This window comes from Phragmites australis, chromosome 14, assembly GCF_958298935.1.
Source record: "Phragmites australis chromosome 14, lpPhrAust1.1, whole genome shotgun sequence".
NCBI lineage: Eukaryota > Viridiplantae > Streptophyta > Magnoliopsida > Poales > Poaceae > Phragmites > Phragmites australis.
Window position 1 is genome coordinate 18,297,484 of NC_084934.1, and position 71,415 is coordinate 18,368,898.

The window sequence follows — 71,415 nt, forward strand, 5'->3', positions numbered from 1 at the left end:
CCATCAATAAAAGCCTCACTTCTGCTAAGATATCTTCCCTTGCTTTTGTCAAAGATTAACACTCCTGTGTAAATATAGGCATTCCCTTATCTCCCTAATTAGTCATTCCAAAATAGGAAGTAATACATAGTAATGGTCCTGTGAGCACAGGTGTATTTTGAATAAGTTATTTAAGCATTTTGGGATTGAAAATTTGAAGTTGAAAATTAGATTTGAAAAAATATAGCACCAAAAGGAGGAACTTTTTTCTAAAAAATGTCTAACGAGAAGGGAAACTAACTATTATCTTCAATAAAACAAGTTAGGAACTAGCTCAGTGGTTAAGGGTGTGAATATATACCCTACCTAGACCACCTATGTTTGAGTCCTTTGGATACGAATTTAATTGCCTACTTGTTAAAAACATTGGTTGTGTGCATCATAGACTTGTCTTGTTGCTGTAGAGGCCGAAAAATGTACGTCTATTATCTAAAAAAGTGACGCAATAGTAGTCAAATAACACATTAATTTGACCGAACAAATTATGCATACTATATAGTTTTTTTAAATGAAATGAGAATTATGAGCTGCTACATCCTACTTGTTTTGCTTGATTTCCTAGAAGAATTTTATGCGACTCCTGGCTCAGTAGGACATTGGTACTTTTCACCTGATGAATATACAAGTATGTATTGAGAACTGAGTAGCTCAGTTGGTTGTGCCCTGAATAGGGGTAGGGGCTGGCCGGCTGGGGTTCGAGCCCCGGTTCTCATATCTTCTCATAAGGTTAGGACGTATTCTATTCACTGTGCTCTATATACAACTATATATGTATATTATTAAGCATATTTTTTTAGGTTGGATATATACCCTAAAACTTCATGATCGACCATCTCAATACCTTAACCAGGTAGTCTTCCGTCCATTTATATAGGCATGACGTGGGGATTGCTAGAGCAAAGGAAGGCATGTTACGAAGACTGTAGTATGTATAGTTAAAGAAAGCATGGCCATGGGGTGAACATGCTTGCCTTGTCATGCATCAAACCATCAATCTACCAACTATTGTTCTTCTGATAAATACAAGAGGCAGGTTTCAGGTTCAGAACCGCTAGTAGTATCATTTGTGCTGGTCGGTGTGTAAAACTAAACAAGATGGGGGAACTGAGCAATTTGGTTATATCCTTGTTGCTCCATGGAAATGTTTTCAATAATTACCTAGCAATAGAGTAATGTTTGCTAGATATCGTATAGTTTCCTTCATGTTCACCAAATAAGATTATAAGAATATTAGTGTGACTAGTGCCAGGATGTTGGATTGGAGACAAACCATCGGATGTTCCAATGCAACATCTGAAATAGTGCTTGTAACATGATACAAGTTTGAGAGAGCATTTGTAAATAATTTTCTCCCTTACTCCTTAGGGAACACAGTATTTGGGGGTGTGGTTGACAAAGGATGTTTTTTTTAGAATGAAAGGGTTTTTCTTCCCCGGTCTCATCCAATATAAGTTTCCAGTTTCATCGCACAAGATGCTGAGCTCAATGGACCGGCAGTCTTAGAGTTACAAAAAATCATCACTCAACAGTTTTCCTGCTCACTCCCTGACAAATAGAGGTTAACGGTGGAATAGGGCGAAGCATACAATTACAATGCCTACTAGATGAAATTATTTCAAAAAGAATATAGATGTGGTTTTCATGGGATATGAGACTCTAGAGTGGTTTAATCTTAATCACCATCATTTTACCTTCTTTTATTCAAATGTTTAGCCTAATATATGGATGACAAAAACTGAAACATTACGGCATTCTAAACTTGAGACTAATATATATGGCATTTGTATTCTATCTCATTTACCATATTTCTTCCATTAATCTTTCATGCTTACAATGCTAAATATAGGTGCTGTTTTCCGTGGAAATATGAGACTCTAGAGTGGTTTAATCTTAATCACTATCATTTTACCTTATTTTAATCAAATGTTTAGTCTAACATATGGATGCCAAAAACTGAGATATTATGTCATTTCTAAACCTGAGACTGAGTTGCCTCTAGGTGCGGCTGAGTCTGAGTCTGACTCGCCTATACCTACGGCTGCGACTCAGTCTGGGGATGAGGAGGAGCAGGTAGAGGAGGAGCAGGTTGACCAGGGGGGTGGCTCTAGCTCTACTTCTTCTCGTGTGTGGCTGCGTGGTCCTTCGAGCCTCCCGAGGCGACCGGTGCCAATGGCTAGACGCCCGCTCATTCGACCAGATGGAGAGAAGTAAATGGCTCTCTCTACTCTCATTATTTTTTTGCCTTTGTATCTTCAATATTTCAACACATACTAATAAATTGCCTTTACACTTGTGCAGGAACTGGCTGAGGGTTGGAGAGGGTGACCACTCACGCCATGTAAACGGCATCCTTGGACTTTTGATCAAGGAGAAGTTCCCTGGCATGGTTACTTTGGGCGGAGTAATCGAGCCGGCATACACATGGGCTCACTATGCAGCCGCGCTGGACGCCCGTGACCGGGAGGGAAGGGTGTTTCCCAATAGAGCCGAGCGGGTGAAGGCCGAGCTGTGGGTAAGTTTCGTTCGCACTACATTAGTCAATACTAATCGCATGGAAATTATTTAACTAATGACTGGATCCGTCGCGTCTATATGCAGGATTTTTTTAGATGCGAGCCGGGCTTGGAGGCTAGGGCAGCTGCTGTCATCGACAAAGCTGCCAAGAAACTTGTTAAGGATATACACTATGAGGCGCGCGTCCAGGCCGTGATCAAATTTCACGCGGAACACCTTGGAGCGAAGGTGACAAAAAAAGACGCTAGGACCATATCTCTGACCCGGGAGCAGTACCTGAAGGTAAAGTACAATAAAGCTTATTGTTCCTTAGATTACTAACACTTAATTTCTTCTTCTTATATATCATGCACTTGATTATTTAGGTGCCTCCGGGGTGGTGCGCCGGAGACCTTCCGTGCTGGTTTGTGATCGTGGACAAGTGGTGCGCTCCCGAGTGGGAGGAGAGTCACAATGCTTGCCGGGAAAGGCGATTGTTGATGCCTGGCGCGCCACACCATCAAGGCAACCTCAGCCTGACTGGTTTCGCGGCTAGATGGGTATGCAATAGCATCTGTTGTTCCCAAGCTCAGTTCTCCTTAATTTTTGTGCGGGCGTCCCCTTTATGAATGTTATTGCTTTTCTGTTGCAGTCGGCAAAAAATGATGGTCAGCCTCTCTCCCAGTTCAAGGCTTATGCTTTGGCCCATAAGTCGAAGGCGATGCACGGGGTTGCTTATGACCCGAATGACCCGGCCTCAGCGTACACCAACGAGAACATCAAAGCTCGCCTGGATGGATACACATCGATGGCAAAGGAGATCCACGGCCCAGACTTTGATCCGAGCGAGCAGGATCTTGATGGGGAAGTGGTTATGAGGGCGGGAGGAGGCAAGAAACATGGCCGGTTCTGGATTGGCGACGGCACACTCGATACGGCCACCACTCCCTCTCTCTCTCAGCTTAGAGCTCAGAGCACGAGCTCAGGTCCGGGTATACGCCCTCGCCCAGAGCCTACACGGATTGCGATGAACGAAATGCAGGTTAGTTCTGTTTCATTCATCCTCCACTATCTTTACATGCTTTGCATTGGAACGATGATGAGATTGCGATGACATACTGCAGGCCCAGTTGGATGAAGAAAGGAGGCTCTGGCACGAATTAGAGAGATCGTTCGAGGAGAGGATGGCGGCAGAACGATCCCAGTGGTATGCGATGATGACGCCCCTTTATGCTGCAATGGGTCAAACTCCGCCACCGATGCTAACCCCTTCTCGTCCACTTGCTCCACAGGCTCCAAACACTGGCGGCAGAACGATCCCAGTGGTATGCGATGATGACGCCCCTTTATGCTGCAATGGGTCAAACTCCGCCACCGATGCCAACCCCTTCTCGTCCACTTGCTCCACAGGCTCCAAACACTCCTGTGAGTTAGTTTATAACCTTGTAATCACCATTATTACCATTCTTACAACTATAGAGTGTTGTGCTAACTATCTACTTTGTGCAGTATCCATCAGAGGGATCGAATACGCCTGGAGCTGGAGGTTCGCACTTTGGTACTCCACCTCACTTTGGTTTGTTCTCCTCACTTTGAAAACTTACTTTTGTAACCCTATATCCATACTTACCATTTCTGTTTACTTTCAAATGCATACTTCTTAATTAGCGTTTTTGCTCCTTAATTGATGCAGGTTAAGGTGGTAATCAAGTGTTGAGTCCGTTACGGCCTGCTACATTTTCTTTTTGTTTGGACTATGTTTTGCTATCTTGTCACGACAATTTGTCATGTTTGTGTCACTTGCGACGGTTTATGTGATGTTTGTGTAATATGCGATGTTTATGCGACGCTTTATGTGATGTTTGTGTAATATGCGATGTTTATGCGACGCTTTATGTGATGTTTGCGTAATATGCGATGTTTATGCGACGCTTTATGTGATGTTTGCGTAATATGCGATGTTTATGTGAAGGTGGTAATCTGTGATATATATGTATATTGTTTTGAATTGCAGTGACAGTTTTGAATCTGGTATGGGTCAATTGTCGACCTGCTAAATAACAGTTTGCCGAGTGTTACACTCGGCAAACAAGGCTATGCCGAGTGTTACACTCGGCAAAACGGACACGTGTCACAAGGCTGTTCAATCTGGCATTTTGGATGCCATATACACTCGGCAATGCGTGGCACGTGTCGCCAAACTGTGCTATTTGGGTGCTATTCTGTGCTCACTTTGCCGAGTGTATACACGGACACTCGGCAAAGTGTCCTAGTTTTTGCCGAGTGTATCCCTGAGACACTCGGCAAAGTGTCCTCGTGTTTGCCGAGTGTATCCCTGAGACACTCGGCAAAGTGTCCTCGTGTTTGCCGAGTGTATCCCTGAGACACTCGGCAAAGAGGCCGTTAAAGCATTGGCACCGTTAGGTCACTTTTTTTTGCCGAGTGTCGTATTTGGCTCTCGGCAAATAGGTTTGCCGAGTGCACGATATAAAACACTCGGCAAACAGTAGTTTGCCGGCACTGTGTATGCCGACAGTGATATACCGAGTGTAACACTCGGCAACATGTTTGCCGAGTGTTTTAAGGCCTTCGCCGTGTGCCCTAGGCACACGGCAAAGTCTCGAAATCCGGTAGTGTAATATTGAGCCACCGTAATTACCTTATTCTAGGAATCAGATATATCTTTTGATATTTACGAGTTTTGACTGGGGTTTTCCATGTTTGATTTATGATTTTGCTTTCCGGACTACAAGAATGAGGTCTGAACCTATATGCGCATGTTTGATTATAGCTTTTGTGTATTATTTTGCAGCAAATAGATTTGTGCTTCTTAAGCCAGTTTATTGTTATAGGAATATGTTGCATAAGTTTCAGGTCCTGTTCTGTATATAATTTGATCATTCTATTTTGGGCTAATTTATTCTGTAGATGTAAATTACGCTGGCAATTAGCAAATTCTGAAACTTGTAGCAATAAACTGCAACGAGCTTATTCCCCCCCAAAGATCGTTCAAATTCCTGTTGGACTTGCATGTCTCTGTAGCTGAGATCAAGAATCAATAATTCCAAAATATCTTTTAAAAAATTCAAATAATTTTTGGCCCGGCAATATTGTTAGTTTTTTTCAAACAGACTAAATTTATTTAATAACTTTTGTTTTCATAGTATAATTTGTTCATGCTTAATATTTATGGGTTAACCTTTTATAAGAGGCTAGATGATCCATAATAATGAGTTGATGTACTGCAATCTGCTTGCAAGATGAATGAGAACATATATTCTGAGATTCGCGACGGGAATGTTATTTGATTCTAGATCGCGCGTACTTCAACTTTTCTTAGCATTTTCATGCGGGACTCCCACGTGCAATACCGGACGGTTGGGATTCCCTTTTAGGTCTCTTTGACAGTTACCGAATATTCCTTGCAGTTAGACCGGTGCTTGGGACATTTTTAGACTTGTCAGGTTGGCGCTTAGGCCTGCTAAGGACGTCTTCAATACAAGCACCTACTTTAAAGGTGCCTCTAGAAAAAGAATATTGACATGTCAACAATAACCCACATAAAAATTATCTCCTTGAGTGCAAACACCTATGTATAAGTGCTTAAATAATTTGAATGAAACAATGAACAAGTTGAAAGGCATACATAGAGTAATGTGAAACGACTACCTCTATTCTTCAACGGCTAATCCAACGGTAGAACAACTTATTTATGCAAGCAAATTGGAAAGCACACATGCTTATCCATGCATAGGCTGGCAACGGATGGAAAATTGGAAGGGCCAACAACCTTGCATGCGGATGCAACAACCCAACGGCCTACATGCATGTCTACGTAATCCATGCAGAATCTTGTGATGGAAAATCAGATCAGTTAAAGATTTGCCCAGCTTCACCTCAACGTCGGGCTTCAAAAAGGGTCTGTTACGTTACCAAGCGAACGTGAAATATCGATGCTTTGTCAAGCAACTGAGCTGGAAACATGTACTCATCTCATCCTAGGTGGAAAAAAACCTGGTTTTTTTAGTGAGGTTTTTTAAGTGAGGCACCATACCAGGCACCGGCATTGGAGATAGCCTAAGGGCATGAACAATGATAGATGCTTATGGCTAGGTTCTAAGGAAAGAGAGGGCTAAGTATCTACATAAAAATTGTAATTTTCAATGTAAACGAGGACTACATGTGCTTAAAAAATTATAATTTTTAATATAAACAAAGACTACATGTGTTTAAATATAGTTAACTATCTTATTAACACTAATATAAGTAGCAGTATTTAAGTAAGCATCTTGCCCTACATCTATGCACCTGTGCTACTACAATTGAGAAAAAAACTAGTTTTTTCATAGGCGCCTCCTCTGACTACCCACATTCTACATGCTCTAGAGGACAAGGTACTTATTTAAGCATCATTGCTTATATTAGTGAACAAGATAGTCATGTTCAAGCACCTATAGTATTTATTTATATTAAAAATTATAATTTTTATATAGATATTTAACACTTTCTTTCCTTAAACACCTAGCCATAAAGCATGTGTCATTGTTGAGATCTTAATGTGTGAAAACCCAACCAAACCCATCTCAACCCATTCGAACCTAAGCCAACTTTTGAAACCAACCCAACCCACGCTCTTCGTTGTTCCACCCAAATTGATCCGGCCCACTTCACTTTTCCACCCAAACCGGACCAAACCAACTTAGCTGTTAGGTTTCAACCTGATTCTTTAACCTAGTTTCAAACCATTCTAGGACCTAATCATGTGCTACGTCTCTAAGTAGTGTTTACTGTGGTAAACCGTAGTGCTAAACTAACAGGGACACATGAGGACCCGGTTCTAGGTCAACATGAGTGACATGTACGTGAGAAAATCAGACCATCTCAAATAAAAAATAAGGGAAAAAATAGATCGCTAATTTTTTGGAACTTCAAGAACTGATGTATAGAAAAGGAGGAAGGCAAATAAAAATATGAAAAAAAAACCCCGAAAAGTTCAAGCCCACACGAAACCACGCCAAAATGTTTCCATCCCGAGCCCAAATCGAATCAATCCATTCACAGCCTCCGCGTATTCTCATCCAACCAAACTAGCCCAAAGCAAAACCCAAACATTAAAACCATTTAAGCACCTTTCAAAAAAACCATTTAAGCACCTTTAAAAAAACCATTTAAGCAGGTTTGCTGGCAACCATGTTCTTTTAACTGACTTGGAACATGTTACTGGTTGTTTGTCGTGTCAATCTTAGTTCTCTGCACTTGTGTACGTGTAGGAGTCTTATGTAGAAGTCAATCAATCAGTCAATGGGTTTGACCTCCGGTCGTATCATCTTGACCGATCTAGCTGATCGTGAACTTGTGATAAGGCCATACCCTGTAATTTTGGGATATAATCCTCATCACACATGACGTTGATACACACAAGAATTGAATCCCTCGTACTATTGGATTCTATAGGATTTCGAAGTGCAGAGATATGATTAGAGGTGATACAATTGGATGACCTATAGAAAACAACACATTGGTTTTAGAGGAACGAAGATATAGAATGCGTTGGACTTCTAAAGATACGAGGTTTGAGCTCATATTTGGTTTGCTATGTGGGAGAAACGGTGATATTTTAAAAAAGATGAATTATGATATTTAGAAACTTAAAGTAAATTGGTTTAAAAAAAACTTCACAAGATAAACTTATCTCAATTTCTATCTAAATATGCTTTAGATTTATCTAGTGTGTCTATTTTATTGTTCAAGAGAGTAACAACATACTCTAACAAGGTAAATTATAAGTATGTGAATACGGAAATATAAATAAGGTAGAGTGACAAACTCGATATAAAAGATTTTTATCTTGTAGTATCGATGATATAAATGTCACCCTAATCCACGTTATAGCTCCACAAATGATATGCTACCGGTCGCCAAGTCTTTTCCGATCATGGCTCTTGAGCTACTAAGTCACCAAGATAAGGTCTCAAGCACGATGAGCCACCAAACTACCAAGATAAGATCCCACCACTAGCCTCTCTTCGGTCATTTACTAGCTGTTTTTCCAAAGACTCAGAAAAGCTGTTAACATTGGATGATCCGATAAGAACAGTAGTACTAACACCGGATCATTTGGTAAGTACAACTTCAGAAACTAGCTGTTGGAATTCCGCTCAAGGTCTCTATAAACACCGGACACTCCGGTGTGCCTTCAAATCTATCACCAGACCTTCCGGTGAGTTATCTTGAGCTATCTGAGCCTTTACAGCCTCTTTGTGTAAAATGCTCTGGTGCATTCGTCTGATATTCATTCCATTCACACCGGACCATCCGGTGAGTTAAACTTTCTCTTCTTTTCCCTGGAAATACTCAAGTGCATTATCTCTGTGATCACAGTACTATCCGGTGAGTTGATTTTCATTCTTCAATACTTGTAGTCGCCTTTGCAAGAAATGTTCTGGTGCTATACTCTGGTGTGCACAAATCAAGCATCAGACCATCCGATGGGTTAATCTTTAGTCTTTTGTATTTGCATTCTTCTCTGCAAAAAATGCTCCGATGCTATAATGTATAGATCACTAGACTATCCGGTGAGGTCCTCAGCCTTCTCCCCCTTGTCAGAAATATTTTGGTGGGTTCAATACATAGAGCACCGGACTATCCAGTGAGACTATCAACCTCTATGCACAATGCTCCAGTGAGTTTAAATTCCTCTACACCAGACCTTCCGGTGTGGTCAATTTTTTTGACTTCTCTAATTCAATCAAATTTTGTTCTAGTTGTGGTGGCTTCTTGATATATTTCATCCATGAGACCCACTAACATATATTCTTGACAAACATATTAGTCTCAATGACTATATTATCAGTAATCACCAAAATCATAATCATGGCCTAATATGATTATTTTCGCTACAGTCTCCCTATTTTTTGTGATTGATGACAACACAACCAAAACAAGTGACAAATAATATATGATACCCATCATAAAGAGCACAAAGGCTTACCACATTGTTTGGTTGCATGTTCTTATCATTTAGTGCCGTTTGTTGTGACTTCCTCTTTCTCCATTGCCATTATCTCCTTTGATCGACCCATGCAAGAACTTCTCCCCCTTTGTCAACCTAGGTGTCTTCTGTTACTTCTTGTATCTTCTTCTTCTCCCGCTTTATCAACTTCGGCATTCTTAGACATCTTATATTGTGCTTATTGCTTTGGTCATCAAACTTCTCCCTCTTTGTCAACAATCTCAAAAAGAGATACAAACATATGTTGAACTTGAGGAAGAGCGTTAGAGCAGATGGGAGAGAGCTTCATGATATAATTTAAACCCCTCTTTATGTGTGTATACATATAATGAGACCCACTTGTGAATACCACTTATAGGGATATAGCAATATATGCACATCTATACAATAAATAGAGGTAGGAAGTTTAAGTCATATCATGCATGGAGGTAGCATGTAGAAATGAATTGATAATGATACCAATTGAAACCTTTAAGCATTGTATACCTCCAGCAAAGTATTAATTTCTCCATAAGACTACAAAGATACATCAAGCAACACATGTTAGTTTAAAAATCACAATCCATAGGATATACTCTCCCTAAATATATGCATACAAGTTTTGAATACTTACGAGACATATGCACTTGTTATTAATGGGAAGAGTGCCCTATAGATTTGTTCATGGAACATAAAAGATAATAATTGTGAAAATGCCGTGAAAAAAATACAACTAATAAACCATGTAGGTTGCTCATAGGTTAGAGATAAGCACAAGAAACCTACCATATGAAAACCTATACTAAGCATTGCAATAACTTGAAATAAGCATATGCAATTCTAGACAAGACAAATGAGCTACAACAATCGAAAGATTTTGCATCTCGCTCCATTACCTTTGCATTATTTACCTTTGGATGGGGATTTTGGTATATGATGATCATGGTCTTTATCAATATACTCAATTTTGTGTACTTGGCTTCTTCGATTGAATATTTACTTTATCTTATGAGCTAAGTCTCCAAATTCTTATAGTCGCCTTAGGCTTTAAGTCTTCTTTAGAACCCAAACTAATTGGAGCCCCTTCATATTGGTGATGATTTCCTTGGGTGTCCAAATGGGTTGGTTCCACTCCTAATTCTTTCTCCCAACCATATGTATAACCACTTTGCCATTTTTATTTTTCTTGAGCTTGTAGTGGTTGTTTTTAGTTTTGATCTTGTAGTTGGGCTTGGTGTAGATATTAGAAGTCTTGTTAGAGAGGTCCATTGCTTTCTTCTTTTCCTTAGTCTCTTTCTTGACTTGTTTGCATTAGAAGGACTTGTGACCTTCTTAATGACATTTGAAGCATATCACGGTAGACCCCTCTGCAAGCTTGGTAGACATGGTAGCATGTCATGGTAGCATGGTTATCTTGAGGAGGTTAGATATGATTCTTGCCCTTTAATCTTGCCAAGTCATTCTTGAGTTTTTCGACTTCTTGCTTGAGCTCATCATTTTCTTGTGCAATGAGTTCATTAGATGGTTCTATAAGAACATTTTCAACACATATCTCATTGCTATGAGGTGAGCATAATATATTAATTAAATCATTGCAAAGCAGAAGTATCTACCTTAGGATTAAATCGAATAGAGAGGTAGATTGCTCTAAAGGGGTCTTAGTTTGAGATTCAATGCAATTAAATTTAGCTTTAAGCTCATCATGCTCCTTACTTAGCAAGTTGAATTTTCTCAATAATTGTTCATAATTAGAAACAAAGGTATCATGAATGTCATTGAGGGCATTAAGTTTCTTAAGTTCCTTAGATTGTTTCTTAAGGGCCCTTTGTTGCTCATTGATCAAATGAAGAAGTTCATCATAGGAGGAAGAATCCTCATCTGATTCATCATTACTTACATCGTTTTCTACATATTTGGTCATAAGGCACTTATGTGATAATGGCTTGCATGATGATGATCTTGAGAAAAAGCTTCTTTTGAAGGAGTGGGTGGCAAAGCTCTTGTCACTTGAGTTTGAATCTTCATCTTCACTCACCCATCTTCCCATACTTACAAATGCTTTGGCTCTTCCCCTTATCTCCCTCTTGCTCTTGGCCCTCTTCTCCTTCTTGATGTGGTTAATTATTTTAACCAAATCTTTCATGGAGATTCGATGATCAATCTTGGCATTGATCTTTTTGATGTTCTTCTCCACTTGAGAGATGATCTTGGCGACTTTAGGATCCATTTCTTCATCACTTGATATGCTTTGCTTATCATCTTTATTGCTCTCTTCATCTTCGCTTAAGCTTGACTCTTATTTTTATCTCCTCATCTTCACTTTCATATGTGGGTATGGTGCTTACTTGCTTGTGAGAGCAAGATTCTTGGCGTCAGATGAGGAAGAGGCTTCCAACTTATGTTCATAGTCATCTCATGGGCGGTGATCTTACTGAGCAGTTGACTTAGAGTCATCTTCTTGATGTTGTTATTGTCATAAATGATAGGGACTATCAACTTATACTTTGAAAAAAGAGCTTGAAGTGTTCTTCTCACCACTTGATTATCGTCAATTATCGTCAAACCTAGCCTATTGATCTCATGGACAAGAATATTCAAACATGAATACATGTCATTAACACTTTTATGGGAAAATTGTTTGATGCTATTGAGCTTAGTAACAAGCACATGATATTTCTCATTGTGTATATCCTTTGTGCTTTCATGTATTTCAGCGAGACTACTCCTAATATCATGTGCATTGGTAAGAGAATAAATACTATTAAATGCATCAATATTTAAAGATGATAAAAAAATACTCTTCGCTAATGCATCTAATTGTCTCTGCTTGTTGGTGATGCGAGGTCTCATCCATTCCTCGGTGACTCTAAACATCTAGACCCTTGGCTTGCAAATAACAAGATATTAGAATTTTTCCAACGGGAGAAATTTGCGTCATCGAAAAGTGGAGCACTATGGGTGTCCATTCTAACCCCGGACGTCACAACTCTAGGGTGTTAAACCTATCAAGAGCATGAGGCTCTGATACCATTGTAAAGAACGGTGGTGTCCTAAGAGAAGGATGAACTAGGACACTTAGAAACCTAAAATAAATTAGTTCCAAAAACTTCACAAGATAAACCAATTGTGAGGAACAGTGATGTCATAAGAGGAAGGATGAATTAGGACACTTAGAAACCTAAAACAAATTAGCTCTAAAAACTTCACAAGATAAACCTATTTCAATTTCTATCTAAATGTGCTCTAGGTTTATCTATTGTGTCTACTCTACTACTTAAAAGGATTGCAACCTACTCTAGCAAGGTAAATTACAAGTATATAAATGCGAATACGTAAATAAGGTAGAGAGACAAATTCGACATATGGATTTTTATCTCGTGTTATCAATGACATGAATACCACCCCTAATCCACGTTGGAGCTCCACAAAGGATATGCTCTCGATCGTCAAGTCTCTTCCAGTCATGGTCTTGAGCTACCAAGTCATCAAGATAAGGTCTCAAGCACGATGAGCCGCCAAACTACCAAAATAAGATCCCACCACTAGCCTCTCCTCCGGTCATTTGCCGCTATGATCACTTTGGAGCTTAAGCCACCAAGGCAAGAGTCTCTGTGCACGTGTCTTGCCGTTGCTCCACACCAAGTCGGAGGGTAAATAAGCTTAAGCTACTAAGGCCTAAGATACCGGCGAGTCACCAAGACTCCAAAGTGCCTATGTACCACTCAGTACAAGGTACGATCACTTATTTATCCCTTTTTCAAGCTGCAGCACCTAGCTGCAACACACTCTAGGCATATAAGCACTAAACACTCTCTAGTTTTGTGCTTAATCACCTTGGATGATCACTTTAAACACTCTGATGGCTTGGATATCTTCTCAAATGTATATGAGCTTCCTCTAGACTCTAGCAGCATGCCACAAATCAAATGATTGAGTGGAGGGTATTTATAGCCTCAAATTCGCAAACTAGCCGTCTTCTCAATGGCTCAGAAAAGCTGTTAACACCGGATGATCCAGTGAAAATAATAATACTAACATTGGATCATTCGTTGAGTACAACCTCAGAAACTAGCCGTTGGACTTCCACTCGAGGTCTCTGTGAACACCGAACACTCCAATGTACCTTCAAATTCATCACTGGACCTTCCAATGTTATCTTAGTCATCCGAGGTTTTACAGTCTCTCTGTGTAAAATGTTCTGGTGCATTCATCCGGTGTTCATTCCATTAACATCGGACTATCCTGTGAGTTGAATTTTCTCTTCTTTTTCCGTGGAAATGCTCCGGCGCAACTATCACTGCGATCACTGTACTATTTGGTGAGTTGATCTTCATTCTTCAGCACTTGCAGTTGCCTCTATAAGAAATGCTCTAGTGCTATACTCTGGTGTGCACAAATCAAGCACCAGACCATCCGGTGGGTTGATCTTCAATCTTCTGCACTTGCATTCTTTTCAGCAAGAAATACTCCAGTGCTATACTGTGCATATCACCGGACTGTCTAGTGAGGTCCTCAGCCTTCTTCCTCTTTGTCAGAAATACTCTGATGAGTTCAATACACAGAGCACCAGACTATCCAGTGAGCCTATCAGTATATGTGCACAATACTCCTGTGAGTTCAAATTACTCTGCACCGGACTTTCCTGGTTAATTTTTCTATGATTTCTCTAATTCAATCGAATACATTGACTTTTTAATATATTATATCTATAATACCTACTAACATATATTATTGAGAAACATGTTAGTCCAATGATTATATTATCATTAATTATTAAAATCACTATCATAGTACTATTTTCGCTATATATGGTATTAGGTGTGTAGAGATGCTTTCCACATGAATTTGGCGAGCTCATTCTTTTCTTCCAAAGGAAGCTTATAGGGAAAAAAACTTTTTATTTTTCCACAACATTCCTTTTTCAAATCTTTTTTGAAGTTTCTTATGGACCTTTTTATTTTGTAGATTCATCATTTTTTCATGGGCTGACTTAATTTTTTTTTCTTCAACATTTTTTTCATGTTGACAAACCACGCTAATGGAACGATATGAAGGAGCGAGGCCTAAACATATACAATAGGGTGTTTATAAAGGCTTTTATGGAAAAAAAAATAGTTTTTTTAACTGCAGTAGCACGCTCTTAGACAGAGAGAGGTACTTACGTATCTGTGTAGTTAACAAGATAATATAAAAATAGTGCTAACCGTTATTAGTATTGAGAGTTATAATTTTAATGTAGGTGTTTAACACTAACACTTTCTTTTTTAATATCTAGCATGGTTGTTCCCTAATGGGCTATAGTAGTAGCCCTGTGCGCAGATGGACCCCCAGCCGAACAAACGCCTGAAAACCATCCATCCGGACTCAGGTAAGCTTGCCCCTCACGGCAAATAGCTGAACTCGGACTGGCCCATCCATTTATCGATACAATCCGAGTCCCGACTCCTGACTCCGCTTAAATCCCACGCCCTGCCTCGCGCGCACGGAGAAGCACTCTGCACCTCCGCTCTCTTGCCGTCTCCACTCCTCTTCCTCCTCTGCACGATCCGATCGATCAACACCTCTGCTCCGCCGCACGTCTCCCATCCCATCCCATGGTGATGCCGCCCCGCTCCTCATCGTCCGGCATGCGGAGCATCCGCCGGGAGCTCCAGCGCAGGAGGCCCAAGCCCTTGGCGCCCACGAGGCCGGCCGCCAAGAAGCCCTCCGCGCCGCCACAGCCGCGTGAAGCTGCGCGCGACAAGGTCCAGGAGACACGCCCTCGTCCGCCGCGCGTGGAGGATCCGTCTTCGACTACCTCCCAGTCCCGAGGCTCCGCCGGCACCACCCACGCGCCGCCACCGCATCGCCCTCGGCCTGACGCTCCGCCGCGCTCTTCTGTTGCCTCTCCCTCTACGCCACCGCCGTCTCGGTCCAGCGCCTCCTCGACCGGGTCCGCGTGCGCAGCCACCCCCGGCGTCACCGCGCACCTGAAGCCCGGCACGGCGGTTCTTGTGCGCACGAGGACCGCGATACAGGCGATGGGAAAAGCCGTCGTGCTCTGGCTCCCCGCGACGGTCGTGCAGCCCACCGATGGAGGCTACGAGGTCGTCTACAAGGGCAAGTTACCTCGTGAAGACCCCTACGCCACCGTCCACATCGCGCGTGACCACGTCAGGGTGCAGAAACCGTCAACGACGACTCCGCCGCCGTCCCAGCCGCCATCCAGCGCCGCCAGCTCCTACGCGTCCGCCACCACCACCATGGCCGCCGCATGCAAGAGTTCGGAGATGCATCCCGCGCCAAGGCCGACCACGGCGGGGAAGTCCCTGCGCCTCGTCCGCAACCTCGCGTCCGAGATGGAGCGCCAGTCCCGGGCTGCCTTGTCGGGATACTAGCTAGCTGCTGTTTGCTGCTCGATGCAGGGCTTCCTCGTTCATGGGTGGTCTCTTTTTTGTGTCGATTAATTCATGAATTGTGTTAGCTCTCATCAGAGATCTTGTGTAATTGGCAAAAGAAAATTGCCAACACGACTTGTTTAAATCAGTATTTACTGAAGAGCATAATCTTTTTGGTTTGGTGATTCATAAGTTCGAGTGAGTCTTTGTAAACGTTCTCGCTGAGAATGATTCATATGGTTTGTGTTAAGTATTAGCGATATTGTATGGTTGTACTTGCCTCGTTTACCTTTTCAAATTAAGGATCACTGTACTTACCAAATCCCGGATTCATCCAGCTATATATGAAAGGATACCCCTCTTAATTGGATGTGCGGTGATTGTCTCTCCTTCCATCTCTCTACATGATTTCAGAGCTGTTCTGATCTCTTTCGACTTCCGTTGCCTCTCTCTAACACGCCGGCATCACCTCTCCTGTGCCCCAACCTCGCTGCGTGGCGTTCCTCCGTGCGTGCCCTCCACTCGACGCCATGTCGACCGACTCCGCCACCTCCTCCGCAACAAGTGACTCTCTACATTAAGATCATTAATCACTATGTTTGCGTGATTCGTATGTTCTTGCTTCATAGTTATCTAAAATATATATGTGATGGACATATTTATCACTTGGTGCTTTGCAAATGATCTGTGACGATGTTTAGTTTCATTTTGTAAATCAAAACTAATGAACTCTGGGGTCCCTAAAAATAGTCTCATGGAACGTTCTTTCTTCTTTGGTAGCTAGTGGATCAGGTGAGGTCTCCAAGTTTCATATATCAAACTCCATACCAACTTCCAATTTTGCCATTTCAACTATCTCGATATTTTGAGCAAATAGCCACCCTACGTATGCAGAAGAAAAAAAAACCTGATTGTGTTAGGCCTCTACATCTCACTTCCACCTCTGTTTCAACTATCTCGATCTTCAGTCACTGAGAGCCACCACTGCACCATCTTGTAGGAATTGATCCAACTCTCATTCCTATTTTGGTTCTAGGCTGTCAAGTTTCTCCTACTCTGAATTCAGTAGCAATAGACACTTTCAGTATGGCAAAAACGTAGAACTAGGATTACCCGGCAAAGATCTTGTCAAAAAAATGTAGACCTTTCTAAGATGTCGCCATTACTTTCTCAATAAGGGGACAGTTTACAGACCGTGGCTATATATAATTGCACCCATGCTTCGTTTGGTTGCTACACAAGACAAAATGATCCAATCTCCACCAGATCTTCTCCTAATCAAGTGCTTATCCCTCTTCCTATGTTCATGCTGACATCTACTCTGTTGGCCACAGGAGTAGTCCTATCTGAGAGATCTGTTACTTGTCCCACTTATGTATCTTCCACTCTGGCAATTGCTGAATGATCATCTGCACAAACAACACATCAAGGTCATATACCCGTCATTTCTTTTTATCAAATTAAAACATACATCTGTCATTGTTGTCATTATGAAAAACATGAAGCAGCACTTGCAGGATTGTCGATTAGTAGGATTCGATTACACAAATTTTCTTCATGTACAGAGAAGTAATTTCTCTTTTTAAGAATACAGCGTGGACAAAACAACAATGAAAAACATTTATGCATACTTGTCCAGTTGAATCTACGTTGCCGATCGTGGCCTGGCACGCCAATCTCCACGTCTTTGGTTTCTGAAGAACACATAATTTTATCAATACGTCTAATCTTGTGTATTTGTCTTTTTCGATTAAACCTTTACTTTATCTTATGAGTCAAATCTCTAAATTCTTATAGTCGCCTCGGGCTTTAAATTTTCTTTAGAACCCAAACTTAGTAAAGCTCATTTATGTTAGTGATGACTTCCTTGGTATCTAAATAGGTTGGTTCCCCTCCTAATTCTTTCTCCCAACCATATGTACAACTACTTTACCATTGTTATTCTTCTTGAGCGTGTAGTGATTGCTCTTAGTTTTGACTTATAGTTGAGCTAGGTGTAGATGTTAGAGGTCTTATTGAAGAGGTTCATTGCTTTCTTCTTTTTCTTGGTCTTCTTCTTTACTTGTTTGCATTGGAAGGACTTGTGACCTTCTTGATGATATTTGAAGTATGTCATGGTAGACCCCTCCGCAAGCTATTTCATCATGGTAGCATGGTTATCTTGAGGAGGTTAGATATGGTTATTGCCCTTTAATCTCGCCAAGTCTTTGAGTTTTTCGACTTCTTACTTGAGTTCATCATTTTCTTGTGCAATGAGTTCATTAGATGGTTCTCAAAAATATTCTCAACACATATCTCATTGCAATGGGGTGAGCATGATATATCAGTTAAATCATTGCAAGAAGTAGAAATATCTACCTTAGGATTAAAATCAAATAGAGAGGTATATTACTCTAAAGGGGTCTTAGATTGAGATTTAATACACTCAAATTTTGTCTTAAGCTTATCATACTCCTTGTTTAGCAAATTGAATTTGCTTAATAATTGTTCATAATTAGAAACAAATATATCATAAATATCATTGAGGGTATTAAATTTTTTAAGTTCCTTAGATTGTTTATTAAGGACCTTTTGTTACTCATTGATTAAATGAAAGAGTTCATCATAGGAGGGAGAATCCTCAACGGATTTATCATCACTTATATATATTTCTATACCTTTGGTCATAAGACACTTGTGTGATGATGGCTTGCGTGATGATGATCTTGAGAAAGAGCTTTTCTTGGAGGAGTAGGTGGCAAAACTCTCATCATTTGAGCTTGAATCTTCATCTTCACTCACCCATTTTCTCATACTTGCAAATGCTTTGGCTCTTTCTCTTGTCTCCATGGTGCTCTTAGCCTTCTTATCCTTCTTGATTTGATTAATTGTTTTGACCAAATCTTTCATGGAGATTCGATGATCAATCTTGGTATTGATCTTTTCCATGTTTTCTACACTTGAGAGATGATCTTGGCGACTTTGGGATCTATTTCTTCATCATTTGATGTGCTTTGCTCATCATCTTCATTTCTCTCTTCATCTTCGCTTGAGCTTGACTCTTGCTCTTGCTCTTATCTCCTCATCTTTATCTTCATATGTGGGCATGGTGCTTGCTTACGTATGAGAGCAAGATTCTTGGCATCGGATGAGGAAGAGGCTTCCACTCCTATGTTCATGGTCATCTCATGGGAGGTGATATTGCTGAGCATTTGACTTAGAGTCATCTTCTTGATGTCATTATTACCGTAGATGATAGGGACTATCAACTTGTACTTTGAAAGAAGTGCTTGAAGTATTCTTCTCATCACTTGATTATCGTCAATTGGCATCAAACCTAGCCTATTGATCTTATTGACAAGAATATTCAAATATGAGTACATGTTATTATCACTTTTATGGGAAAATTGTTTAATGTTATTGAGCTTAGTAACAAGCATATGGTTTTATGTATTTTAACGAGATTATTCCTAATATCATGTGCATTGGTGAGATAATAAATACGATTAAATGCATCAACATTTAAAGATGATAAAATGATACTCTTCACTAATGCATCTAATTGCCTCTCCTTGTTGGTGATGCAAGGTCTCATCCCTTCCTCGGTAACTCTCTAAACATCTAGACCATTGGCTTGCAAATAACAAGATATTAGAATTTTTTAACAGGGGAAATTTACGTCATCGACAAGTGAAGCGCTATGGGTATCCATCCTAACCCCGGACGTCACAACTCTAAGGTGTTAAGCCTATAAAGAGCACGAGGCTCTGATACCATTGTGAAGAACGGTGACGTTCTAAGAAGGGGATGAATTAGGACACTTAGAAACCTAAAATAAATTGGCTTAAAAAACTTCACAATATAAACTAATTATGAGGAACATTGACGTTCTAAGATGAGGGATGAATTATGACACTTAAAAACCTAAAACAAATTGACTCCAAAAACTTCACAAGATAAACCTATCTTAATTTCTATCTAAATGTACTCTAAGTTTATCTAGTGTATCTACTCTACTGCTCAAAAGTATTACAACCTACTCTAGCAAGGTAAATTACAAGTATGTAAATGCAGAAACGTAAATAAGATAGAGAGACAAACTTGGCACAAGGAATTTTTATCCCGTGTTATCGATGATATGAATACCACCCCTAATCCATGTTGAAGCTCCACAAAGGATATGCTCCCGGTCGCCAAGTCTCTTCCGGTCATGGCTCTTCAGCTACCAAATCACCAAGACAATATCTTAAGCATGATGAGCCACCAAACCACCAAGGTAAAATCTCACCACTAGCCTTTCTTCCGGTCACTTGACATTGTGATTACTTCAGAGCTTAAGCCATCAAGGCAAGGGGCTCTGCATCCACGTACACGTATCTTACCGTCGTTCCACACCAAATTGGAGGGTCAACAAGGTTGAGCCACCAATACTCAAGATACCGGTGAGTCACCAAGACTCTAAGGTGTCAATGTACTACTCGGTACAAGATATGATCACTCCTTGATCCCTTCTTTAAACTGCAGCACCTAGCTACAAATCACTCTAGACCTATAAGCACTAAACACTATCTATTCTTGTGCTTAATCAACTTAGATGATCACTTTAAGTACTTTGGTGGCTTGGATGTCTTCTCAAGTTTATATGAGGTTCCTCTAGACTTCAGCAGCATGCCACAAATCAAATGATTGAGTGGAGGGATATTTATAGCCTTAAATCCACCAACTAGCCGGTTTCCCAATGGCTCAGAAAAGATGTTAACACCGGATGATCCAGTGAGAACAATGGTACTAACACCAGATCATCCGGTGAGTACCACCTCAGAAACTAGTCGTTGGACTTCCGCTCAAGGTCTCCGTGAACACCGGACACTCCGGTATACCTTCAAATCCATCACCGGACCTTCCGATGAGTTATCTTCAATCATCCGAGCCTTTGCAATCTCTCTGTGTAAAATGCTCCGGTGCATTCATTCGGTGTTCATTCCATTCGCATGGGACCATCCAATGAGTTAAACCTTCTTTCTTTTATATAGAAATGCTCTGGTGCAACTATTTCTGTTATCACAGTACTATCTGGTGAGTTGATCTTTGTTGATCTTTGTTGATCTTCATTTTTCAGCACTTATAGTCGCCTCTACAAGAAATGCTCCAGTGCTATACTTCGGTGTGCACAAATCAAGCACCGGATAATCCGGTAGGTTGATCTTCAGTATTCTACGCTTGCATTCTTTTCTACAAGAAATGCTCCTGTGCTATGCTGTGCAGATCACCAGACTATCCAATGAGGTCTTCAGTCTTCTCCCCCTTTATTAGAAATACTCTGGTGAGTTCAATACATAGAGCACTAAACTATCTGGTGAGGCTATCAGCCTCTGTGCATAATACTACTGTGAGTTCAAACTCATCTACATTGGACCTTCCGATGTGGTTAATTTTTCTGAAATTTCTCTAATTCAATCAAATTTTATCTCAGCTACGGTAACTTTTTAATGTATTGCATCTATGAGATCTACTAACATATATTCTCAACAAACATGTTAATCCTAATAATTATATTGTCATCGATCACTAAAATCACAATCATTATCTAATAGGACAATTTTCGCTATATATATTAAGTGTGTAGAAATGCTTTCCACATGAATTTGGCAAGCTCATTCCTTTCTTCGAAAGGACGCTTATAGGAAAAAAAACTTTTTATTTTTGCACAACATTTCTTTTTTAAATCATTTTTGGAAGTTTCTTCTGGACCCTTTTATTTTGTAGATTCATAATTTTTTCATGGGCAGACTTAATTTTTTTTGTTCAACATTTTTTTACATGTTCACAAACCACGTTAATGGAACGATATGAAGGAGCGAGGCCTAAGCATATACAGCAGGGTGTTTAGGAAGGTGTTTATAGGAAACAAAATAGAGTTTTTTAACTACAGTAGTACATGCTCTTAGATAGAGAACAGGATACTTACGTATCACTGTAGTTAACGAGATAATATAAAAATAATACTAATAAGATAGTTAATTATATTTAAGTACATATACCTGTTACTAGTATTGAGAGCTATAATTTTAATGTAGGTGTTTAATATTTTTTTAAAAAAATATCTAGCATGGTTTATAACCTAATGGGCTTAGTAGTAGCATGCCACAAATCAAATGATTGAGTGGAAAGGTATTTATAGCCTTATATCCGCCAACTTTCTCAATAGCTCAGAAAAGCTGTTAACACCGGATAATCCGGTGAAAACAATAATACTAACACCAGATCATCCAGTGAGTACAACATCAGAAACTAGCCGTTAGACTTCCGCTCAAGGTCTTTATGAACACTGGACACTCCAGTGTACCTTCAAATCCATCACTGGACCTTATGATAAGTTATCTTGAGCCATCCGAGCCTTTACAGTCTCTCTGTATAAAATACTCTGGTGCATTCATCCGGTGGACATTCCATTCACATCGGACTATCCGGTGAGTTAAACCTTCTTTTCTTTTCCCTGGAAATACTCCGGTGCAACTATCTCTGTGATAACCTACTATCCGGTGAGTTGATCTTTATTCTTCAGCACTTGCAGTAGTCTCTACAAGAAATGCTCCGGTGCTATACTCCGGTGTGCATAAATCAAGCACTGGACCATCCAGAGGGTTGATCTTCAGTCTTCTGCACTTGCATTCTTCTCTACAAGAAATGATCTGGTGCTAGGTCCTCAGCCTTCCCCCTCTTTATCAGAAATACTCTATTGAGTTCAATACACAGAGCACCAGACTATCCGATGATGCTATCAGCCTATGTGTATCATACTGCTGTGAGGTCAGACTCCTTTGCACCGGACCTTTCGATGCGGTTAATTTTTTTTAGGATTTCTCTAATTTAATCAAACTTTATCTCGACTGCGATGGCTTCTTAATATATTGCATTTATGAGATCTACTAATATATATTCTTGAAAAAATATTAGTGCTAATGATTATATTATCATTAATTATTAAAATTACAATCATAGCCTAATAACCATTTTCGCTATATATGGTATTAGATGTGTAGAAATGCTTTCCACATGAATTTGGCGGGCTCATTCCTTTCTCGAAAAGACGCTTATAGGGAAAAAAACTTTTTATTTTTTCCACAACATTCCTTTTTTAAATTATTTTTGGAAGTTTCTTCTGGACCTTTTTATTTTGTAGATTCATCATTTTTTCATGGGCTGACTTAATTTTTTTTGTTCAACATTTTTTTACATGTTGACAAACCACGCTAATGGAACGATACGAAGGAGCGAGGCATAAGCATATACAATAGCGTGTTTATAAAGGTGTTTATGGAAAAAAATAGTTTTTTTTATACTGCTCTTAGACAAAGGACGATGTATCTCTCTAGTAAACGAGATAATATAAAAATAATACTAATAAGATAGTTAATTATATTTAAGTACATATAACTGTTATTAGTATTGAGAGCTATAATTTTAATGTAGGTGTTTAATATTTTTTTAAAAAAAATATCTAGCTTGGTTTATACCTAATGGGCTATAGTAGTAGCCCTGTGCGCAGATGGACCCCCAGCCGAACAAACGCCTGAAAACCATCCATCCGGCCTCAGGTAAGCTTGCCCCTCACGGCAAACAGCTAAACTCGGACTGGCCCATCCATTTATCGATCCAATCCGAGCCCCGACTCCGCTTAAATCCCACGCCCTGCCTCGCGCGCACGAAGAAGCACTCTGCACCTCCGCTCTCTTGCCGTCTCCACTCCTCTTCCTCCTCTGCACGATCCGATCGATCAACACCTCTGCTCCGCCGCGCGTCTCCCATCCCATCCCATGGTGATGCCGCCCCGCTCCTCATCCTCCGGCATGCGGAGCATCCGCCGGGAGCTCCAGCGCAGGAGGCCCAAGCCCTTGGCGCCCACGAGGCCGGCCGCCAAGAAGCCCTCCGCGCCGCCACAGCCGCGTGAAGCTGCGCGACACAAGGTCCAGGAGACACGCCCTCGTCCGCCGCGCGTGGAGGATCCGTCTTCGGCTACCTCCCAGTCCCGAGGCTCCGCCGGCACCACCCACGCGCCACTACCGCGTCGCCCTCGGCCTGACGCTCCGCCGCGCCCTTCTGTCGCCTCTCCCTCTACGCCGCCGCCGTCTCGGTCCAGCGCCTCCTCGACCGGGTCCGCGTGCGCAGCCACCCCCGGCGTCACCGCGCACCTGAAGCCCGGCACGGCGGTTCTTGTGCGCACGAGGACCGCGATACAGGCGATGGGAAAAACCGTCGTGCTCTGGCTCCCCGCGACGGTCGTGCAGCCCACCGATGGAGGCTACGAGGTCGTCTACAAGGGCAAGTTGCCTCGCGAAGACCCCTACGCCACTGTCCATATCGCGCGTAACCACGTCAGGATGCAGAAACCGTCAACGACGACTCCGCCGCCGTCCCAGCCGTCATCCAGCGCCGCCAGCTCCTACGCGTCCGCCACCACCACCATGGCCGCCGCATGCAAGAGTTCGGAGATGCATCCCGCGCCAAGGCCGACCACGGCGGGGAAGTCCCTGCGCCTCGTCCGCAACCTCGTGTCCGAGATGGAGCGCCAGTCCCGGGCTGCCTTGTCGGGATACTAGCTAGCTGCTGTTTGCTGCTCGATGCAGAGCTTCCTCGTTCATGGGTGGTCTCTTTTTTGTGTCGATTAATTCATGAATTGTGTTAGCTCTCAAGAGAGATCTTGTGTAATTGGCAAAAGAAAATTGCCAACACAGGCTTGTTTAAATCAGTATTTACTGACGAGCGTAATCTTTTTGGTTTGGTGATTCATAAGTTCGAGTGAGTCTTTGTGAACGTTCTGGCTGTGAATGATTCATATGGTTTGTGTTAAGTAAATAAGTATTAGCGATATTGTATGGTTGTATTTTTTTACCTTCTCAAATTGAGGATCACTATACTTACCAAACCCCGGATTCATCCGGCTATATATATGAAAGGACATCCCTCTTGATTGGGTGTGCGATGATTGTCCTATTTCCATTTCTCTACATGGTATCTGAGTTATTCTGATCTCTTTCAACTTCCGTTGCCTCTCTCTAGCATGCCCGCACCTCCTCTCCGGTGCCCCAACCTCGCCGCGTGGTGTTCCTCCGCGCGTGCCCTCCACTAGACACCATGTGGACCGACTCCGCCAACCTCCTCCGCAACAAGTGGCTCTCTATATTAAAATCACTAACCACTATGTTCGAGTGATTTGTATGTTTTTGCTTCACAATTATCTAAAACATATATGTGATGGACAGATTTATTACGTGGTGCTCTGTAAATGATCTGTGACGATGTTTAGTTTCATTTTGTAAATCAAAACTAATGAAGCCGGGGTTCATAAAAAATATTGTCTTCGTGGAACATTCTTTCTTCTTTGGTAGCTAGTGTATCAGGTGAGGTCTCCAAGTTTCATATATCAAACTCCATACCAACTTCCAATTTTGCCATTTCAACTATCTCGATATTTTGAGCAAATAGCCACCCATACGTATGCAGAAGAAAAAAAACCTTGATTGTGTTAGGCCTCTGCCTCTCACTTCCATCTCTGTTTCATCTCTCTTATCACTCGTCTCTATGCTTCCACCGAGCTTGTGATATCACCATGTTATCCATCTTCAATCACTGAGAGCCACCACTGCACCATCCTGTAGGAATTGATCCAATTCTAGTTCCTATTTTGGTTCCAGACTGTCAAGTTTCTCCTGCTCCGAATTCAGTAGGAATACACTTTCAGGATGGCAAAAACGTAGAACTAGGATTACCCGGCAAACATCTTGTCGAATAAAATGTAGGTCTTTCTAAGATGTCACCATTACTTTTTGAATAAGGGAACAGTTTACAGACCGTGACTATATATAATTGCACCCATGCTTCATTTGGTTGCTACACAAGACAAAATGATCATCAATCTCCACCAGATCTTCTCCTGATCAAGTGCTTATCCCTTTTCCTATGTTCATGCTGACATCTACTCTATTGGCCGCAGGAGTAGTACTATCTGAGAGATCAGTTACTTGTCCCACTCATGTATCTTCCACTCTGGCAATTGCTGAATGATCATCTGCGCAAACAACACATCAAGGTAATATACCCGTCATTTCTTTCGATCAAATTAAAACATACATCTGTCATTGTTGTCATTATGAAAAATATGAAGCAGCACTTGCAGGATTGTCGATTAGTAGGATTCGATTACACAAATTTTCAGCATTACAGAGAAGTAATTTCTCTTTTTAAGAATACAGCGTGTACAAAACGACAATGAAAAACATTTATGCATACCTGTCCAGTTGAATCTGCGTTGCCGACCGTGGCCTGGCACGCCAATCTCCACGTCTTGGGTTTCTGAAGAACATATAATTTTAGCATGGAGTTACACTGTGATGTTCGATATATGTAGAACATGGTACTACATTTAGAAAGTGGTTATTTATGTTATTTTGGAAGAGAAAAATGGCTGCTTGTGATGAACGTAGGGAGTTGTGTGTACAAACCCTTTTAAGCAACTCCTTCTCTACATCGGTTTTGGGAGAAAGCATTTCCTTGCCTGCAACCACCTGTAAACTCAACGAAGTGTTAGGCCCAGCTCTCGTTGGGTTCATTAGTTATTGCATCAGGATTCTGGAAAAGGAACTATCCATATGAAGAATATATCACTTATGAAATGGCACTGGAACTGCTTGTATGATGAGGCCTCTGATATCCAGACGTGTTGACAATACGGAAAAAAAAAAGGGAAGGTTGTTCTCTAAAATGCCTAACATGTTTTGTGCTGGAATTGATTCAAAACTTTAAAAAAGACTTAAAAAATAGATGTTTACACAATATTGCAACGTGAATCAAAACTAAAAAAAGAGGAGACTCATTCTGAATTCGAGGTACCTCGACGATGCAAGTCCCGCACACACCACCTCCTGAACAGTTGAGCAGGAGCTTATCCTGCAGCAGTAGCAGCAGCAGAGAATTATTCAACAATCACCACCAACTGATAATACAAGAGAGACAGGTGGTGCCCAGCCCAGCACGGTGAACACGCGAGCGAGACCGGCGGCCGCAGTGACTCACATAGGGCCCGTAGAGGTCGATGTAGCCGTCGAGCATGATATCCCTGAGCTTCTGCCCGCCGCACGCCGTCCGGTAGTGCACGTCCGGCGTCCCGTCCGGCAGCAACCGCGGCTGCAACCATCAGGTACAAGCGCAAATCAACCAAGTGACGTCAGAAGAGATGTATGAAGGAGCAATAGCGCATCAAAAGCACCGCGATGGCCGAGAGAACTCACGCTGACGAACGCAAAGTCGACGGACGGCTCCTCCTCCTCCTCCTCCGGCACGCCGGCTGAAGGCTCGCCGCCGGGGGCTCCCATCTCGACGGCGCGGACGCGGAGGCTCCTACGCTGCCGCTGCGGACGGAGCAGGCAGCTCTGCGTCTTGCTGCTGGTGCTGCAGTGCGAGGAGGCGAGAGGCGGCGACGAGACGCCGAGGATACCGGTGAATTGCACGGCCGCTGCTCCCATTGCTGACGGTGCTCCCGCGTAGAGTGCAGTGCGCGCCGCGCTGTGCTGTGCAGTCGTGTGATGATATTTTTGGCTCGTGTATTTATCATCTTATCCGGCGCGGGTGCCTGTGGCCAGCGAGGGGCCAGGGAGTGGGCCCGCGGGGGCAGGCACGGCACAGAGACATTTTTTTCAATGGACGGCATGGATATTTATACAGCTTTCATATTAATCATCAAAATTGCATTGATATTAATACAGCTTTCATATTAATCATTAAAATCGTATTAATGTAATGTTAGAGTCAATGATTTTTCATCTTTTTAATAGTGTGCCTGGAAAAGTATATCATTGCAGGCAAGGAGTTAGGCAAGTAGTGTATGCCACTTTCACATCTACTATTTGTCCTATCTTTTTCCAACAATCATAAACAAAGGTAAAGAGCAGCAAATGACATATGCACTAGATTTACCTAGGTTGACCAGATAATAGAGACCTCCTTGTCTAATAACCTCAGCCAAAATCAAACTTGAGTCACTACCACATATGAGCTCATTTAGCATGGCTCGGAAATCCTCATCTTACATAGTTTTAGAGCCGTAAAAGATTGTTGGTGATAGATAATCACTTGATTATATCCAACATGTCCAAAGCTATATACGATAATACTTATCTGAGACCGTGAGAGATGCTATTTCTAGAATAATCAACATTTTAGTGCCGAAAAATTGAGAAAAAAATTCAGCTATGAAGCCCACCATCAGCTATCTACATGGTCGTGTGTAGCAACTCACCAAGTCACACAATTTTTCGTGTTGATGCGATTCCAAGGACTCAAATCTATGACCTCCTGACTCCACGTGAACCGACCTAAGGCTCTGTTTGTTTTCTGCTTCTGGTTCTGCTGCTGCCAGAAGTCAGAGCAAATATGGTTCTGGAGAAGTGACCTCTGAAGAAGCTAGAAGCCTACTTCTGAGGAAAATAAACTAAAACTGAGAAGCTCACTGAAAGACGTTTTTCTGAAAAGCTATGTGCTGAAAAGCCAAAATTTTATCAATACGTCTAATCTTGTGTATTTGTCTTTTTCGATTAAACCTTTACTTTATCTTATGAGTCAAATCTCTAAATTCTTATAGTCGCCTCGGGCTTTAAATTTTCTTTAGAACCTAAACTTATTAAAGCTCATTTATGTTAGTGATGACTTCCTTGGTATCTAAATAGGTTGGTTCCCCTCCTAATTCTTTCTCCCAACCATATGTACAACTACTTTACCATTGTTATTCTTCTTGAGCGTGTAGTGATTGCTCTTAGTTTTAACTTATAGTTGAGCTAGGTGTAGATGTTAGAGGTCTTATTGAAGAGGTTCATTGCTTTCTTCTTTTTCTTGGTCTTCTTCTTTACTTGTTTGCATTGGAAGGACTTGTGACCTTCTTGATGATATTTGAAGTATGTCATGGTAGACCCCTCCGCAAGCTATTTCATCATGGTAGCATGGTTATCTCGAGGAGGTTAGATATGGTTCTTGCCCTTTAATCTCGCCAAGTCCTTCTTTAGCTTTTCGACTTCTTGCTTGAGCTCATCATTTTCTTATGCAATGAGTTCATTAGATGGTTCTCCAAAAACATTCTCAACACATATCTCATTGCAATGGGGTGAGCATGATATATCAATTAAATCATTGCAAGAAGTAGAAATATCTACCTTAGGATTAAAATCAAATAGAGAGGTATATTGCTCTAAAGGGGTCTTAGATTGAGATTTAATACACTCAAATTTTGCCTTAAGCTCATCATGCTCTTTGTTTAGCAAATTGAATTTGCTCAATAATTGTTCATAATTAGAAATAAATGTATCATGAATATCATTGAGAGTATTAAATTTTTTAAGTTCCTTAGATTGTTTATTAAGGTCCTTTTGTTACTCATTGATCAAATGAAGGAGTTCATCATAGGAGGGAGAATCCTCAACAGATTCATCATCACTTATATAACTTTCTATACCTTTGGTAATAAGACACTTGTGTGATGATGGCTTGCGTGATGATGACCTTGAGAAAGAGCTTCTCTTGGAGGAGTAGGTGGCAAAGCTCTCATCATTTGAGGTTGAATCTTCAACTTCACTCACCAATCTTCTCATACTTGCAAATACTTTGGCTCTTCCTTTTGTCTCCATGGTGCTCTTGGCCTTCTTCTACTTCTTGATGTGATTAATTGTTTTGACCAAATCTTTCATAGAGATTCGATGATCAATCTTGGTATTGGTCTTTTTTATGTTCTTCTACACTTGAGAGTTGATCTTGGCGACTTTGGGATCTATTTCTTCATCATTTGATGTGCTTTGCTCATCATCTTGATTTCTCTCTTCATCTTCGCTTTAGCTTGACTCTTGCTCTTATCTCTTCATCTTCACCTTCATATGTAGGCATGGTGCTTGCTTGCGTATGAGAGCAAGATTTTTGGCATCAGATAAGGAAGAGGCTTTCACCCCTATGTACATGGTCATCTCATGGGAGGTGATATTGCTGAGCACTTAACTTAGAGTCATTTTCTTGATGTCATTATTATCGTAGATGATAGATACTAGCAACTTGTACTTTGAAAGAAGTGCTTGAAGCATTCTTCTCATTACTTGATTATTGTCAATTGGCGTCAAACCTAGCCTATTGATCTCATTGACAAGAATATTCAAATATGAGTACATATTATTAGCACTTTTATGAAAAAATTGTTTGGTGCTATTGAGCTTAGTAACAAGCATATGATATTTCTCATTGTGCATATTCTTTATGCTTTTATGTATTTTAAAGAGATTATTCCTAATATTATGTGCATTGGTGAGATAATAAACACGATTAAATGCATCAATATTTAAAGATGATAAAATGATACTCTTCACTAATGCATCTAATTGCCTCTTCTTGTTGGTAATGCAAGGTCTCATCCCTTCCTCAGTAACTCTCTAAACATCTAGACCCTTGGCTTGCAAATAACAATATATTAGAATTTTTCAACGGGAGAAATTTACGTCATCGACAAGTGAAGCACTATAGGTATCAATGCTAACCCCGGATGTCACAACTCTAAGGTGTTAAGCCTATAAAGAGCACGAGGCTTTGATACCATTGTGAAGAACGGTGAAGTCCTAAGAATGGGATGAATTAGGACACTTAGAAACCTAAAATAAATTGGCTCAAAAAACTTCACAATATAAACCAATTGTGAGGAACATTGACGTTCTAAGATGAGGGATGAAGTAGGACACTTAAAAACCTAAAACAAATTGACTCCAAAAACTTTACAAGATAAGCCTATCTCAATTTCTATCTAAATATACTTTAGATTTATCTAGTGTATCTACTCTACTGCTCAAAAAGATTACAACCTACTCTAGTAAGGTAAATTACAAGTATATAAATGCGGAAACGTAAATAAGATAGAGAGACAAACTTGGCACAAGGGATTTTTATCCCGTGTTATCGATAACATGAATGCCACCCCTAATCCAAGTTAGAGCTCCACAAAGGATATGCTCCAGGTCGCCAAGTCTCTTCCGGTCATGGCTCTTGAGCTACCAAATCACCAAGACAATGTCTCAAGCACGATGAGCCACCAAACTACCAAGGCAATGTCTCACCACTAGCCTTTCTTCCTGTCACTTGACATTGTGATAACTTCAGAACTTAAGCCACCAAGGCAAGGGGCTCTGCGTCCACGTACACGTATCTTACCGTCGCTCCATACCAAATTGGAGGGTCAACAAGGTTGAGCCACCGATGCCCAAAATACCAGCGAGTCATCCAGACTCTAAGGTGCCGATGTACCACTCGGTACAAGATAGGATCACTCCTTGATCTCTTCTTCAAGCTGCAGCACCTAGCTAGAATTCACTCTAGACCTATAAATACTAAACACTATCTAGTCTTGTGCTTAATCAACTTGGATGGTCATTTTAAGCACTTTGGTGGCTTGGATGTCTTCTCAAGTTTATATGAGCTTCCTCTAGACTTCAACAGCATACCACAAATCAAATGATTAAGTGGAGGGGTATTTATAGCCTCAAATCCACCAACTAACCGGTTTCCCAATGGCTCAGAAAAGGTGTTAACACCGGATGATCCAGTGAGAACAATAATACTAACACCAGATCATCCGGTGAGTACCACCTCAGAAACTAGTCATTGGACTTTTGCTCAAGGTCTCCGTGAACACCGGACACTCCAGTATACCTTCAAATCCATCACCGGGCCTTCCGATGAGTTATCTTAAGCCATCCGAGCCTTTGCAGTCTCTCTGTGTAAAATACTCCGGTGCATTCATCCGGTGTTCATTCCATTTGCATGGGACCATCTAATGAGTTAAACCTTCTTTCTTTTCCATAGAAATGCTCTGGTGCAACTATTTCTGTGATCACCGTACTATCTGGTGAGTTGATTTGAGTTGATCTTCATTTTTTAGCACTTGAAGTCGTATCTACAAGAAATGCTCCAGCGCTATACTTCGGTGTGCACAAATCAAGCACCAGATCATCCGGTGGGTTGATCTTCAATATTCTACGCTTGCATTCTTCTTTGCAAGAAATGCTCCGGTGCTATACTGTACAGATCACCAGACTATCCAGTGAGGTCCTCAGTCTTCTCCCCTTTATCAGAAATACTTTGGTGAATTCAATACATAGAGCATCAAACTATCCAGTGAGGCTATCAGCCTCCGTGCATAATACTACTGTGAGTTCAAACTCCTCTGCATCGGACCTTCCGATGTGATTAGTTTTTCCAGAATTTCTCTAATTCAATCAAACTTTATCTCGGCTACGATAACTTCTTAATGTATTGCATCTATGAGACCTACTAACATATATTCGCGACAAACATGTTAATCCTAATAATTATATTGTCATCAATCACTAAAATCACAATCAATATCTAATAGGACAATTTTCGCTATATATCACTACCGGAATCGATGTGTATGCCGAGTGCCTACGTGTATGCCGAGTGCATTATATCGGGCACTCGGCAAACAACCACCTACGCCGAGTGCCCGACGAAAGCACTCGGTAAACAATTAGGCACTCGGTAAATACCTCAAAAAACACTCGGCAAACAATAGCACTCGGCAAAAGAGAGAGAAAACACTCGGCGAATTCGGGCACTCGGCAAACAACGCGCCACGTGTCCCTCCGTTCGACGGCTGACGGCGAGTCGCCCCTTTGCCGAGTGTCGTCTAACGGACACTCGGCAAACATAAATGTTTGCCGAGTGCCCGATATTAAGCACTCGGCAAACTATTTTTTTTCTTTATTTTCTTTTTGGTTTCCTTTTGTTCTCTTTTCTTTCTCGTAATAACAACCAACCAAGGGCCGCCACACATCAATTCCGGTACTACTGCAGTATGGTTTAAGGATGATATTGTTATGAACTTGGAGTTAGAATTCAGTCGTGCTTCAAGATTGAGATGCAGCAGATGTGGACTCCTGGAAGCGGCCCTTGGAATCAGTTGTGCTCTGAACATGTGTCAAAGATGCTACTGTGTGATGAGTTGAGCTCACAAACAAAGGAGAATGACAATTCTTCTTCCTTGCCTTAAAAAAGGAATTTCTCTGCTATATACTATCATTCCAGCTGTCATCCAGACAAAGAAGGAATTTTCAATGCTTGCCAAGTGGAAGAAGCAAAAGCAGATCAGCTTGACACACCAAGCTTCCCTTCTGATCTATGTGTTTTGCTTGGTTCATTGTTAAGTGCATCAGAGAAGGTAGCTGGTAGCATAGTGAGAAGTGGTGGAACAAAAAAGCAACAAAAAAACATGAGACTTGCCATGGTGTCATGATATGATATGTAGAGGCTGTGGTAAAAATTTGAGAAGGTTTCGCAAAAGCTGTCACGTACGATGCTTAGAAACCGAAGCATCTCCGAAAAAGAATCGTGGTTTCGAGAGGGAACGGATCAGGTTTGAAGCCAAAGTGACGGTTGAATCATTGTTTGACCTTGAAACTTTTTCTACACTCAACATACAACATAGCATATTCCATGTTAAACTTTGGCATTTTTCTGGGTCCGTTTGCTATTTTTAATTCATTAAGTGCATTTCTTGGCTTTTAATGGATATAAGTCAAATTTGATCTGCAAGTACATGAAATAATGAACAAATATGGGTAGAAAAATCATATTCATGTTGTTGAGTCTATTTTTAGGCCTTACCCAAGAAATGAAAAGAAATTTGAAACATCTGGGCGGCAACACTCGACCACCAACATGTAGCTTATTGGTTTTCTAATTCTAAAAAAAACAAACGAAGTCTGAAAAATATGAGACTTGCCATAGTGTCATGATATGATACATAGAGGCTGTGATAAAAATTTGAGAAGGTTTCGCAAAAGTTATCACGTACGATGCTTAGAAACCGAAGCATCTTCGAGGAAGAATCATGATTTCAAGAGGGAACGGATCAGGTTTGAAGCCGAAGTGACGGTTGAATCGTCGTTTGACCTTGAAACTTTTTCTACACTCAACATACAACATAGCATATTCGATGTTAAAATCTGGCATTTTTGTGGGTCCGTTTGCTATTTTTAATTCATTAAGTGCATTTGTAGCCAAAAAATTCAGGTGTTTGCCGAGTGTTCTTGCGTTCACACTCGGCAAACAATTGATTTGCCGAGTGTCCGTGATTTGGCACTCAGCAAACCTGGGCTTTGCCGAGTGTTCTAGATTTGAAACTCGGCAAAAAACGACACTCGGCAATTTACCGAATATAGGGTTTCCCCACCCTGGCCGCGCGCGGGGACAGATCTCAGAATATCCTTTGCCTTTTCCCCGGCCGCCGCCGCCGCCTCCCGCGCCCCCATCCGCCGCTGCCGCCAGCGCCGCCCTCCCACTCCTCCCAGCTCCCCCACCTCCGCTGCCGCCCCGCCTCGCGCCGCCGCCCGACGCCGCCTCGCGCCGCCCCACCCGCGCCGCCCCCCTCCGACGTCGCTCCGCGCCGGCCCGCTCCGCCTCGCGCCAGCCAGGCCCGCCCCTCGTCGGCCCGCTCCGACGCCGCCTCGCCCCGCGCCGGCCAGCTCCCCCTCCTCCGCTGCCGCCCCGCCTCGCGCCGCCGCCCGACGCCGCCGCTCCGCGCTGGCCCGCTCCGCCTCACGCCGGCCAGCGCCGTGCCGGCCAGGCTCGCCCCACGTCGGCCCGCTCCGACGCTGCCCCGCGCCGGTCGACGCCGCCTCACCCCGCGCCGGTCGACGCTGCCCCGCGCCGCCGCTGCTCCGACGCCGGCCCGCGCTGCCCAGCGCCGCCCCGCGCCGCCCCCCTCCGACGCCCGGGGTACAAGGTACTGCCACACGCCATGCGCCGTTGAAGCCATGTGCTCCTCCCTCCTTTTACACCCTCCTCCGGACAGTATTGCCATGAGGACTTCATATGTGACTCATGTCATTGTGGGCATGTGTTGCTGGTAGCACATGAAGTAGATCATATGGAGTCCTTGTAGCAATACTATCCGGGGAATGGGTTATGAAAGTTGATTCAGATTTCAGTCTGCGTTGTCCTCTAATTAGTCTTTAGATAGTTGTATCCTCCATATTTGTCATGCCTGTGTTGTTGTGTTGTTATGCCAGTTTTGCTATTTATTACAAAGGAGGTGCCGCCGAAATTTTGAATTTTAGCTAATTTAGGGTTTAGGATGTGCATGTCGCGTAACCTATGCGTCTCCCGTTTGAAAGAGTTATGGTTATAAATATGCAAGTCTTTGCATATCTATAACCATAACTGTTTCGAATTGTCCACATTTTTTGGACAGCCCGAGGATGTGTAGATTGGGTTCGTTTCAATGCTCTACTCTGATCCGAGACAGAGTTTCGGCAGCGTCTCCCCGTTGTTCTCCGGATACACATTATCTTGGCTTGTTACCGAGATGTGTATTTGGAGAACAGCGGGGAGGTGCTGCCGAAATTCTGTCTCGGATCGGAGTAGAGCATGGAAACGGCCCAATCTACACATCGTCGGGTGGGATTATGACCTATCTTTACCTATTAGATAGTTTGATGCATGCCGATTCCCTCTTATGGTAAAACACAAATATTTGATGGAAATAATTAATTGTATAGGTAGATGAAATTGATTTTTATATTACTTGTTGAATAAAAAATATTATATGTGTATGTTTCCTAATATGTTAGAGGATGGATGATCGTGAGTGGATGTACACTGGCCGCTCTAGTCAGGGTTTTTTGACCGATGAATGGATCCAGAAGACCGATGCATTCTTGGAATTAGAATTTGCTAGGCCTAAGGGACCTCGTGGAACTTGGTGCCCCTGCAGTATTTGTGCAAACGCGCGTCAACAAATAAAGGAGGTCATGGGTGAACACCTTTGTAAGAATGGGTTTATGCCACACTATACCCGGTGGACCTACCATGGTGAGTCCGAACGTGCCAGAGAGGAGGTGGTGCGTCAACGAACCAACGACTATGATGTCGGGGTCGGAGACATGCTAGATGACTTTCATGACGCATATTTTAATGAAGCACGTATGGAGGAAGTGCCGGAGTCAACCGCAAAGGACTTTTATGATATGTTGTCTACGGCGCAGCAACCCCTTCACGGGCACTCCAAGGTTTCTCAACCGGATGCCATCGGACGCCTAATGGCTATCAAGTCCCAGTTTAGCTGCAGCCGAGAAACCTTCGATGCAATGCTGACAGTTGTTGGTAGCCTTCTCCCGGAAGGTCACATTCTGCCAAAGAACATGTACGAGTCGAAGAAAGTCCTCCGTGCACTTAAGATGCCATATGAGCAGATACATGCTTGTCCAAAGGGATGCATCTTATTTAGGAAAGAACACGCGGACGCAAAGTACTGTGTGAAGTGCAATTCCTCTAGGTATCTTGAGGTAGACTCTGGTGATGGTCAGAAGAGGCAGCTCGCAATCCCCGTGAAGATCCTTCGGTATCTTCCATTCGTACCGAGAATCCAACGGCTGTATATGATTGTGGAATATGCTAAACAGATGACATGGCACAAAGATGGGCGTCGATACAATCCTGACAAGCTGGTACATCCATCGGATGGTGAAGCATGGAAGAGGTTCGATCTGATTCATCGTGAAAAAGCTCTAGAGGCTCGTAATGTACGAATTGCGCTCGCAACTGATGGGTTCAATCCATATGGTATGACTTGTGCCTCATACAGCTATTGGCCCATGTTTTTTATTCCCCTCAATCTCCCCCCCGACGTCATCTTTCAACGACAGAACATATTCCTGTCGCTGATAATTCCGGGGCCTGAATACCCGAGGAAGAATATGAGTGTGTACATGGAGCCGCTGATGGATGATTTGGTCCGTGCTTGGGAGGATGGGGTCTGGACATACGACCGAGCTACAAAGACAAACTTCAAAATGCATGTTTGGTACCAGTACTCCCTGCATGACCTACCGGCGTATGGGATATTCTGTGGTTGGTGTGTGCATGGGAAGTTCCCATGCCCAGTATGCAGGGCAGCTCTGATATTCATTTGGTTGACATAGGGTGGCAAATATTCTTCCTTCGACAAGCATCGACAATTCCTTCCTCTTGACCATCCATTCAGACAAGACGTGCAGAACTTTATGAAAGATGTAGTTGTCGAAGGCTTAGCACCACCTAAGATGACCGGTGCCGCGGTTCGTACTCAGTTAGACGCTCTCGAGGCCAATGCCCAAGGAGATGGATTTCTGGGATATGGTGAGCAACACGCCTGGACTCACAAGCCATGCTTGTGGAATCTCCCCTACTTCGATGATCTCCTTCTTCCACATAACATTGATGTAATGCACACTGAAAAGAATGTCGCTGAGGCCATTTTGGCACAATCATGGACATTCCTGAGAAGACGAAGGATAACGTTAAGGCTAGAGTCGATCAAACGAGATTATGCAATAGACCAAAGCTAGACATGGCCCCTCCCAGAGGCGGGAAATCGTGGACGAAGCCAAAGGCCAATTTCGTTCTTACAAGGGCCCAAAGGAGGGAAGTACTTGAGTGGTTCCAAACCTTGATGTTCCCTGATGGGTATGCAGCGAATCTGAAGAGGGGAGTGAATTTAGCTACTTTGCGAATCAACGGGCTCAAGAGTCATGACTATCACATATGGCTTGAGCGGCTACTGCCGGTGATGATTCGAGGCTATGTCCCCGAGGATGTTTGGCTAGTGCTTGCTGAGTTGAGCAATTTCTTCCGCCAGCTTTGTGCTAAAGAGTTATCTCATACCGTGGTAGCAGACATGGAAAGACTGGCGCCTGTGTTGCTCTGCAAGTTGGAGAAGATCTTTCCACCCGGCTTCTTTAATCCGATGCAACATATGATTTGGCACTTCCCGTATGAGGCACGAATGGGGGGGCCCGTGCAGGGCCGTTGGTGCTACTCAATTGAGAGATTCCAAAAGATTCTTCGAAATAAATGTAAAAATAAATGCAAAATTGAAGCATCCATAGCCGAGGCATACATCCTGGAGGAGGTGTCAAACTTCACAACAAAATACTATGCTGACAATCTTCCCAGTGTGCATAATCCACCCCCTCATTACAATGCTGGCAACCCCGAAGATGAATCAAAGCTTAGCATCTTTAGAGGGCAACTTGGCAGTGCAAGTGGTGCGACTAACAAGACCTTGCAACATGAAGAGTGGCGCACTATTATGTTGTATGTCTTGACCAACCTATCCGAAGTGGAGCCGTACATGCAGTAAGTGCTCAATACATTATTTCTCAACTAGTCACAAGTTTGTGTCCAACTCCGCTTCTTCTCATTGCTATAGGGAATTCAATGAGCAATTCTGGCATGAATCAAGGGAACCTACCCTCGAGGAAGCTTCGGCCCTTCTTAGAGATGGTGTGGGAAATGACATGCCCGATTTCATTTCTTGGTTCAAACAGAATGTACTTTCTAACTTGGCTATTACACCAACTTGATTTCATTTCTTACATGCGACTAATACACCAAGCTATCCTGCTTAAACTTGTAGGGAACAACCGACGAGTCTATGAGTGCCGACTTGAGACAAGTTGCTGATGGTTGTGCCTATAGGGTCAGGTCATTTAAGGCTTACGACGTGAATGGATATCGCTTCCACACAGCAAGCCATGAGCAGAGTCGGCCCAATCGTAGAACAACAAATACCGGAGTTTTTACTCCAGGCTTATATGGGACTGAGTACTACAGAAGAATTGAAGAAATATACGAACTGAATTTTGATGGGAGCAAACCTCTGAATCCCGTCATATTCAAATGCCATTGATTCGATCCAGAAGTAGTGAGACGGACCCCTAATCTTGGGCTAGTCGAAATTCGACAATCAACCGTCTTACCAGGAGACGATGTCTATATTGTGGCTCAACAGGCCACGCAAGTTTATTATCTCTCGTACCCGTGCAAAACCGTTGAGCGTCTTAAGGGTTGGGATGTTGTGTACAAGGTACCGCCACACGGTAAACTACCAGTCCCAAACAATGAAGATTACAACATAGACCCCAACACATATGATGGAGAATTCTTTCAAGAAGATGGCCTCGTAGGGAATTTTGAGATCGACTTGACGGAAGCTCAGGGCATGGAAGTAGACAATGAAACTGGTGCTGACGAGGATGAAGAAGATGAGGTTGAGAATGCGAGGGACTTGAAATTACTTGAGCGGTTACATTTAGGCAATGACAATGATGACGGCATTCCTCCTCCCGAGCATCAGGATGATTATTTCAACACACGTGATAGTAATGATGAGACTTATGATCCAGCTGTTCCCGATGATGATGATTATTTCTAATAATTGTATGTTTATTTCTAATAACTGTATGTTTTTTTAGTATGCTTCATCTATTTAGATCAAGTTGTATCATCCGAATTAATTGGTTTACTCTTTCTCATAGCAGGTGATTGAAGCATGGTGGGTGGTATGAGGAAGTTAACGTCGCTATACAAAAAGGCGACGGGGAAAGCCACGGATGCAGGTGACGGGTCCGGAAAGAGACCCCGGGGAAGACCTCTAGGAAGGCCGAGAGGCAGAGGCAGGGGTGGAGGAGGTGCTTCTATACCTGCTGTTGAGGAGGAGACTGAGTCGCCTCTAGGTGCGGCTGAGTCTGAGTCTGACTCGCCTATACCTACAGCTGCGACTCAGTCTGGGGATGAGGAGGAGCAGGTAGAGGAGGAGCAGGTAGACCAGGGGGGTAGCTCTTGCTCTACTTCTTCTCGTGTGTGGCTGCGTGGTCCTTCTAGCCTCCCGAGGCGACCGATGCCAATGGCTAGACGCCCGCTCATTCGACCAGATGGAGAGAAGTAAATGGCTCTCTCTACTCTCACTATTTTTTTGCCTTTGTATCTTCAATATTTCAACACATACTAATAATTTGCCTTTACACTTGTGCAGGAACTGGCTGAAGGTTGGAGAGGGTGACCACTCACGCCATGTAAACGGCATCCTTGGACTTTTGATCAAGGAGAAGTTCCCTGGCATGGTTACTTTGGGCGGAGTAACCGAGCCGGCATACACATGGGCCCACTATGCAGCCGCGCTGGACGCCCGTGACCGGGAGGGAAGGGTGTTTCCCAATAGAACTGAGCGGGTGAAGGCCGAGCTGTGGGTAAGTTTCTTTCGCACTACATTAGTCAATACTAATCGCATGGAAATTATTTAACTAATGACTGGATCCGTCGCGTCTATATGCAGGATTTTTTTAGATGCGAGCTGGGCTTGGAGGCTAGGGCAGCTGCTGTCGTCGACAAAGCTGCCAAGAAGCTTGTTAAGGATATGCACTATGAGGCACGCGTCCAGGCCGTGATCAAATTTCACGCGGAACACCTTGGAGCGAAGGTGACAAAAAAAGACGCTAGGACTATATCTCTGACCCGGGAGCAGTACCTGCAGGTAAAGTACATTAAAGCTTATTATTCCTTAGATTACTAACACTTAATTTCTTCTTCTTATATATCATGTACTTGATTATTTAGGTGCCTCCGGGGTGGTGCGCAGGAGACCTTCCGTGCTGGACGGTGATCGTGGACAAGTGGTGCGCTCCCGAGTGGGAGGAGAGTCACAATGCTTGCCGGGAAAGGCGATTGTTGATGCCTGGCGCGCCACACCATCAAGGCAACCTCAGCCTGACTAGTTTCGCGGCTAGATGGGTATGCAATAGCATCTGTTGTTCCCAAGCTCAGTTCTCCTTAATTTCTGTGCGGGCATCCCCTTTATGAATGTTATTGCTTTTCTGTTGCAGTCGGCAAAAAATGATGGTCAGCCTCTCTCCCAGTTCAAGGCTTATGCTTTGGCCCATAAGTCAAAGGCGATGCACGGGGTTGCATATGACCCGAATGACCCGGCCTCAGTGTACACCAACGAGAACGTCAAGGCTCGCCTGGATGGATACACATCGATGGCAAAGGCTGTCCAGACTTTGATCCGAGCGAGCATGATCTTGATGGGGAAGTGGTTATGAGGGCGGGAGGAGGCAAGAAACATGGCCGGTTCTGGATTGGCGACAGCACACTCAATACGGCCACCACTCCCTCTCTCTCTCTCAGCTTAGAGCTCAGAGCACGAGCTTAGGTCTGGGTATACGCCCTCGCCCAGAGCCTACACGGATTGCGATGAATGAAATCCAGGTTAGTTCTATTTCATTCATCCTCCATGATCTTTACATGCTTTGCATTGGAACGATGATGAGATTGCGATGACATACTGTAGGCCCAGCTGGATGAAGAAAGGAGGCTCCGGCACGAATTAGAGAGATTGTTCGAGGAGAGGATGGCGGCAAAACGATCCCAGTGGTATGCGATGATGACGCCCCTTTATGCTGCAATGGGCCAAACTCCGCCACCGATGCCAACCCCTTCTCGCCCACTTGCTCCACAGGCTCCACACACTCCTGTGAGTTAGTTTATAGCCTTGTAATCACCATTATTGCCATTCCTACAACCATAGAGTGTTGTGCTAACTATCTCCTCCTTTGTGCAGTATCCATCAGAGGGATCGAATACGCCTGGAGCTGGAGGTTCGCACTTTGGTACTCCACCTCACTTTGGTTTGTTCTCCTCACTTTGAAAACTTACTTTTGTAACCCCATATCCATACTTAGCATTTCTGTTTACTTTCAAATGCATACTTCTTACTTAGTGTTTCTGCTCCTTGATTGATGCAGGTTAAGGTGGTAATCAAGTGTGGAGTCCGTTACAGTCTGCAATATTTTCTTTTTGTTTGGACTATATTTTGCTATCTTGTCATGACAATTTGTGATGTTTGTGTCACTTGCGATGTTTATGCGACGGTTTATGTGATGTTTGTGGCATATGTGATGTTTATGTGACGGTTTATGTGATGTTTGTATAATATGCGATGTTTATGTGAAGGTGGTAATCTGTGAAATATATATAAATTGTTTTGAATTGCAGCGACAGTTTTGAATCTGGTATGGATCAATTGACAATCTGGTATATAACAGTTTGCCGAGTGTAACACTCGGTAAACAAGGCTATGCCGAGTGTAACACTCGGCAAACGTGACACGTGTCGCAAGGCTGTTCAATCTGGCATTTTGGATGCCAGTTTGCCGAGTGTATACACTCGGCAAAGAGTGCTATCTGGGTGCTATTCTGTGCTCACTTTGCCGAGTACCCTCCAATACACTCGGCAAACGTGCCGTGATTTGCCGAGTGTATTCCACGGACACTCGGCAAAGTCGGCAAACTGCCCAAAAAAGGGACGATGTGCGAGCGCCACGTGTCCTCGAGTTTGCCGAGTGTATACCTTAGACAGTCGGCAAAGAGGACGTTAAGGCCCTGGCGCCGTTAGGCCGCTTTTTTTTGGCCGAGTGTCGTATTTGGCTCTCGGCAAATATGTTTGCCGAGTGCGCGATATAAAACACTCGGCAAACAGCTGTTTACCGGCACTGTGTATGCCGACAGTGTTATGCCGAGTGTTACACTCGGTAAACACTTTGCCGAGTGTTTTTAGAGCTTTGCAGGCCACGGCAATGTCTCAAAATCCAGTACTGTATGGTATTAAGTGTGTAGAAATGCTTTCCACATGAATTTGGCGAGCTCATTCCTTTCTTCGAAAGGACGCTTATAGGAAAAAAAAAACTTTTTATTTTTGCACAACATTTCTTTTTTAAATCATTTTTGGAAGTTTCTTCTGGATCCTTTTATTTTGTAGATTCATAATTTTTTCATGGGCAGACTTAATTTTTTTTGTTCAACATTTTTTTACATGTTGACAAACCACGTTAATGGAACGATATGAAGCAGCGAGGCCTAAGCATATACAGCAGGGTGTTTAGGAAGGTGTTTATAGGAAAAAATAGAGTTTTTTAACTACAGTAGCACATGCTCTTAGATAGAGAACAGGATACTTACGTATCTCTGTAGTTAACAAGATAATACAACAATAATGCTAATAAGATAGTTAACTATATTTAAGAATATGTAGCCGTTGATAGTATTGAGAGTTATAATTTTAACGTAGATGTTTAACATTTTTTAATATCCGGCATGGTTTATACCCTAATGGGTTATAGTAGTAGCCCTGTGCACAGATGGACCCCCAGCCGAACAAACGCCTGAAAACCATCCATCCGGCCTCAGGTAAGCTTGCCCCTCACGGCAAACAGCTAAACTCGGACTGGCCCATCCATTTATCGATCCAATCCGAGCCCCGACTCCGCTTAAATCCCACGCCCTGCCTCGCGCGCACGAAGAAGCACTCTGCACCTCCGCTCTCTTGCCGTCTCCACTCCTCTTCCTCCTCTGCACGATCCGATCGATCAACACCTCTGCTCCGCCGCGCGTCTCCCATCCCATCCCATGGTGATGCCGCCCCGCTCCTCATCCTCCGGCATGCGGAGCATCCGCCGGGAGCTCCAGCGCAGGAGGCCCAAGCCCTTGGCGCCCACGAGGCCGGCCGCCAAGAAGCCCTCCGCGCCGCCACAGCCGCGTGAAGCTGCGCGCGACAAGGTCCAGGAGACACGCCCTCGTCCGCCGCGCGTGGAGGATCCGTCTTCGACTACCTCCCAGTCCCGAGGCTCCGCCGGGACCACCCACGCGCCGCCACCGCGTCGCCCTCGGCCTGACGCTCCGCCGCGCTCTTCTGTCGCCTCTCCCTCTACGCCGCCGCCGTCTCGGTCCAGCGCCTCCTCGACCGGGTCCGCGTGCGCAGCCACCCCCGGCGTCACCGCGCACCTGAAGCCTGGCACGGCGGTTCTTGTGCGCACGAGGACCGCGATACAGGCAATGGGAAAAACCGTCGTGCTCTGGCTCCCCGCGACGGTCGTGCAGCCCACCGATGGAGGCTACGAGGTCGTCTACAAGGGCAAGTTGCCTCGCGAAGACCCCTACGCCACCGTCCACATCGCGCGTTACCACGTCAGGATGCAGAAACCGTCAACGACGATTCCGCCGCCGTCCCAGCCGCCATCCAGCGCCGCCAGCTCCTACGCGTCCGCCACCACCACCATGGCCGCCGCATGCAAGAGTTCGGAGATGCATCCCGCGCCAAGACCGACCACGGCGGGGAAGTCCCTGCGCCTCGTCCGCAACCTCGCGTCCGAGATGGAGCGCCAGTCCCGGGCTGCCTTGTCGGGATACTAGCTAGCTGCTGTTTGCTGCTCGATGCAGGGCTTCCTCGTTCATGGGTGGTCTCTTTTTTGTGTCGATTAATTCATGAATTGTGTTAGCTCTCATGAGAGATCTTGTGTAATTGGCAAAAGAAAATTGCCAACACGACTTGTTTAAATCAGTATTTACTGACGAGCATAATCTTTTTGGTTTGGTGATTCATAAGTTCGAGTGAGTCTTTGTAAACGTTCTCGCTGAGAATGATTCATATGGTTTGTGTTAAGTATTAGCGATATTGTATGGTTGTACTTGCCTCGTTTACCTTTTCAAATTAAGGATCACTGTACTTACCAAATCCCGGATTCATCCAGCTATATATGAAAGGATACCCCTCTTAATTGGATGTGCGGTGATTGTCTCTCCTTCCATCTCTCTACATGATTTCAGAGCTGTTCTGATCTCTTTCGACTTCCGTTGCCTCTCTCTAACACGCCGGCATCACCTCTCCTGTGCCCCAACCTCGCTGCGTGGCGTTCCTCCGTGCGTGCCCTCCACTCGACGCCATGTCGACCGACTCCGCCACCTCCTCCGCAACAAGTGACTCTCTACATTAAGATCATTAATCACTATGTTTGCGTGATTCGTATGTTCTTGCTTCATAGTTATCTAAAATATATATGTGATGGACATATTTATCACTTGGTGCTTTGCAAATGATCTGTGACGATGTTTAGTTTCATTTTGTAAATCAAAACTAATGAACTCTGGGGTCCCTAAAAATAGTCTCATGGAACGTTCTTTCTTCTTTGGTAGCTAGTGGATCAGGTGAGGTCTCCAAGTTTCATATATCAAACTCCATACCAACTTCCAATTTTGCCATTTCAACTATCTCGATATTTTGAGCAAATAGCCACCCTACGTATGCAGAAGAAAAAAAAACCTGATTGTGTTAGGCCTCTACATCTCACTTCCACCTCTGTTTCAACTATCTCGATCTTCAGTCACTGAGAGCCACCACTGCACCATCTTGTAGGAATTGATCCAACTCTCATTCCTATTTTGGTTCTAGGCTGTCAAGTTTCTCCTACTCCGAATTCAGTAGCAATAGACACTTTCAGTATGGCAAAAACGTAGAACTAGGATTACCCGGCAAAGATCTTGTCAAAAAAATGTAGACCTTTCTAAGATGTCGCCATTACTTTCTCAATAAGGGGACAGTTTACAGACCGTGGCTATATATAATTGCACCCATGCTTCGTTTGGTTGCTACACAAGACAAAATGATCCAATCTCCACCAGATCTTCTCCTAATCAAGTGCTTATCCCTCTTCCTATGTTCATGCTGACATCTACTCTATTGGCCACAGGAGTAGTCCTATCTGAGAGATCTGTTACTTGTCCCACTTATGTATCTTCCACTCTAGCAATTGCTGAATGATCATCTGCACAAACAACACATCAAGGTCATATACCCGTCATTTCTTTTTATCAAATTAAAACATACATCTGTCATTGTTGTCATTATGAAAAACATGAAGCAGCACTTGCAGGATTGTCGATTAGTAGGATTCGATTACACAAATTTTCTTCATGTACAGAGAAGTAATTTCTCTTTTTAAGAATACAGCGTGGACAAAACAACAATGAAAAACATTTATGCATACTTGTCCAGTTGAATCTACGTTGCCGATCGTGGCCTGGCACGCCAATCTCCACGTCTTTGGTTTCTGAAGAACACATAATTTTATCAATACGTCTAATCTTGTGTATTTGTCTTTTTCGATTAAACCTTTACTTTATCTTATGAGTCAAATCTCTAAATTCTTATAGTCGCCTTGGGCTTTAAATTTTCTTTAGAACCCAAACTTATTAAAGCTCATTTATGTTAGTGATGACTTCCTTGGTATCTAAATAGGTTGGTTCCCCTCCTAATTCTTTCTCCCAACCATATGTACAACTATTTTACCATTGTTATTCTTCTTGAGCGTGTAGTGATTGCTCTTAGTTTTGACTTATAGTTGAGCTAGGTGTAGATGTTAGAGGTCTTATTGAAGAGGTTCATTGCTTTCTTCTTTTTCTTGGTCTTCTTCTTTACTTGTTTGCATTGGAAGGACTTGTGACCTTCTTGATGATATTTGAAGTATGTCATGGTAGACCCCTCCGCAAGCTATTTCATCATGGTAGCATGGTTATCTTGAGGAGGTTAGACATGGTTATTGCCCTTTAATCTCGCCAAGTCTTTGAGTTTTTCGACTTCTTACTTGAGTTCATCATTTTCTTGTGCAATGAGTTCATTAGATGGTTCTCAAAAATATTCTCAACACATATCTCATTGCAATGGGGTGAGCATGATATATCAGTTAAATCATTGCAAGAAGTAGAAATATCTACCTTAGGATTAAAATCAAATAGAGAGGTATATTACTCTAAAGGGGTCTTAGATTGAGATTTAATACACTCAAATTTTGTCTTAAGCTTATCATACTCCTTGTTTAGCAAATTGAATTTGCTTAATAATTGTTCATAATTAGAAACAAATATATCATGAATATCATTGAGGGTATTAAATTTTTTAAGTTCCTTAGATTGTTTATTAAGGACCTTTTGTTACTCATTGATTAAATGAAAGAGTTCATCATAGGAGGGAGAATCCTCAACGGATTTATCATCACTTATATATATTTCTATACCTTTGGTCATAAGACATTTGTGTGATGATGGCTTGCGTGATGATGATCTTGAGAAAGAGCTTTTCTTGGAGGAGTAGGTGGCAAAACTCTCATCATTTGAACTTGAATCTTCATCTTCACTCACCCATTTTCTCATACTTGCAAATGCTTTGGCTCTTTCTCTTGTCTCCATGGTGCTCTTAGCCTTCTTCTCCTTCTTGATTTGATTAATTGTTTTGACCAAATCTTTCATGAAGATTCGATGATCAATCTTGGTATTGATCTTTTCCATGTTCTTCTACACTTGAGAGATGATCTTGGCGACTTTGGGATCTATTTCTTCATCATTTGATGTGCTTTGCTCATCATCTTCATTTCTCTCTTCATCTTCGCTTGAGCTTGACTCTTGCTCTTGCTCTTATCTCCTCATCTTTATCTTCATATGTGGGCATGGTGCTTGCTTACGTATGAGAGCAAGATTCTTGGCATCGGATGAGGAAGAGGCTTCCACTCCTATGTTCATGGTCATCTCATGGGAGGTGATATTGCTGAGCATTTGACTTAGAGTCATCTTCTTGATGTCATTATTGCCGTAGATGATAGGGACTATCAACTTGTACTTTGAAAGAAGTGCTTGAAGTATTCTTCTCATCACTTGATTATCGTCAATTGGCATCAAACCTAGCCTATTGATCTTATTGACAAGAATATTCAAATATGAGTACATGTTATTATCACTTTTATGGGAAAATTGTTTAATGTTATTGAGCTTAGTAACAAGCATATGGTTTTATGTATTTTAACGAGATTATTCCTAATATCATGTGCATTGGTGAGATAATAAATACGATTAAATGCATCAACATTTAAAGATGATAAAATGATACTCTTCACTAATGCATCTAATTGCCTCTCCTTGTTGGTGATGCAAGGTCTCATCCCTTCCTCGGTAACTCTCTAAACATCTAGACCCTTGGCTTGCAAATAACAAGATATTAGAATTTTTTAACAGGGGAAATTTACGTCATCGACAAGTGAAGCGCTATGGGTATCCATCCTAACCCCGGACGTCACAACTCTAAGGTGTTAAGCCTATAAAGAGCACGAGGCTCTGATACCATTGTGAAGAACGGTGACGTTCTAAGAAGGGGATGAATTAGGACACTTAGAAACCTAAAATAAATTGGCTTAAAAAACTTCACAATATAAACTAATTATGAGGAACATTGTCGTTCTAAGATGAGGGATGAATTATGATACTTAAACACCTAAAACAAATTGACTCCAAAAACTTTACAAGATAAACCTATCTTAATTTCTATCTAAATGTACTCTAAGTTTATCTAGTGTATCTACTCTACTGCTCAAAAGTATTACAACCTACTCTAGCAAGGTAAATTACAAGTATGTAAATGCAGAAATGTAAATAAGATAGAGAGACAAACTTGGCACAAGGAATTTTTATCCCGTGTTATCGATGATATGAATACCACCCCTAATCCATGTTGGAGCTCCACAAAGGATATGCTCCCGGTCGCCAAGTCTCTTCCGGTCATGGCTCTTCAGCTACCAAATCACCAAGACAATATCTTAAGCATGATGAGCCACCAAACCACCAAGGTAAAATCTCACCACTAGACTTTCTTCCGGTCACTTGACATTGTGATTACTTCAGAGCTTAAGCCATCAAGGCAAGGGGCTCTGCATCCACGTACACGTATCTTACCGTCGTTCCACACCAAATTGGAGGGTCAACAAGGTTGAGCCACCAATACTCAAGATACCGGTGAGTCACCAAGACTCTAAGGTGTCAATGTACTACTCGGTACAAGATATGATCACTCCTTGATCCCTTCTTTAAACTGCAGCACCTAGCTACAAATCACTCTAGACCTATAAGCACTAAACACTATCTATTCTTGTGCTTAATCAACTTAGATGATCACTTTAAGTACTTTGGTGGCTTGGATGTCTTCTCAAGTTTATATGAGCTTCCTCTAGACTTCAGCAGCATGCCACAAATCAAATGATTGAGTGGAGGGATATTTATAGCCTTAAATCCACCAACTAGCCGGTTTCCCAATGGCTCAGAAAAGATATTAACACCGGATGATCCAGTGAGAACAATGGTACTAACACTAGATCATCCGGTGAGTACCACCTCAGAAACTAGTCGTTGGACTTCCGCTCAAGGTCTCCGTGAACACCGGACACTCCGGTATACCTTCAAATCCATCACCGGACCTTCCGATGAGTTATCTTCAATCATCCGAGCCTTTGCAATCTCTTTGTGTAAAATGCTCCGGTGCATTCATTCGGTGTTCATTCCATTCGCATGGGACCATCCAATGAGTTAAACCTTCTTTCTTTTATATAGAAATGCTCTGGTGCAACTATTTCTGTTATCACAGTACTATCTGGTGAGTTGATCTGAGTTGATCTTCATTTTTCAGCACTTATAGTCGCCTCTACAAGAAATGCTCCAGTGCTATACTTCGGTGTGCACAAATCAAGCACCGGATAATCCGGTAGGTTGATCTTCAGTATTCTACGCTTGCATTCTTCTCTACAAGAAATGCTCCTGTGCTATGCTGTGCAGATCACCAGACTATCCAGTGAGGTCTTCAGTCTTCTCCCCCTTTATTAGAAATACTCTGGTGAGTTCAATACATAGAGCACTAAACTATCTGGTGAGGCTATCAGCCTCTGTGCATAATACTACTGTGAGTTCAAACTCATCTACATTAGACCTTCCGATGTGGTTAATTTTTCTGAAATTTCTCTAATTCAATCAAATTTTATCTCAGCTACGGTAACTTTTTAATGTATTGCATCTATGAGATGTACTAACATATATTCTCAACAAACATGTTAATCCTAATAATTATATTGTCATCGATCACTAAAATCACAATCATTATCTAATAGGACAATTTTCGCTATATATATTAAGTGTGTAGAAATCCTTTCCACATGAATTTGGCAAGCTCATTCCTTTCTTCGAAAGGACGCTTATAGGAAAAAAACTTTTTATTTTTGCACAACATTTCTTTTTAAAATCATTTTTGGAAGTTTCTTCTGGACCCTTTTATTTTGTAGATTCATAATTTTTTCATGGGCAGACTTAATTTTTTTTCTTCAACATTTTTTTACATGTTCACAAACCACGTTAATGGAACGATATGAAGGAGCGAGGCCTAAGCATATACAGCAGGGTGTTTAGGAAGGTGTTTATAGGAAACAAAATAGAGTTTTTTAACTACAGTAGTACATGCTCTTAGATAGAGAACAGGATACTTACGTATCACTGTAGTTAACGAGATAATATAAAAATAATACTAATAAGATAGTTAATTATATTTAAGTACATATACCTGTTACTAGTATTGAGAGCTATAATTTTAATGTAGGTGTTTAATATTTTTTTAAAAAAATATCTAGCATGGTTTATAACCTAATGGGCTTAGTAGTAGCATGCCACAAATCAAATGATTGAGTGGAAAGGTATTTATAGCCTTATATCCGCCAACTTTCTCAATAGCTCAGAAAAGCTGTTAACACTGGATAATCCGGTGAAAACAATAATATTAACACCAGATCATCCAGTGAGTACAACATCAGAAACTAGCCGTTAGACTTCCGCTCAAGGTCTTTATGAACACTGGACACTCCAGTGTACCTTCAAATCCATCACTGGACCTTATGATAAGTTTTCTTGAGCCATCCGAGCCTTTATAGTCTCTCTGTATAAAATACTCTGGTGCATTCATCCGGTGGACATTCCATTCACATCGGACTATCCGGTGAGTTAAACCTTCTTTTCTTTTCCCTGGAAATACTCCGGTGCAACTATCTCTGTGATAACCTACTATCCGGTGAGTTGATCTTTATTCTTCAGCACTTGCAGTAGTCTCTACAAGAAATGCTCCGGTGCTATACTCCGGTGTGCACAAATCAAGCACCGGACCATCCAGAGGGTTGATCTTCAGTCTTCTGCACTTGCATTCTTCTCTACAAGAAATGATCTGGTGCTAGGTCCTCAGCCTTCTCCCTCTTTATCAGAAATACTCTATTGAGTTCAATACACAGAGCACCAGACTATCCGATGATGCTATCAGCCTATGTGTATAATACTGCTGTGAGGTCAGACTCCTTTGCACCGGACCTTTCGATGCGGTTAATTTTTTTTAGGATTTCTCTAATTTAATCAAACTTTATCTCGACTGCGATGGCTTCTTAATATATTGCATTTATGAGATCTACTAATATATATTCTTGAAAAAATATTAGTGCTAATGATTATATTATCATTAATTATTAAAATTACAATCATAGCCTAATAACCATTTTCGCTATATATGGTATTAGATGTGTAGAAATGCTTTCCACATGGATTTGGCGGGCTCATTCCTTTCTCGAAAAGACGCTTATAGGGAAAAAACTTTTTATTTTTTCCACAACATTCCTTTTTTAAATTATTTTTGGAAGTTTCTTCTGGACCTTTTTATTTTGTAGATTCATCATTTTTTCATGGGCTGACTTAATTTTTTTTGTTCAACATTTTTTTACATGTTGACAAACCACGCTAATGGAACGATACGAAGGAGCGAGGCATAAGCATATACAATAGCGTGTTTATAAAGGTGTTTATGGAAAAAAAATAGTTTTTTTATACTGCTCTTAGACAAAGGACGATGTATCTCTCTAGTAAACGAGATAATATAAAAATAATACTAATAAGATAGTTAATTATATTTAAGTACATATAACTGTTATTAGTATTGAGAGCTATAATTTTAATGTAGGTGTTTAATATTTTTTTTTAAAAAAATATCTAGCTTGGTTTATACCTAATGGGCTATAGTAGTAGCCCTGTGCGCAGATGGACCCCCAGCCGAACAAACGCCTGAAAACCATCCATCCGGCCTCAGGTAAGCTTGCCCCTCACGGCAAACAGCTAAACTCGGACTGGCCCATCCATTTATCGATCCAATCCGAGCCCCGACTCCGCTTAAATCCCACGCCCTGCCTCGCGCGCACGAAGAAGCACTCTGCACCTCCGCTCTCTTGCCGTCTCCACTCCTCTTCCTCCTCTGCACGATCCGATCGATCAACACCTCTGCTCCGCCGCGCGTCTCCCATCCCATCCCATGGTGATGCCGCCCCGCTCCTCATCCTCCGGCATGCGGAGCATCCGCCGGGAGCTCCAGCGCAGGAGGCCCAAGCCCTTGGCGCCCACGAGGCCGGCCGCCAAGAAGCCCTCCGCGCCGCCACAGCCGCGTGAAGCTGCGCGACACAAGGTCCAGGAGACACGCCCTCGTCCGCCGCGCGTGGAGGATCCGTCTTCGGCTACCTCCCAGTCCCGAGGCTCCGCCGGCACCACCCACGCGCCACTACCGCGTCGCCCTCGGCCTGACGCTCCGCCGCGCCCTTCTGTCGCCTCTCCCTCTACGCCGCCGCCGTCTCAGTCCAGCGCCTCCTCGACCGGGTCCGCGTGCGCAGCCACCCCCGGCGTCACCGCGCACCTGAAGCCCGGCACGGCGGTTCTTGTGCGCACGAGGACCGCGATACAGGCGATGGGAAAAACCGTCGTGCTCTGGCTCCCCGCGACGGTCGTGCAGCCCACCGATGGAGGCTACGAGGTCGTCTACAAGGGCAAGTTGCCTCGCGAAGACCCCTACGCCACTGTCCATATCGCGCGTAACCACGTCAGGATGCAGAAACCGTCAACGACGACTCCGCCGCCGTCCCAGCCGTCATCCAGCGCCGCCAGCTCCTACGCGTCCGCCACCACCACCATGGCCGCCGCATGCAAGAGTTCGGAGATGCATCCCGCGCCAAGGCCGACCACGGCGGGGAAGTCCCTGCGCCTCGTCCGCAACCTCGTGTCCGAGATGGAGCGCCAGTCCCGGGCTGCCTTGTCGGGATACTAGCTAGCTGCTGTTTGCTGCTCGATGCAGAGCTTCCTCGTTCATGGGTGGTCTCTTTTTTGTGTCGATTAATTCATGAATTGTGTTAGCTCTCAAGAGAGATCTTGTGTAATTGGCAAAAGAAAATTGCCAACACAGGCTTGTTTAAATCAGTATTTACTGACGAGCGTAATCTTTTTGGTTTGGTGATTCATAAGTTCGAGTGAGTCTTTGTGAACGTTCTGGCTGTGAATGATTCATATGGTTTGTGTTAAGTAAATAAGTATTAGCGATATTGTATGGTTGTATTTTTTTACCTTCTCAAATTGAGGATCACTATACTTACCAAACCCCGGATTCATCCGGCTATATATATGAAAGGACATCCCTCTTGATTGGGTGTGCGATGATTGTCCTATTTCCATTTCTCTACATGGTATCTGAGTTATTCTGATCTCTTTCAACTTCCGTTGCCTCTCTCTAGCATGCCCGCACCTCCTCTCCGGTGCCCCAACCTCGCTGCGTGGTGTTCCTCCGCGCGTGCCCTCCACTAGACACCATGTGGACCGACTCCGCCAACCTCCTCCGCAACAAGTGGCTCTCTATATTAAAATCACTAACCACTATGTTCGAGTGATTTGTATGTTTTTGCTTCACAATTATCTAAAACATATATGTGATGGACAGATTTATTACGTGGTGCTCTGTAAATGATCTGTGACGATGTTTAGTTTCATTTTGTAAATCAAAACTAATGAAGCCGGGGTTCATAAAAAATATTGTCTTCGTGGAACATTCTTTCTTCTTTGGTAGCTAGTGTATCAGGTGAGGTCTCCAAGTTTCATATATCAAACTCCATACCAACTTCCAATTTTGCCATTTCAACTATCTCGATATTTTGAGCAAATAGCCACCCATACGTATGCAGAAGAAAAAAAACCTTGATTGTGTTAGGCCTCTGCCTCTCACTTCCATCTCTGTTTCATCTCTCTTATCACTCGTCTCTATGCTTCCACCGAGCTTGTGATATCACCATGTTATCCATCTTCAATCACTGAGAGCCACCACTGCACCATCCTGTAGGAATTGATCCAATTCTAGTTCCTATTTTGGTTCCAGACTGTCAAGTTTCTCCTGCTCCGAATTCAGTAGGAATACACTTTCAGGATGGCAAAAACGTAGAACTAGGATTACCCGGCAAACATCTTGTCGAATAAAATGTAGGTCTTTCTAAGATGTCACCATTACTTTTTGAATAAGGGAACAGTTTACAGACCGTGACTATATATAATTGCACCCATGCTTCATTTGGTTGCTACACAAGACAAAATGATCATCAATCTCCACCAGATCTTCTCCTGATCAAGTGCTTATCCCTTTTCCTATGTTCATGCTGACATCTACTCTATTGGCCGCAGGAGTAGTACTATCTGAGAGATCAGTTACTTGTCCCACTCATGTATCTTCCACTCTGGCAATTGCTGAATGATCATCTGCGCAAACAACACATCAAGGTAATATACCCGTCATTTCTTTCGATCAAATTAAAACATACATCTGTCATTGTTGTCATTATGAAAAATATGAAGCAGCACTTGCAGGATTGTCGATTAGTAGGATTCGATTACACAAATTTTCAGCATTACAGAGAAGTAATTTCTCTTTTTAAGAATACAGCGTGTACAAAACGACAATGAAAAACATTTATGCATACCTGTCCAGTTGAATCTGCGTTGCCGACCGTGGCCTGGCACGCCAATCTCCACGTCTTGGGTTTCTGAAGAACATATAATTTTAGCATGGAGTTACACTGTGATGTTCGATATATGTAGAACATGGTACTACATTTAGAAAGTGGTTATTTATGTTATTTTGGAAGAGAAAAATGGCTGCTTGTGATGAACGTAGGGAGTTGTGTGTACAAACCCTTTTAAGCAACTCCTTCTCTACATCGGTTTTGGGAGAAAGCATTTCCTTGCCTGCAACCACCTGTAAACTCAACGAAGTGTTAGGCCCAGCTCTCGTTGGGTTCATTAGTTATTGCATCAGGATTCTGGAAAAGGAACTATCCATATGAAGAATATATCACTTATGAAATGGCACTGGAACTGCTTGTATGATGAGGCCTCTGATATCCAGACGTGTTGACAATACGGAAAAAAAAAAGGGAAGGTTGTTCTCTAAAATGCCTAACATGTTTTGTGCTGGAATTGATTCAAAACTTTAAAAAAGACTTAAAAAATAGATGTTTACACAATATTGCAACGTGAATCAAAACTAAAAAAAGAGGAGACTCATTCTGAATTCGAGGTACCTCGACGATGCAAGTCCCGCACACACCACCTCCTGAACAGTTGAGCAGGAGCTTATCCTGCAGCAGTAGCAGCAGCAGAGAATTATTCAACAATCACCACCAACTGATAATACAAGAGAGACAGGTGGTGCCCAGCCCAGCACGGTGAACACGCGAGCGAGACCGGCGGCCGCAGTGACTCACATAGGGCCCGTAGAGGTCGATGTAGCCGTCGAGCATGATATCCCTGAGCTTCTGCCCGCCGCACGCCGTCCGGTAGTGCACGTCCGGCGTCCCGTCCGGCAGCAACCGCGGCTGCAACCATCAGGTACAAGCGCAAATCAACCAAGTGACGTCAGAAGAGATGTATGAAGGAGCAATAGCGCATCAAAAGCACCGCGATGGCCGAGAGAACTCACGCTGACGAACGCAAAGTCGACGGACGGCTCCTCCTCCTCCTCCTCCGGCACGCCGGCTGAAGGCTCGCCGCCGGGGGCTCCCATCTCGACGGCGCGGACGCGGAGGCTCCTACGCTGCCGCTGCGGACGGAGCAGGCAGCTCTGCGTCTTGCTGCTGGTGCTGCAGTGCGAGGAGGCGAGAGGCGGCGACGAGACGCCGAGGATACCGGTGAATTGCACGGCCGCTGCTCCCATTGCTGACGGTGCTCCCGCGTAGAGTGCAGTGCGCGCCGCGCTGTGCTGTGCAGTCGTGTGATGATATTTTTGGCTCGTGTATTTATCATCTTATCCGGCGCGGGTGCCTGTGGCCAGCGAGGGGCCAGGGAGTGGGCCCGCGGGGGCAGGCACGGCACAGAGACATTTTTTTCAATGGACGGCATGGATATTTATACAGCTTTCATATTAATCATCAAAATTGCATTGATATTAATACAGCTTTCATATTAATCATTAAAATCGTATTAATGTAATGTTAGAGTCAATGATTTTTCATCTTTTTAATAGTGTGCCTGGAAAAGTATATCATTGCAGGCAAGGAGTTAGGCAAGTAGTGTATGCCACTTTCACATCTACTATTTGTCCTATCTTTTTCCAACAATCATAAACAAAGGTAAAGAGCAGCAAATGACATATGCACTAGATTTACCTAGGTTGACCAGATAATAGAGACCTCCTTGTCTAATAACCTCAGCCAAAATCAAACTTGAGTCACTACCACATATGAGCTCATTTAGCATGGCTCGGAAATCCTCATCTTACATAGTTTTAGAGCCGTAAAAGATTGTTGGTGATAGATAATCACTTGATTATATCCAACATGTCCAAAGCTATATACGATAATACTTATCTGAGACCGTGAGAGATGCTATTTCTAGAATAATCAACATTTTAGTGCCGAAAAATTGAGAAAAAAATTCAGCTATGAAGCCCACCATCAGCTATCTACATGGTCGTGTGTAGCAACTCACCAAGTCACACAATTTTTCGTGTTGATGCGATTCCAAGGACTCAAATCTATGACCTCCTGACTCCACGTGAACCCACCTAAGGCTCTGTTTGTTTTCTGCTTCTGGTTCTGCTGCTGCCAGAAGTCAGAGCAAATATGGTTCTGGAGAAGTGACCTCTGAAGAAGCTAGAAGCCTACTTCTGAGGAAAATAAATTAAAACTGAGAAGCTCACTGAAAGACGTTTTTCTGAAAAGCTATATGCTGAAAAGCCAAAATTTTATTGTAGAAACCAACAACCTATTTCCAAAAACAGCTTTTCAAACAAGTCAAAAGCACAGTTTTCAGAAGAAACCAAAAGCAGAAGCTCAAACAAACAAGCCATAAGCATCTAACCAACTCATCTACCATATATTGCTAACTGTAATGGGATATGTATTTCTTTTGACCCTTATTGTCTGAATCTTTTAAGAATTATTGGGGCATCTAGATGGCTTCAAATAAAAACTTGTCAACTACAAAGTTATAGATCTCATCGAAATCTACAAGTTTCATATAATTTTTTTTCATACAACTTTGTGTATTAATATATTATGAATTTCCAGCTATCTCACTATGTCGGATCCCATCTCTAGGGTTCTACTGTGTATCTTATATCAATCCCTGAACCAGTAGCTAATACGCACATTTCAACAGATTTACCATCACAGACACATATCGAATAATAATATCTGAATTAAAGTCTTACATAATACAATACATCACAAATTCAAATACATATGTTCCAAGCTTAATAAAATTTTACAGTATAGTGGAAGCTTAACGAGTAGGCCCAAGCCCTACATGCAACCTGGGTATGGATGAAACCTTGATCCACTAATATTCTTCACTAGCATCAACATAGTTGATCTCCGAGTCTTCATCTAAATTAAATAAAACAAGAGTGAGTACATAATGTAGTATTTGGTTGGTGGGATGTCCCTAGATGGGATGATCCTATCCTATTTTTTCAGGCGTTTGGTTGGAGGATAAGGGGGATAGGATGGCTCCCATATAAGAATATTCCTTTAGATGCTGGACGAGCGGATCCTAGAAAATTTCATAGACGCGACCGTCCTACTCGGGACGAGAGGATGATGGTGAGCCTGAGGTCCTAAAATGGGCTAGTTTCATCTTTCCCACCAAACAAGCATTTTGAATCATCTCATCATTAATACATGGATGGGGTCATCACATCCCACCTTGTTCTCCAACCAAATACTACCTAAGATACTCAACAAGTCCTACCTCGAGGGGATAATAGATGGATAGGGTAGAACAAGGATATGGTTATAGATCTTTAGATTTTTGTGGAAAGCCAATTTTGATGTGGGGTTGTTGGCCTTGAGGGGATATATCTATCCCGTCGGTTCCTAAGTTTTATAGTCGGTGGACACTTTGTCCTCGCCAACTCAAGGCTCATAGCCTACACTTCCAAAACACGGGTCCACAACCCACTCACACACCAAGGAGATAGTCACACCATTGAGCAAATCATTAAGACCAAACCAAAGCGTCGTCCATGACTATGGGCACGTCTATTCGCATATATTTACACTCTACAGATATGTACAACTTTACCCACATGATATATTTAGGCTTACACCACCGTCTTGGTTAGAGCTGGTATTATAGGGTCCATACCCATCATCATTGCTATGATATCCACCCATGGGACAACCAAGGGCCTAAAACAATAGATCTCATTTAAACATGGCTTGAGCACAACCCTTATAATAGCACCAACCGAACCTTGGATTGCGCATAGCCCGAGTCTTCTCCTGGTCCCCACTGCAACCCTTGCCTCCTGTGTGGATACCAAGCCAAATGCTAGTGAGGTCTGAGACCAAGTCCTCCCTATACAGAGCATGTGGTTGTACGGTGATCACTAGGTGAGGTGTCAAAACAAACCGATCCTTATACAACCGATGTGAGTGTCTCCTAGAAAGAACACCATGCAGGTGGACCTTGCTCCTAAGGTAGTGCCACCCTCATGGGGTACCTTACCTCCATCAAAACAGTCTTTAGAGTTTCTTTAACATCACTCACTCATACCACCTAGCACACATCACATTCCACACATTTCGTATGATATGATTAATATCGGTATTTATCATGATTCAATTTTTATGCAGAGCAATCCTAAGCATGCTAGTAAACAAGCAATTATCCAAACGATCAATATAATTGATGTTGGGGACCTTCTAGGATTTCAATAGAAAATGGTATATCAATTGCAAGCATGGCTTAGATAAATTGGGTCATAACTATCTCAACATTTTAAATATACTTTCTTTAAGCATGCGTAGTATTATGGTTTAAACAAGTCCCTACTGGTTGTGTTTGAAAATATGGGTGCAATATTATCAACAGTGCAGGACTTGTCTTCGTAGAAGTCTTCTTCTATTCCTTCCTCGAATTATGGGTCCTCAAGGTCCTCATCAAACGCTCCTTCTTCTAACATATGCAAAATAACGCTAATAAGCATTTGATCTAGATAAATTTACACGAATTCTTAACGAGAAACGTACAGTAAGGAAGGCGATCTAGTTGCTCTAGGGGATAGGCTCCACTACTATCTACTGCTATGTGAATGTGAAGAATGAAGGCTAAGTTGTTATTTTACATTACTATGTGAACCTGAAGTATGAGGTCTAAGTACTTAGTCTACACTATCAAGTGTACTAGGTGTGGTTACTGGCAAAAACCAAATAAAGTTATTATTCTAACTTATTATCTAAGTGGAAGAGAAAGACTAATTAAATTACAAATATTTAAAGAAATTCTACAAATTAACTAGTTATGGGTCAGCTACTAGGGTTTCCTAAAAGTTCAAGGGTGGATATGTGTCATCTTCCCTAATTTATAATTATTTAGCATTTTTACCTAACTAAAAGGCATTAATTTATTAATTACCCTAATTAAGCTACTATTTAATGTAATAGAATTTATTATATATGCATACTAAACTATTATTGCCTACATGCTAAGGATTGCCTTATAGCCTAAAACATGGCTACCAAAATTTATCTGCACGTAAGCTATTCCTAATTTAGCTAAAAAGACTATTTCCTAGGGTTATGACAACACATAATTAAGGCAAATAAATTATACCAAAATCCTGTTGATGGTGCAGGAGGGCAGTGTCCTGTCCCGTGGCATTAAATGCTACAGGGTGGGACAGTGCAGACTAGCACGACGCCGTACAACGGATGGGACGGTGTTAGCAGGCCAATTAGGCAAGTTGATAACTTCACACATAAGCGGCAGGCAGAGCACCCTGATGAGACGGCGTGACAGTCAAAGATATATGACGCACGATGAGGGAATGTATCAAGCCCTCAGGGTAAGTGGGCACGCTTTGTCCTATGTGATGATGACTTAGGTTAGATATTAGGATGAGCAGGAGTCTTCTGTTTGGACCCACGTGTAAATTCTCCTCTTCCTTTCTATATAAAAGGATGAGGACCCCGTTTGTAAGACAGGAGAAAAAGGCTGGCAATCAGCTAAAATACCCTCTGTAACCCATTCAGATCCTCTAAAAACACAACACACAGGATGTAGGGTTATTATCCCTCAGGAGGTCCGAACATGTATAACTCCTTGTGTCTTAGAGTTCGTTACACACGCCATTCATCATGTGCTTCACCGAACGCCAGCTTATCAACTCCCTGTATTCTCGAGACGCCGTTCACGCATCCACCGTCCAACATACTCTGGAATCACTATCAGAGATTAACCCACGACAGAACCTCCATAGACTATCCCATCCAAGTTGTTCTGGACTCTGGAGCACCAGATGCCATTGGGATCGTAGGACGACCTCAAAGCAGCAGCAGCTTATCCTAATGCTCCTTTCTCCTTTTCTTTTTCCAGACAAACAAAACCTGACTTAATTAAGGCTTGCTTGGGAGCTGGAGATTGTTTAGAAGCAGCTGGATTGAGAATGTAGCTTATTGGTATGAGAAGTAGCCGATTTGAATAGCTGGCCTATTTGGCAACCTAACTTTTGGATGTCTAGCTTGTAGCTTGAGGTGAAGCTGTAAATTTTCTGGAACATTGCATTGTGTTCCTCTGTATTTTGAATAATATCTTTGCTATTATGACCATTTGTCCCCTTTATGATTTGTCTAAAACATTGCAATGTGGCCCCTTTGTACTTTGGAGAAGTCCTTTGCTATTAATACTATTTGCCCCCTTATCGTTAATAATTAGATTGTATACCGTATCTGCCCCCCTCGATACTAAATGGTGTCCTGATTGTCTGAAATACCCATGATGCTTGCCATTGCATGGAACTGTGCCTAATACTTTTTGTAAAAACTAGGAGTTTTTTCAAAAACTGCATAGTACGCAATGAGCTGACAGCAACCAAAGATTCAGCAAAAAAAAAGTTGCACAATTAGACATGGGTGGTTCAGATGTGCAGATGCCTAAATATCTCCCTAAAAAAAATACAGAGTAAAAGGAACTCAATAACATTCCGTAAAAGGTGGTTCTCAACATAACCATGTGACGAATGATGCACTGCCCGGGGATCCGATCGGGTGATCGAAGGGCCGGAGGTGCGCCGGTCGGGGAGGGCTGGATGGCGGCGTCGATCAAGGAGTTTTAGCAGGTTTTCAGAGTCAACGAACCACCGATTTCTAGTGTTTGAGTTAAAGTACCATTTTCAAACGGGGCGAAAATTGAATAAGCAAATATAGACTTTGCTAAACATTGCTCAGTCATGAGTCATGACCCTTTGCCACGATACCATCAAGCATTTGCCGGTCTACCCCTTCAAAAGGACTCGCCAACACTACTGTAGGAATATGTGACATCCTAAGAGGAAATGAATTAAGATACTTAAAAATTAATGATTTTAAAAACTTCACAAGATAAATTTATCTTAATTTATATCTAATATAATTTAGGTTTATCTAGTGTCTCTATTCTATTGCTCAAGAGAATTGGAACTTGCTCTAGTAAGGTAAATTACAAGTATATAAGTACGAAATAGTAAATAAGATAGAGAGACAAACTCGGTATAATTGATTTTTATCCTGTAGTAGCGGTACCACACAAGCCACCCCAAGTCTACGTTAGAGATTCACAAAGGATATGCTTCCGATCGCTAAGTCTCTTCCGATCATAACTCTTGAGATACCAAGTCACCAAGATAAAGCCTCAAGCACGATTAGCCACCAAGTCGCCAAGACGAGATCTCACCATTAATATCTCTTCTAGTCACTTGTAAGTCATCTTAACTTTAGAGCTTTAGTCACAAAGACAAGGGCATCCGCATCCTCGTATAATCTTTTTATCGCCGCTCCACACCAAGTTGTAGTGTTAACAAGTTACCAGCGAGTCACAAAAACTCCAAGGTACCGGCGTACCTCTCGTACACGGTTGGATCACTCCTTGATCCACTCTCTAAGTTGCAGCACCTAGCAACACTTCTCTTTTGGCCTATAAGCACTAATCACTTTCTAATCTTATACTTAATCATCTAAGATGAACACTTTAAGAACTTGGATGGCTTGGATGTCTTTTTAGGTGTGTATAGAGCTTCTTCTAGATTCCAACACCTTCAAATGATCGAGTGTGTGAGTATTTAAAGCCTCAAACCTGCTAACTAGCCGTTCGTAACACCCTACTTTCTAAGATTTTATAACTTTTTAAAATTTTCCAACTTTAGTGAGTAGCTTCACTAGTAGAGCAGTTTAAAATCTATTTTCATAAATAACCAAGCAACCTAAGTTATTATTTCTTGTGCATTGCATGCTGAGTTTTGCTAGGAGTCAAGTAAATGTATTAGAGTTCTTTTCCTTTTTCTTCTCTTTTGTGTTTGAAGTGAAAAAGGTTTTGAAAATGTTAAAGATCTTAATGGTTGGAATTCAAAATTCTTGAATTCATCCATTCCATCATTGATCATACATGATTCTTCTTTAGTTCAATTCAAATCTTATCAAATTCTTGTTTAAATCAAATATCTCCTCTTTCTTAAATTCTACCAAAATCCAAATTCAAATTCCTTATCTACTCCCATTCTTGTTCAACCTCATCTTTTGGTTTCTGTCGAATTCACTCCAAGCTCAATTCAAATTCAAACCCTATTCAAAATTTTCTGCAAAAGTTTCTTTTTTAAAACCCTAGATATGCCTAAAGTGCCTTTGGACCCAATCCTACCCTAGATATTCTTGGGCTGCACCAAATTTAGCACATCCCACACATTACTCGGGTCAACTGCAACACCATTTTCAGACAATATATGTCCCAAAAAAGTTACCTCCTTAAACCAGAACTCGCACTTGCTGAACTTGTCATATAGTTGGTGATCTCGAAGGCAGCCAAGAACAATACAGAGGTGATCTGCATGATGTTCCTCAGTATTAGAGTATATAAGAATGTCGTCGATGAAAACCACGACAAACTTGACAAGTTCCTCCATGAACAGTGTTCATCAAGTACATGAAGAACACCGGGGCATTCGTCAAGCCAAAGGACATGACAGTAAACTCATAAAGAGCATAACGAGTCGAGAAAGTCATCTTTGTAATATCCTCCGGTCGGACATTGATTTGATGATAACCCAGTCTCAAGTCAATCTTCGAGAAAACTCGGGCGTCGATCAACTAATCTAATAGAATCGATCCTGGGAAGTGGATACTTATTCTTGATAGTGACCTCATTCAGCATGCGGTAATCAACACACATCCGCAGGGTACTATCCTTCTTCTTCGCAAAGAGTGCCGAGCATCCCCAAGGTGAGGGAGGATCTTGAACGAATAAACCCCTTCTCTAGCAACTCCTTCAACTGCTTCTTCAGTTCCACCAATTCATTTGACGACATCTTATAAGACCTCTTCAAAATCGGGGCCATTCCAGGCAGAAGATCAATCGGGAATTCCACCGCTTGGTCGGGTGGCATCCCAGGCAACTCATCTGGAAAAACGTCAGGAAATTCACACACCACTGGGATATTCATGAGATCCGTGGTGGTGATGACCTTAAGGGCATAAAGATAAGGATCGACGTCTTTAAGCTTCAAAAGAGCTCCGGTGCTGGATAAACCATTAAGGGTGATAGTCCGTTAAGCACAATCCAAGACTGCCTTGTTCTTGGTGAGCTAATTCATTCCCAATATGATTTCTATCCCTTTGTAGTCCATCACTAACAAATTCGCACCAAAGAATGTGTCATTAATAACAATCGATGCTCTCGGCATGCACTAATTAATAAGAATCTTAGCTCCGGGTGCATCTATGAGATAAGGTGTAGGGTTGACGCTAACTTTCAGCATGTGCTGCTGTGTATAACTCATCGCTATGAAACAATGAGAAGCCCCAGAATAAAAAAGAACAATTGTAGGAGTGATGACAGAATTAAAACTCATACTCAACGTACCCATCAGTACGTTGTCACCCTCGTGAACTCCTTCAGCGGTGGTGTGGCGTGCTCGGCCACGCTTGGGGACGTATGTAGATTGGGAGGCTTGAGGAGTGGATTGAGCGGGTGGTGGACTTGGAGCAATCGCTGCATTTCCCAGCTTCGGGTATTGGCAATCACGTGCATAATAGCCGACACGGCCACAATTATAGCACGGGCCGTCGGAGCCACCGGTCACACTCCCCTGCAAAATTGTGGGTCTTGTAGGCTATCCTTGAGGGAGGGAGAAGGACGGACACCACACCATCCACATCGACCATGGAGCAATTGAGGCCGACATTTGAAACGATGGAGGTTGACTCTCAGTGCGGGCACGTTGGGAGCTCCCGCCATGGAAGGCGACGAAACCCTCTTGCACTTCTTCTCTTCTTGGTGGTTCTTTAACTTGAACTCCACCGTAAGAGAGGTTCTCACAAGCTTGTTGAAATCGGTGAACTTATGCACCGATAGCCAGTCTTGCATCTTAGAGTTGAGGTCGTTCACAAAGCGGTATAGTTTTCGCTCATCAGTGTTGACCTCATCTTGATCATACTGTGCAAGGTGGTTAAACACCTGCACATACTCCATCAATATTCTGCCCCCTTACGTGAGGTCCATAAACTCCCACCTTTTTATCTCTATGAGGCCCTTAGGGATGTGGAAATCGCAGAATGCCTAGCGGAACTCCGCCCAAGAACCCAGTGATTGGCAAGGTGCATGGCCAAGAAGTTGGACTACCACGCGCCCGTCGCACCCTAAAGTTGATGGGCGGCGAAGAGCGCCTTTTCGTGGTCCTCACATTGAAGCAAAGTGAGCTTCTACTCGATAGTCTGGAGCCAGTGGTTGGCATCTAGAGGATCCTCAGACCGCGTGAAGGTGGGCGACTGAGTCCTAAGGAAGTCCACGAAGTCATCTCGGCTCCCGGCTCCACCTCCTCCATGAGGGGCCATGTTGCGCACGAGAGCCTCGAGAAGAGCTGTCTGCGCTTGACAGTTTTTCTCTATCTGCATGAGCACATCCGCCGTACTCGGTGGTGGAGGCAGTGGAGGGTTGTTCTCATTCGAACCCTCGGGAAGGTCTCGACGGGTTCTCATCCAGTTGTACCGATAAGACAAAGAGGGAGAAGTCAAATTATGACATAGCCTAAAAGCATTCTCCAGCTAATATTTGCTTATACCCGTAACGCCACATATATGGAAGGATGCATGCACATGAGTAATGAGGAAAAATGAATGCATGCTCGATTCCTATCTATCGTTTCTTTCTCAAGCGTGCCTCTCCGCAACAAACATCAAGATCATAGGTATTTGCATATATATCTCAATTGCTAATCATCACCCTTTGCACGAGAGAGAATAAGAAGCACGAAGGGTGCTTATGCATCATGTTGTACAAGCGACAACCCATACGTTGTTGCCAACGTATTCACTTCTCGTACCGTCACCTTACGGGACATCTCATGTAAACGCCACATGAGTAGACAATCATATCTACCATTGTATGGTGAATGTTCATACGTTATTGCCAACATATTCACTTTCCGTACCATCACCGTACGGAACATATCGGGCCCCTACCTCGCACCGATTGAGCCCTCGATATTCTCCATCATCAGGAGGTGTTCCTTACCTTCGACATCGATGCAATACAATCATAAATACGTCATAATGCAAAATAATAACTCGAACGCCACTCATAACAATGCTTTACACTTAGGGGCACAAACATAGCAAGTTCGTACATATTAACATGAAGAGGCACAAAAGAAACTTTATTGGGTTGCTTAGTGAAGTTGACACACTTTACTAAACACTCTTAGGACGTTGTTTAGGCTACTTAATTAAACCAGGCCATGATACCATGCTGTGGGGGAACCGTCCAAATAATATTCTAATTAATCACTAGGAGGATCATTATTCATAATCACCACATTGATGATTAATCATAATATCATCCCGGTAGTCCCAGCACATGTTTTGTGCGCAAGGTCGGAACACATGCCTTTATAACATATGGCATCACCACATAGCTTAAAAAGAGCAAGTAATGAACATTATATTACAAGTTCTTAAGCACTACCAGGTTATTACAAATTACAGCAAAAGAGAGATAGGAGGAGACTAAAACATGTTCAACTCCTAACAAACAAAAGAAACTACGCAGCGGAAGCTAAAGCTATAAACAACAAAAGGAGGATGGAGCCATATGCCCTTCGGCTCCATCACAAAAGCACACTAACTGAGTAGGATGCACTACTCAGGCACGCCACCACACTCGGCAGGTGTGAAGTAGCCAAACACTGCTTCCTCCTCACCTGCATAACCTGTAAAGCAGCTGAATATGAAGGTACTCGCAAGATTTAATCCATATAGGTCACATATACATAGACCGACTCCAAAGATCATGTATTGAACCATTAGCAAGGAAAAATATCACAAGGTTAAGTACATTAATATGCGTAAGTAACCTAGACATATGTGTGAGCACCTAAACTTAACTAACAACAATACTATTATACCCTGCAATGACCAACTACACATAAATGTAACTGGAACCATCATAAACATGTATGTAACACGAACCATCTTCCCCATGACTAACATATCCAACCACAAACCACAAATCGTGACTCTACGATGGTGCGCATGGATAAAAGACATGCTCATGACCGAGAGCGCGACAGTTTGAACTGTTTTTACACCCTGCAGGGGGATACTCCTTTACCCACACGACATGAGGACCATTCGGCTTGCACGACCACACAGGTCCATACAAGGGGGTACTCATGACAACCTTTCCCAGTAAGTCCCAACCATTTGATACATGCATCGCTCGGCGCGGAGGTATCAAGAACTACTACCAAAGCAAACTAGACACTTCTACAAGCCCACCAGCTCACACCGTCAATGTTCAGGCCCAAAAGATCATAGCTACAGGGGTATTCGGCTTACCTTACCATTAGATTAGCATGTGGTGAGTACGGTAAGTGATAAAGCCAAGGGAGACCAACGGTCGATGCTTAAACGATGCAATACGGTCTACGGTATCTGGGCTCCCTCCCCGAACTACCCTGGGAACCTCCTTCAGGGAAGATGATACCCCTAACACCGCCCACATCTTGTCTCATTCTCACATCTCAACCGTCTCAACAACATAATCAATAGTGTGAAACATTAAGTAAGCCCTAAGCTCACAAACAATGGCATCACCGTCGCTCGACTTCTACCGAGGATGAGGATAATCAACAATTCAAGGTAGAGGATATGCAATACAACATAGGTTCTACCCATTTTGCCCAACATTGACTCGCTACTCATGCAAACATTCATAAGCATAATTTATCAAATTTTGACTTCATTCAACTCAATACAAGGGTTCAGTATGCTTAGATGCTTGCCTTGTTGCTCTGCCAGCTACCTGATGCTACCCGCACAGAATTAATAGAAGTGGGTTGCCTCGGTGTCGCCCTCGCTCACCTAAACTGTCAGATCGACGCTCTCTAAAAGAAACACGAGTGCAATGCATAAATAAATGAACAATGCAAAAAGGATGTATAAAATGCATGCTCAAGTAATAGTGGAGCGCCGAGACTCAAAAACATCTGCAAAGACCTCTAAGGGACTAAGGCTTCAAAGCATGAAACCCCGGATAAGCCAACTTAAAGTGCACCAAGCCTTCAGTGGCTGGCGGTAAGACCGGCTCTGGGGTGGCGGTCAGACCGGCGACCAGCGGAGAGTTTTGGGGGCTGGTGCTCGATCCGACGTTGATCTGGCGGTTAGACCGCCCACCAATGGTTAGACCAGCCCTAGCGGTGGTCTAACCCCTGTATAGACCCCTCACTTCAGACCTTCCGGTCCCAACTGGCGATCAGATCGGCCCTAGCGGCGGTCAGACTGCCAGGCCTTGCTGGCAGCACCCTTGTGGGGTTGCCAGCGAGAGCTCCGGCAAGACTCTCAACCACGAAGGGTACCTAAATGCTATATGGGACTAGTATAGTGTTTCTAAAGTGACTTGGACTACCTTCACCGAGCTAAACTCAAAATGCCCAATGGATTGGACCTAGGCTAGGTTGAGTTTTGGGCCTAAACGACACGGGGGATCAAATCGAGCTCGAAAAAAACAACAAAAACAGTAGGGGAAGCCTCACCTTAGTGCATTGAAGCTTTCTAGTGGATGAGTTTGCTTCGGAAAGGCTTCGATTTGCGAATCAGTTCCTGGGGTGGTGGTGGAGCTTGTGGTGAACGGCAGGTCTCCGGCAAGGGAGAAGAGGGGAGACACTTGGAGAAGTCCTTCGAGAGCTCGTGAGAGTCCCCTCCTCCGATCTTCGGCCCTCGAACGCGATAACAACGGAATCCCTCTCCCTTCTAGTGTTGGGTGGAGAGACTGAGAGAGAGAGAGAGCAAATGAGAGAGTGAGAGAGGCAATCGACCACCTTAAGTTGAGCCTTTGTGTGCTGGTGGTCAGACCGCGTAGGGCGTTGGTCAGACCGCAGTAAGCACACGTGGCAAGCCCACGTGGTTGCCATCTGACGGTCAGACCACATGTGATCCTGGTCAGACCAAGAGAGGGGTTTTATGCTGAATCTTTCTAAGTATTCCCTTTTGTCCTTCCCTTTCTTCTCCAAAGGATCTAAGGCTTTTCTAAAAAGCTCTAAACCATCTCTAGAGTGTTTGAAACACCTTCGAACTAAACTTGTCGAACCATTACGTAACAACACAGGTGATAACACATGCAATAATGGTTAAACGATGCTTAATTACGGCTTATCATTTTTTGGGACGTGACAAACATTCCTTCATCGTCGAACCTTCCGATATGTTGATCTTCAACTCTCTTGAAAAAAAATCAATATTCTATTAATTGCTCCGGTGCTCTTACACTTCTAACACCAGACCATCCGGTGAGGTGATCTTCACCCTCCGTTAAAAATACTCCGGTGTGTTCACCGGGGCATCACTGGATATTTCAGTAAGTGCAACTTTACTGAACTCCACTGAAAGAATACTCTAGCATTGCCAAAGCTTTTATCACCGGACCATCCGGTGAGTTCAACAGTCTCTGGACAAAAATGCTCCAGTGAGTACAAACTCCTCTGCACCGGACTATCCGGTGAGAACAATTTCTCTGAGACTTCTCCAATTCAATCAAACTATTTCTCAGCTGCGATGATTTCTTCATATATTGCATCTATGATATCTATTAATATATATTTTTAACAAACATGTTAGTCCTAATGACTATATTATCATTAATCACTAAAATCACAACTATAACCTTATAGGATCAGCTGCAAATTAAATTCAAAATTGATAGAGAATGTCAACAGGCTTGTTTGTAAATTTATTCTCGATGGCCATACATTCTTAGTTCAGTTGGAATCCAGTCTGAAACAAGTGGAGAGAAAAACAGAATAGTTCGTCCTAGTTCTCTTGTCCTGCAGTCCCCGGCCAGCAGCTAGCGCTTGCTTCAACTGCGCCACCGGTGGAATCTTTATCCTGCATTGCATCGCCACCAGTGGAACATGCCCCTCTTTGTCATTGCAGTAGATACTTTCTTCTCCCTGAAAGGACAAGCAGATCGAACAACCGAGTCAGCATCAGCATCAGCATACAATACAACACCATGCCACCATCATCCTGAAAACTTTGCTAACTAACCTTTTTTTTTCTTTTAACAACGGCCTGTTGTTTGTAGTGATTTTTTCTATATTTGAGCCTATGAAGAAACTATTTTTAAAGCTCCCATTGCTAAAACTATCTCCAGTTTTGACAGATTCGGTCCGCGCCTAGGACATTGTGCGGAGGGTGAATATGCCCATGCCAAATGGTCCAGCCGATTTTTGTGAGAATCACGCCTAGGGTGCTAAAACTATTTTTGGAAATAGTTTATTTGAAGGGTCTATTTTTGGAAATATTTTGTTGGGGCAAATTTCTTTAGGACCTCAACCAAACAGCTCCTCAATCAGCAGTGACGAGGTGACATGATCGAGAGGCTCATAAGAGGGAGAGTGGTAGAAAAAATGAGATCTTTCATCTAGACAGAAGAGAGATCCTTTCCTTCCTTTCTATAGGAATTGACTGTTGTTGCTAAGTCACCTTCCGATGGACTTGAGTCATCCCTTTACCAATTCTCTATGTATGGCTCAGTTGCGTCCGATTGATCAATCCCTAGCCACTGATTACATGCATGAGTTCTTTGATTCACTACTGACTTTTTCTGTGGAGCCAAGTTCCCCGACTAAGACTACTTGAAAAGAAAGTGCCCTGGAACAACCGATCTCACGACGATGAGTCACCCACATACTTAACATAAAATGTAAATAGAAGAATCAAGCTCAACTAAAAATCAGGCTAGGCTTGCAAGCCCGCCTTCCCTAATAAGAAAGAAAACAAGAACTGTTATAGCCTTGGCCATAAGCTGAGAACTCTTTCTGACTAAAGAAAAAAAGGAAGCAAAGCTATATTTCGATCCAAGCCCTAGGTTTGCCTCACGTCCAGAAACCGATAGTACAAGGGTCGGTGAAGAGGACCCTAAGACCTATAGGAATGAGATTCTAAGGAGGATTGAGAAGGCAAGACGATATCAAAGGATTCTCTTCATCATGGCTTATATAAGCTCTTCAAGCCAAGTGACCTGCATCACTTGGCTCGCCCGCTTGCCTAATTGCCTTAAATGGACGATATCGCCGCGCCGAGCTGCTGGTGCAGGGTGCGCTGGAGAGGGACACGGGCATGGCAGGGGAGGCGCACGTGCTGGTGTTCCCGCTCCCGGCGCAGGGCCACCTCAACTGCATGCTCCACTTCGCCACGGGGCTCCTCGGCGCCGGCCTCCACGTCACGTTCCTCCACACCGACCACAACCTCCACCGCCTCGGCCGCGCCGCGTCCGAGGCGGCGACCGCCTCGCCGCGCCTCCGGTTCCTGTCCGTGCCCGACGGCCTCCCCGACGACGACCGCCGCTCGGTGGACAGCCTCGCGGAGCTCATGGAGTCCATGCGAACGAGGGCCAGCGTCGCATACCGTGCTCTGCTCTCCTCGCTGTGCGCGGGGCGCGCCGCTGACGGCTTCCCGCCGGTGAGGTGTGTCGTAGCCGACGGCATACTGCCGTTCGCCGTCGATATCCCCGAGGAGCTCGGCGTCCCGGCGATTGCGTTCCGCACGGTGAGCGCGAGCGCCGTCCTGGCGTACCTGTCCGTGCCCAGGCTCGTCGAGCTCGGTGAGCTCCCGTTCCCTGAAGGCGGCGAGCTCGACGAGCCAGTGCGCGGCGTTCCGGGGATGGAGAGCTTCCTGCGGCGCCGAGACCTGCCGATTCAGTGCCGTCACTTCACCAAGACCCATGACGACCCCGTGCTGCAGACGGTGGTCGCGGGCACCGTGCATAGCCGCAAGGCACGGGCGCTCTTGTTCAACACGGCCATGTCCCTAGAGCGGTCAGCCCTCGCACAAATCAAGCCGCACATGCGCGACGTATTCGCCATTGGACCACTCCACGCGATATCCCCTGCGCCGGCAGTCGCCACCAGTCTCTGGCGCGAGGACGACGGCTGCATGGCGTGGCTCGATGGCCAGGCGGACCGGTCCGTCGTGTACGTGAGCTTGGGGAGCCTCGCCGTCTTCTCAAAAGAGCAGTTCAAGGAGTTCTTGTCCGGTCTTGTCGCCACCGGTTTCCCCTTCCTCTGGGTGCTCCGGCCAGACATGGTCGGGGCGAGCCAGGAGGCGGCCCTCCAAGACGCCATCAACGCCGTCGG

At 43.2% G+C, this 71,415-nt stretch overlaps 7 protein-coding genes and 1 long non-coding RNA gene across 8 annotated transcripts in view; 6 read left to right on the top strand and 2 right to left on the bottom strand.

Annotated features, from left to right (window-relative positions):
• Positions 1-15,117: 15,117 nt before the first annotated feature.
• On the top strand, positions 15,118-15,900 carry LOC133890284 (uncharacterized). Its single transcript, XM_062330702.1, has one exon. The coding sequence runs from the start codon at positions 15,118-15,120 to the stop codon at positions 15,898-15,900; it is 783 nt and encodes a 260-aa protein (XP_062186686.1).
• A 7,796-nt stretch (positions 15,901-23,696) lies between these two features.
• Positions 23,697-24,479, top strand: LOC133890285 (uncharacterized). The gene has a single exon (XM_062330703.1). It carries the CDS (start codon positions 23,697-23,699, stop codon positions 24,477-24,479), a length of 783 nt encoding a protein of 260 aa, XP_062186687.1.
• A 1,144-nt stretch (positions 24,480-25,623) lies between these two features.
• Positions 25,624-27,469, bottom strand: LOC133891631 (photosynthetic NDH subunit of subcomplex B 3, chloroplastic-like). Its single transcript, XM_062332363.1, has 6 exons — positions 27,168-27,469; positions 26,953-27,063; positions 26,770-26,826; positions 26,382-26,444; positions 26,170-26,232; positions 25,624-25,948 (listed from the first exon to the last, which is right to left on the bottom strand). Exons 1-6 carry the CDS (start codon positions 27,399-27,401, stop codon positions 25,898-25,900), a joined length of 579 nt encoding a protein of 192 aa, XP_062188347.1. The 5' UTR covers positions 27,402-27,469; the 3' UTR covers positions 25,624-25,897.
• Positions 27,470-37,944: 10,475 nt separating this feature from the next.
• On the top strand, positions 37,945-38,446 carry LOC133890111 (uncharacterized). Its single transcript, XR_009903997.1, has 3 exons — positions 37,945-38,091; positions 38,165-38,238; positions 38,372-38,446. It is a non-coding gene; the product is annotated as an uncharacterized LOC133890111 (long non-coding RNA).
• A 4,750-nt stretch (positions 38,447-43,196) lies between these two features.
• On the top strand, positions 43,197-43,979 carry LOC133890286 (uncharacterized). Its single transcript, XM_062330704.1, has one exon. The coding sequence runs from the start codon at positions 43,197-43,199 to the stop codon at positions 43,977-43,979; it is 783 nt and encodes a 260-aa protein (XP_062186688.1).
• Positions 43,980-51,765: 7,786 nt separating this feature from the next.
• On the top strand, positions 51,766-52,548 carry LOC133890287 (uncharacterized). The gene has a single exon (XM_062330705.1). It carries the CDS (start codon positions 51,766-51,768, stop codon positions 52,546-52,548), a length of 783 nt encoding a protein of 260 aa, XP_062186689.1.
• A 1,144-nt stretch (positions 52,549-53,692) lies between these two features.
• Positions 53,693-55,538, bottom strand: LOC133891649 (photosynthetic NDH subunit of subcomplex B 3, chloroplastic-like). The gene is made up of 6 exons (XM_062332381.1): positions 55,237-55,538; positions 55,022-55,132; positions 54,839-54,895; positions 54,451-54,513; positions 54,239-54,301; positions 53,693-54,017 (listed from the first exon to the last, which is right to left on the bottom strand). The coding sequence occupies exons 1-6, from the start codon at positions 55,468-55,470 to the stop codon at positions 53,967-53,969; spliced, it is 579 nt and encodes a 192-aa protein (XP_062188365.1). The 5' UTR covers positions 55,471-55,538; the 3' UTR covers positions 53,693-53,966.
• A 14,819-nt stretch (positions 55,539-70,357) lies between these two features.
• The window catches only part of LOC133890021 (myricetin 3-O-rhamnoside 1,2-glucosyltransferase UGT709G2-like), a 1,662-nt gene continuing 604 nt past the window's right edge, over positions 70,358-71,415 (top strand). The window contains exon 1 of the mRNA XM_062330452.1: positions 70,358-71,415. This exon is cut by the window's right edge and continues 604 nt beyond it. Coding sequence (XP_062186436.1) covers positions 70,400-71,415 — 1,016 coding nt within the window. The 5' untranslated portion in view covers positions 70,358-70,399.

What these genes read in the sequence shown, in the direction of transcription:
- LOC133890287 (XM_062330705.1), top strand. Translation starts at nt 51,766, where the DNA reads ATGGTGATGCCGCCCCGCTCCTCATCCTCCGGCATGCGGAGCATCCGC.
- LOC133890285 (XM_062330703.1), top strand. Translation starts at nt 23,697, where the DNA reads ATGGTGATGCCGCCCCGCTCCTCATCCTCCGGCATGCGGAGCATCCGC.
- LOC133890284 (XM_062330702.1), top strand. Translation starts at nt 15,118, where the DNA reads ATGGTGATGCCGCCCCGCTCCTCATCGTCCGGCATGCGGAGCATCCGC.
- LOC133891631 (XM_062332363.1), bottom strand. Translation starts at nt 27,401, where the DNA reads ATGGGAGCAGCGGCCGTGCAATTCACCGGTATCCTCGGCGTCTCGTCG. An exon ending in TCGACTTTGCGTTCGTCAGC is followed by an intron (nt 27,064 to 27,167) that starts GTGAGTTCTCTC and finishes TGATGGTTGCAG; the next exon opens with CCGCGGTTGCTGCCGGACGG. An exon ending in GCGGGACTTGCATCGTCGAG is followed by an intron (nt 26,445 to 26,769) that starts GTACCTCGAATT and finishes TTGAGTTTACAG; the next exon opens with GTGGTTGCAGGCAAGGAAAT.
- LOC133890286 (XM_062330704.1), top strand. Translation starts at nt 43,197, where the DNA reads ATGGTGATGCCGCCCCGCTCCTCATCCTCCGGCATGCGGAGCATCCGC.
- LOC133891649 (XM_062332381.1), bottom strand. Translation starts at nt 55,470, where the DNA reads ATGGGAGCAGCGGCCGTGCAATTCACCGGTATCCTCGGCGTCTCGTCG. An exon ending in TCGACCTCTACGGGCCCTAT is followed by an intron (nt 54,896 to 55,021) that starts GTGAGTCACTGC and finishes CTACTGCTGCAG; the next exon opens with GATAAGCTCCTGCTCAACTG. An exon ending in GCGGGACTTGCATCGTCGAG is followed by an intron (nt 54,514 to 54,838) that starts GTACCTCGAATT and finishes TTGAGTTTACAG; the next exon opens with GTGGTTGCAGGCAAGGAAAT.